At 48.9% G+C, this 70,171-nt stretch overlaps 2 protein-coding genes, 1 long non-coding RNA gene and 1 pseudogene across 11 annotated transcripts; 1 reads left to right on the forward strand and 3 right to left on the reverse strand.

Moving 5' to 3' along the window:
- The first annotated feature begins 9,318 nt into the window (after window positions 1-9,318).
- On the forward strand, window positions 9,319-9,705 carry LOC116575455. The gene is made up of 2 exons (XR_004279783.1): window positions 9,319-9,409; window positions 9,529-9,705. It is a non-coding gene; the product is annotated as an uncharacterized LOC116575455 (long non-coding RNA).
- Window positions 9,706-10,230: 525 nt separating this feature from the next.
- On the reverse strand, window positions 10,231-29,872 carry ZNF250 (zinc finger protein 250). 5 transcript variants are annotated; one of them, XM_032315652.1, is made up of 6 exons: window positions 29,771-29,872; window positions 23,471-23,566; window positions 23,091-23,232; window positions 22,797-22,910; window positions 22,541-22,603; window positions 10,231-12,298 (listed from the first exon to the last, which is right to left on the reverse strand). In XM_032315652.1, exons 2-6 carry the CDS (start codon window positions 23,510-23,512, stop codon window positions 10,974-10,976), a joined length of 1,686 nt encoding a protein of 561 aa, XP_032171543.1. In that variant the 5' UTR covers window positions 23,513-23,566; window positions 29,771-29,872; the 3' UTR covers window positions 10,231-10,973. The 5 variants fall into 5 exon arrangements, with proteins under 5 accessions (XP_032171543.1, XP_032171547.1, XP_032171545.1 ...); XM_032315656.1 differs by having other exon boundaries at window positions 23,091-23,217; window positions 29,771-29,871; XM_032315654.1 differs by lacking the exon at window positions 29,771-29,872 and adding an exon at window positions 29,024-29,275.
- An 87-nt stretch (window positions 29,873-29,959) lies between these two features.
- LOC116574997 lies at window positions 29,960-37,528 on the reverse strand (annotated as a pseudogene).
- Window positions 37,529-42,342: 4,814 nt separating this feature from the next.
- ZNF16 (zinc finger protein 16) lies at window positions 42,343-59,636 on the reverse strand. 5 transcript variants are annotated; one of them, XM_032315649.1, is made up of 3 exons: window positions 59,301-59,636; window positions 56,406-56,610; window positions 42,343-44,619 (listed from the first exon to the last, which is right to left on the reverse strand). In XM_032315649.1, exons 2-3 carry the CDS (start codon window positions 56,599-56,601, stop codon window positions 42,773-42,775), a joined length of 2,043 nt encoding a protein of 680 aa, XP_032171540.1. In that variant the 5' UTR covers window positions 56,602-56,610; window positions 59,301-59,636; the 3' UTR covers window positions 42,343-42,772. The 5 variants fall into 5 exon arrangements, with proteins under 5 accessions (XP_032171540.1, XP_032171539.1, XP_032171538.1 ...); XM_032315648.1 differs by having other exon boundaries at window positions 59,294-59,636; XM_032315647.1 differs by lacking the exon at window positions 59,301-59,636 and adding an exon at window positions 58,579-59,271.
- Window positions 59,637-70,171: the final 10,535 nt, after the last annotated feature.

A 70,171-nucleotide genomic window follows, 5' to 3' on the forward strand; every position in this document is an offset into this window, starting at 1 on the left:
GGGAGCAGGAAAGGGAGAAGCAGGCTCCCTGCTCAGCGATCAATGGGGGGCTCAATCCCAGGATGCTGGGATCATGACCCAAGCCAAAGGCGGACGTTTAACCCACTGAGCCACCCAGTGCCCCTGGATTGTTCATTATCAATGTGTAGAAATGCAACTAACTTTTATGTCTCGATTTTGTATATTGATAGTTTGCTGAATTAGTTTGTTTCTAAGATTTTGTTTTTTGTTTGGTGTGTGCAGTCTTCAGGGTCTCCTAGTAGAGTATCATGTCATCTGTGAACAGAGATAGTTTACTTCTTTTCCAACTTGGGTGCCTTGTACTTATTTTCTTTGCCTAATTGCTCTGGCTAGAATTTCGAGTACTTTGTTGGATAGACGTACCAAAAATGAGCATCCTTTACTTTTTCCTGATCTTAAAGCCTTCAGTCTTTACCATTATCTATTACATTAGGTTTTTCTATATAATTTTCATTATGCTGAGGAAATTTCCCTTTATTTCTGGTTTACTGAGTGCTTTTATCAAGAAACTGAAGTTGTCTCGTTTTTAAAGATTTTATTTATTTATCTGACAGAAAGCACAAGCAGGGGGATCAACAGGCAAAGGGAGAGGGGGATGCAAGCTTCCCAACAAGCAGGGAGCCCAACATGGGGTTTGATCCCGGCACCCTGGGATCACGACCTGAGCCAAAGGCAGATGCTTAACTGACTGAGCTACCCAGATGCCCCTTAATGTATGCTTTTAAAGATGTAGGTTTCCTTTTTTGCACTGCTTTCACAACATCCTGTGAGCTTTGGTGTGTTGTTATTGTTTCCATTTGTCATTAGGTTTTTTTTTTTTTTTAAGATTTTATTTACTTATTTGTCAGAGAGAGAGAGAGTGAGAGCGAGCACAGGCAGACAGAGTGGAAGGCAGAGGCAGAGGGAGAAGCAGGCTCCCTGCGGAGCAAGGAGCCCGATGTGGGACTCGATCCCAGGACGCTGGGATCATGACCTGAGCCGAAGGCAGCTGCTCAACCAACTGAGCCACCCAGGCGTCCCTGTCATTAGGTATTTTCTACATTCCCTTTAATTTCTTCTTTGGCCCATTTATTGTTTAAGACCTTGGTTTAATTTTCCAGTTTTTCTTCTGTAATTGATTTCTAGTTTTATTCTATGTGATTGGAAAAGATAATTTATGATTTTAATCTTTTAAAATATATTATAAGGGCACCTGGGTGGCTCAGTTGGTTAAGTGTCTCTGCCTTTTTTTTTTTTTTTTTTAAAGATTTTATTTATTTGAGAGTGAGAGAGTATGAGTGGAGAGTGGCAGAGGGAGAGGCAGGCTCCCCACTGAGCAGGGAGTCTGATACGGAGCTCGATCCCAGGACCCTGGGATCATGACTTGAGCTGAAGGCAGATGCTTAACTGACTGAGCTACTCAGGTGCCACAAGTCTCTGACTCTTGATTTTGGCTCAGGTCATGATCTCAGGGTCATGAGATTAAGCCCCACACTGGGCTCCACCCTGGGCATGGAGCCTGCTTGAGATTCTCTCCCTCCCCCTCCCTCTCTGGCCTTTCCCTCCTGCTTGCTCTCTCTAAAAAATAAAATAGAATAAAATAAAATACATTATTACTTGCTTTTAGACTATAAAGTATGATCTGGAAAATGCTCCATGTGCATTTGAGAAGAGTGTGTGTTCTGATGTCGGGCGGAATGTTCTATAGATGCCCGTTAGGCCTAATTGGTTTTATTTTATTTTTTTTAAAAGATTTTATTTATTTATTTGACAGACAGAGATCACAAGTAGGCAGAGAGGCAGGCAGAGAGAGAGGAGGAAGCAGGCTCCCCGCTGAGCAGAGAGCCCGATGCGGGACCGGATCCCAGGACCCCGGGATCATGACCTGAGCTGAAGGCAGAGCCTTTAACCCACTGAGCCACCCAGGCGCCCCGGCCTAATTGGTTTTAATGTCCTTCAGGTTCTCTTTCCTTGTTGATTTCCTGTCTGGCTCTATCTATTATTTCAAGCAGAGTATTGAAGCCTCCTATCTTTACCGTAGAACTTTTTCTTCCCCTTTCAAATCTATCATCTTTGCTTTATTTTGGGACTCTATTGTTAGGTGTGTATGTGTTTATATTTTCTTGCTATATTGAAGCTTTATCAATCTATAATTTCCTTCTTTCTCTCTAACCTTGTTTTGTTTCAGCTTGTCTCTTGTATCTGATAATATTAGAGCCACTTCAACTCTCTTCTAGTTACTATGCATGAAATACATTTTTTCATCCTTTAGTCTCTTTGTTCCTTATATCTATGAGTCTCATAGACTGCATGGAGTTGGATCCTGATTATTTAAACTCCAACCTGCCAGTCTCTGCTTTTAATAGGATAGTTTAATCCGTTTATATTTTATATGATTATTGATGAAAGATTTACTTCTGTCATCTGTCTTATGTATATCCTTTTTTTTTTGTTCCTCAATTTCTCTGTTACTGCCTATTTTTTGTAACTGTGTGTGTGTGTGTTTTGTAGTATACCATTCTAATTCCTTTCTTTCCTTTTCTGTACATCTGTATATTTTTAGTTATTTTCCTTGTGGTTACTGTGGGGATCATATTAACATCTTAAGCTTATAACAACCTAATTTGAACAATACAGAGGTAATTTTAATAGTATAAATATCCTGCTATTGTCACAGAGCACAACTTTATCTGTTTTATGTCCGCTAACACAGACGTATGATTATTATTTTATGCATTTGAATATTAAATCTTGTAGGGAGAATTACAAACCCTAACAAAAGTAAAGTAATACTGCCTATTTAGTTACTTTTATTAGTGTTCTTTATTTCTTCCTATGGCTTTGAATCACTTTCATAACGTCCTTTCATTTCAGCCCCGGGGACTCCCTTCAGCATTTTTGGTAGAGCAGGTCTGCTGATAATGGACTCTGTCAGCTTTTCTTTATATGAAAAGGTCTTAATTTCACTTTCATTCTTGAAAGGTAGTTTTGCTGGATATTGAATTCTTGGTTGAAAATGTTTTTCCTTTCCAACTTACCAATGCGCCATCCTGCTACCTCGTGGCTTCCATGGTTTGTGAATAGAGATCGTCGGCTAGTCCCGCTGAGGCCCCTTTGTGCATGTGGGATTGTTTCTCTGCTGCTGCTTTCATTTTTATTGTCACTGGGTTTGGATAGTTTGACTACAATCTCAGTGTGACTCTCTCTGTTCATCCTGACGGGCGTGTTCACGTCTCTTCAGATTTCAGAAGTCCTAGCCGTTATTTCTTCAAATACCTTTTTTGCTCCTTTCCTTTCCTTCTTGGAATTGTATGATACATATGTTGGTACTTTTTATGGTGTTCCATAGGTTTATTGGATCTGTTCATTTTTCTTCATTACTTTTTTTCCTGCTCCTCATACTGGATAATTTCACTTGTCCTATCTCCAAGTTCATTAATCCTTTCTTCTGCTTGTTCAAATCTTTGAGCTGCTATAGTGAGTGTTTTTCATTTTAGTTATTGTACTTCCAGCTCCAGAATTTCTGTTTGGTTCCCTTTTTTATAAGTTTTGTCTCTTTATTAATATTCTCATTTTGTTTATATGTCATTTCCTTGATTTCCTTTAGTTTTTTGTCCATGGCTTTTTTTTGGTCATTCAACATATTTAAGGCCATTGATGTAACAACTTTGACTAATAAATCCCATGTCTGGACTTCCCCAAGAATGGTTTCTTTTCCCTTTTTCCTTCCTTCCTTCCTTTCAGTTTTATTCATTTATTTGGTAGACAGAGAGAGCACAGGCAGGGGGAGCAGCAGGCAGAGGAAGAGGGAGAAGCAGATTCTTTGCTGAGCAGGGAGCCTGATGCTGGTCTTGATTCTAGGACCCTGGACTCATGACGTGAGCCAAAGTCAGATACTTAGGCAGTTGAGCCACCTGGGCACACAGGAATGGTCTCCATCAAGTTATTTTTACCCTGCTAATGGGCCATACTTTCCAATTTTTTTGTATATTTTGTAATATTTTTTTGTTGAGAACTAGATGTTTTGAGTGTTATGTGTGGTGATTCTGGATTCTTTTTTTTTTTTTTAAAGATTTTTATTTATTTATTTGATAGAGAGAGATCACAAGTAGGCAGAGAGGCAGGGGGAAGCAGGCTCCCCGCTGAGCAGAGAGCCTGATGTGGGGCTCGATCCCAGGACCCTGAGATCATGACCTGAGCCGAAGGCAGAGGCTTAAACCACTGAGCCACCCAGGCGCCCCGTGATTCTGGAATTCTAATTCTCCTACTCCTCAGAGATTGCTGAATCTTACTTGTCAATGGCTGGAGCTATATGACTTTTTTCAGTTTTTCAAAGTTTGTATTCTTCAATGTGTGCGGTCTTTGAAGTTTGTGTTCCACTGTGTGGTCATCCAGCATCCTGAAGAAGATTTCGTTGAGTGTCTGTCTCCCAAAAAGAGAAGAAACAAGTACCTCTTTAATCCTCTGCCTCTCTCCAGAAACCATCAGTAGTTAAAATGATGGCAGATGAACCTGTGCTAGCATCACAGTGAACAAAAGTGGCAATGAACTGTCAAAACATGCAAGCCTGATACACGGAGGATAAGACCTGTATGCGACCTGGCCGCAGCAATGCCAGGCATGTAGGCTGCTGTCCACACCACGGGGTAGGGGATGGGCATGTAGGTGCGGTGCTAGACATGGAAGTTTGCTGAAATTTACTACCTTCTTCATCAAACTCACTCCTGGAAGCTGCAAGTAAGTGTTTGACTAGCTACAGTTCCCAAATAGTTCCCTCAGACAGCTCCTCCCGGCCAAGTAGCTGTTTAGCTGGAGGGATGGGTTCCTGCCTGACCTCACTCCATGACAACTGCCTTATGATGCAACACAATTCTGTCTAAGCCTATACAATGGACATACGTTACAGTGACGAAATTTCAGGTCTTATTCTTTTTATTTATTTATTTATTTTTAAAAAGATTTCATTTATTTATTTGACAGATCACAAGTAGGCAGAGAGGCAGGCAGAGAGAGAGAGAGAGAGGAGGAAACAGGCTCTCTGCTGAGCAGAGAGCCTGATGTGGGACTCGAACCCAGGACCCCGAGATATGACCTGAGCTGAAGGCAGAGGCTTTAACCCACTGAGTCACACAGGTGCCCTGGTCTTATTCTTTTTAAACGATGTCTTTAGAATACATTCTTAGGACCAGGAGAATTTTTTTTTTTTAAGATTTTATTTATTTATTTGACAGAGATCACAAGTAGGCAGAGAGGCAGGCAGAGAGAGTGAGAGGGAAGCAGGCTCCCTGCTGAGCAGAGAGCCCGATGCGGGCCTCGATCCCAGGACCCTGAGACCATGACCTGAGCCCAAGGTAGCGGCTTAACCCACTGAGCCACCCCAGGTGCCCCCCAGGAGAATTTTTTTAAAAAGGTTTTATTCATTTGAAAGAGAGCATAAGCAGAGGAGAGGGAGAAGCAGTCTTCCCACTGAGCAGGGAGCTCAACATGGGGCTCCATCCCAGGGCCTGGGATCATGACCTGAGCTGAAGGCAGACGCTTAACCAACTGAGCCACTCAGGTCCCCCAGGAACAGAGAAAAGTTTTAAAGGACATTGATGTAAATGCTTTCCAGAGTGCCTGTACCCAGTAGATGATGTCACCAGCTGTGAATCATTGGAAACATTAACCTTCCATGTCAGGATGCAAAGTTGAGCACAGTCTGAGTCCCGCACAACCTCCCTGTACTGAGTCTTGTAATTTCCACCTCTGCTTGCTAATTAAATGGGCATGACTCTGGCTGGTATTGCATTCGACTGGTTACTCGGGAAACTTGCATTTCTCTGTGTTGGTTTTAATGGGAGCCATCTTTCACATGCTCAGCCTTATCACTCACTGCTAATGGCCCTGATACTTTCTCATTGGGTTGTTTGTTAGGGACTTCTGCTCTGGGGGTCCCTTCCTCCTATTGGCATGGGTGTCCCTACAGCCAGTGGCACTCCCAAGGGATTGTGGCCTTGAAAAGAGCCCTAAAGCCCCAGGTGAGAGGCTAGGGGGCAGGGAGGTGTGGTGGGCAGTGCAGTCTGAAGAAGCGTATGTAATGGAAATACCTGGGGAAAATATGCTGGTGGTTTTCATGGCGCAAAACTAGAGAACATGGTTTTACAAGTTTTCTTGGCTGTTTGGTTTTGGCTGAAGAGGGCTGGCACCATCCACTGGTGACGCACTTGACAAGTGTCAAGCCCATCTGAGGATTGGGGTTCTCAACTGGATGGTCCGGTGTCCGGTGGGTTAACTCCTTGCGGCTGTCCTCTTGCCGCCTTGGCTGAGCTGTCAGCCTGCGGTGACAGAGAGCCTTTGGGAGCCCGGTCATCTCAGCCCACAGGAGACTGTTAGGAATCGTTAATAGTTGTGGGCAGTAATAACCCGTCAGGAGATGAACTACTGGTGTCAGAGGATCAGACAGCTGAGGCCTGTTAGGGCAGCCTTGAGTCAGCACCTCTGGGTAGAACTGGACACAGCTTACCCCAAACGTCATGGTAAGGCCAGGTCAGGTCGTGCTTACAGTGTGTGGTACCCATGCCCACATCTTTGTGGCTGCACAGTACACACCCCTGAAGCAGAGGGACCCAGGCAGAGCATCCGATCTGAGCCAGAGCGTCCCAGAGCTGGAGCTTTCCATAAGGGTTGTCCCACTCCTGTTCTTAGGGGCTGGGCCAGTCTTCACATGCCCCCTGGCGTTGGTGTCCTCTAGGCTGTCCTAGAGTCCCTGCTGGAGGAGCTGTGTGGGCTTTCATGCTGAGGAGGGAGTGGGTGCTTGCTCAGGGCCAACTCTGCCCCGCCTAGCCTGTTGCCTGCATGGCTTGTGTGACCGTGGGCTGAGCTTCTTCAAGATCCCTTGGGGCTGGGGAACGTTTCTCTCTCCTTGTGGTGAGTGAGCGGCTCCCCCGGCCTGTTGTTCTCTGTATGGCCCCTGCCTCCCATGACAGCTGCACCTGTTCAGTCGTGCTAACTTCCAGCACACAGACCACACGGAACTGGATGCCGGGCTGGTCTTCCTGTAGGTTTCACTTCATTTTCCCAGCCGCTCTGTGATGTCAATGGTGATATTCTCCTCTGCAGATCAGAAGCTGAGGCTGAGGAAGGTGACTGGACCGAGCTCACGGAGCACTTGGAGGTGGGCCTGGGATCTGACACCCTCTTTACCACTTGTGCAAAAAGGATTACCCTGACTTCAGGGGAGGGATGGCCTTTGTCCCAGGCTTCTGGGCAGCTGGACTGTCCTGCTGAGAGTCTTTGTTTACTCAGCTAGAGCCAGGAGCTCTGCAGGATCAGCAGGGCAGGGGCTTTTTGGCCGTGTGGGATCTACTGAGCCCGTGGAGAGGCTGGAGACTGGGTCAGTTATGAGAGTGGCCCTCTGTGTCCGTGTCGCCAAACCCCAAGAAGAACTCTGAGGCTTCCCTTGTTGGCAGTACTCTGTGCACACTGTCACACGTCAGAGGCAGGGCAGCAGTGCCGTCCGTGACTTTGCAGAGGGACTCCGTTTTTTACTTTTCCTGGATTCTGCCACCATGCAATCCCTTGTCTGATTTCCACTGTGGTATTCCCTGTAATACACTGTAACCAGGTGTATATCAGGTTTCAAGGCAAGTTCGAGGAGTCCTAGCAGCAAATTATTGAACTTGGGAATCCCCAAATTCGCGACTGGTGCCAGAGGGGAGGGCAGCCTTGGGGCTCCTATCCCTCACCTGCTTTCTCAGCTCAGGGACTTCGAGGCATGAAACCATGTGTTCCCCAAACTCACCCAGGTGGGGCAGCACTACTCACACCCCCATCCGGGGATTTTCTGCAGCCGTAGAGCAAGCCCGGCTCCTGCAAAGGACCCTCGTGGGCCTGTCCTCTGGGAGTGCTCATGCCTCCCTCAGGGCCGTCTGTGGTCCTCATGGCACCTCAGTCTGGGTCCTGCTGCGCAGGTGTCTTTCTCCAGAGAAGCGATGGCTCCGCCCATGTCCTGGACTCGACGCAGCTGGGCTGGACTGTACTACCAGCGACACACAAAAGCACCTTCGTAGCTCTGTGTTGCTGGGTCACCTTTACTAATGGATCAGGAGGTGGAATGTTTTTGTTGGAAACGGGCACACTTCAGCCCTTTCCAGGCTCTCCTCATTGTACTTCCCTTTATTGGGAACGGCCAGCGCACGTCCTCTGGCCACTGCTTCGTCGTCGAGCCTTACGGCAGCCCCTGATCTCCCTTCGCCCACGGGCAGGTGCTCTAGTCAGTCCTTTTTTATCGGACAACGTCAGATCATACATAGTACACGGAAATAAAACTCTGGGTGTTTTCTAACTTACAGAAAATTTGAGAACTAAGTGTCAAATTCTTGGTAGCAGTAAGGAAAAACGAGAAGGATTGAAATGCCTAAGATGTAAAGACTTCCAAATAAAAATTAAAAGGTCCAAAATAAGCATGGAATGCTGCTGACCAGTGAGAGGTGGGCAGTAACGGCTGGCAGGCTATTAACAGGTGAAGGGAGGGGCACCTGGTGTCTCAGTGGTTAAAGCCTCTACCTTCGGCTCGGGTCGTGATCCCAGAATCCTGGGATCGAGTCCAGCATCGGGCTCTCTGCTCGGCGGGGAGCCTGCTTCCCCCCACTCCCCCTCTGCCTGCTTGTGATCTCTGTCTGTCAAATAAATAAATAAAATCTTTAAAACAAAACAACAAAAAAACAGGGTGAAGAGATCCCAAAGGTCATTTTAGTGCCTGATACCACTTCCAAACATGCAGACTGCCCATATGTTCCAGCAGTTTCTGTGCTACGTCCTGATCCTTGGAGGGGTGAGTGACAAAAATGCATGGCCCAGGGATCCTCCCCAGGGAGAAGGGCACTGAGGCTCATCTCCCAGCCCCACGGACACCTGAGCCTGTGCACTCGCCAGCTAAGGGGTCAGGGACAGGTCAGCAGGAAGAAAAGGCAGAGTGGTAGTAGTACACTTCTTTTAAGAAGGGCGAAAAGCGAACTATGCATTTTGCAGATTTCCCCGGAAACCCTGTATTTGGTGCATTTAACAATCCAGAATGACTTGTACCGTATCACGTACGTTGTCCTGTGGCATATGCGGCATTTTCCCAAGCAAGTATTTCTGTACATTGTGTTTACCTGAACTCTTACTCTTGTCTTGACTAGAACATGACTATTTCTTACTGTAACTCTCCGCAGGGTTAAGAATTGTGCCCCAAGTAGTGGTGGACTCTGAGGGGCAGCCGCCAGCTACAGACTCTGCCGCTGGGGGGTGGCAGCTTGCCCGTGGGCCAGTGACTTCGGCTACTGTCTACACCTAACACCTGAGGACCTGAGGGATTTAGCCCCTCTGCCTCGCACCAGCCTGGACAGCATCTCCTTGGAGGTTCAGCCATCACGGAAGGAGCGTCTCAGTGAGTTCATCTTCTCTCTAGCATCTCCTTAGTGATCCCAAGTCCTGTCTACTTGTGGCTTTAGCGCCTGTTGTCCCAGCTGCTCTGCTCTACACATCAGTGATGTCGACCCCTTTCAGGAGGAGCCCGTCTCCTCTCTGCAGTACGCCTGCTGCCTCAGCTTCCAGAGTTTCACCTGTGACGATGGCTCCTCCCACCTGCATCACAGAGAGAGAACGAGTGTCTGTGCATCAGTGCACCGCTGCGGACCTAAGGGTCACAGTCCCTCATTTCTCCCGAGAAGCTGTTTTCGAGAGACAGGAAAAAACTTAAAAATTATGAATCAACTAGAGATGTCTGGGTGGCTCAGTCCTTAGGCATCTGCCTTTGGCTCGGGTCATGATCCCCGGGTCCCAGGATCAAGACCTGCATTGGGCTCCCTGCTCAGCGGGGAGCCTGTTTCTCCCTGTCCCCCTGCTTGTGTTCCCTCTCTTGCTGTCTCTGTCAGATAAATAAAATGTTTTTTAAAAATTAAAAAACATTTTAATGTTTTTTAATGTGTCTGGGTGGCTCAGTGGGTTAAAACCTCTGCCTTCGGCTCAGGTCATGATCCCAGGGTCCTGGGATCGAGCCCCCACATCGGGCTCTCTGCTCAGCGGGGAGTCTGCTTCCCCGTCTCTCTCTGCCTGCCTCTCTGCCTACTTGTGATCACTGTCAAATAAATAAAAATCTTTAAAAAAATTATGAATAAACAGATTCATTACAGTATATGAAAATGGATACTAGACACTTTTGCAATCAGGAGTAAAAAATAAAAAAACCCTCAAATATAGGAATGGAAATTTCAGATAATAAAAAAGCAATTTGAATGTGATAATTTTAGGTTTTAAAAATATGTACCAAGGAACTGTCTTTTGAGTAACACAGTGGCTATGAGGTCTGGGCTCTGAGTGCAGAGCTCCCCTGCAACCCACACAGGGTCTGGAGGCCCCAACATCCCACGATCTCCGGGGCATACGGTCTGTAAATCATAAGGCTAGGTTTTGAGGCAAAGATCCATTTCTGAGTTGAATTTTCACTTAGGACATTCCTTCTGATCTGGAATAAAGTTCAGACGCCAGCTGAAGCGTTTTCTGAGTTCACATCATTTCTCCCTAATTCCTCCTTAGGCGGTTTCCTTTGTTCACACAAAACAAGTGGCCGCACACACGCAGGGTTTCCAGCCGTCTTACACGGTGACGCTCGACGGCCATTCTTCCACACAACACTGCGGTGGTCTAACAATAGTGCAAATAACCCAAACTTTCGCGCAGCAGTTGGAGCAACTGTTTGTTGTCTTTAGAAAAGGCATGTCCCCTTGGGAGCGCGAACTTTACTCGGAGGCGGGAACGTGCTGCTGCGGCCCGAGCCTCACGCTCTCCCGCCAGCTCGGGCACCGGCGACGGCGCCCAGGCCCGCACCCACGAGGGCCGCGCGACAGGCTCCCTCCGGCTCCTCCGCCCGCCGCGCCCCGGGGCCGCTCTTCGGGGCTCCCCCGGGGCGGAGCCCTCGGCAGCCCGTCCCGCGCGGGGGGCCCCCGGGGGGCTCAGGGCTTCGCGTGCACCTTCTGGTGCTGGATCAGGTGGCCGTGCTGGTTGAAGGCGCGGCCGCACTCGGCGCACTCGTAGGGCCGCTCGCCCGTGTGGATGCGCTGGTGCTGGATGAGCACCGAGTACTGGCTGAAGGCCTTGCCGCAGCGGCTGCACTCGTAGGGCCGCTCGCCCGTGTGCGTCCGCAGGTGCACGATCAGCGTGGCCTTGAGGCTGAAGGCCTTGCCGCACTGCGCGCAGCGGAACGGCCGCTCGCCCGTGTGGATGCGCTCGTGCTGCACCAGCGAGCGCCGCGCGCTGAACGCGTGCCCGCACTCGCCGCACACGTACGGCTTCTCGCCCGTGTGCACGCGCTGGTGCTGCGTCAGGTGCGAGTGCTGCACGAAGGCCTTGCCGCACGCGTAGCAGCCGTACGGCTTCTCCTCCGTGTGGATGCGCTCGTGGTTCATGAGCGTCGAGCGGTGGCTGAAGGCCTTGCCGCACTCGCCGCACTCGTACGGCTTCTCGCCCGTGTGCACGTTGTGGTGCTGGATGAGCACCGAGCGGTCGCTGAAGGCGCGGCCGCACTCGCTGCACGTGTAGGGCTTCTCGCCCGTGTGCACGCGCTGGTGCTGCAGGAGCGTGCGTTTGACGCTGAAGGCGCGGCCGCACTGCGCGCACTCGTGCGGCTTCTCGCCCGTGTGCACGCGCTGGTGGCTGCGCAGCACCGTGCTGTGGTTGAAGGCCTTGCCGCACAGCGCGCACACGTACGGCCGCTCGCCCGTGTGGATGCGCTGGTGCTGGATGAGGTGCGAGAGCTGCGTGAACGCCTTCCCGCACTCCAGACACTCGTGCGGCTTCTCGCCCGTGTGGATCTTGTGGTGCTGCGCCAGGTCCGAGCTCACGCGGAAGGCCTTCCCGCACTCGTTGCACTCGTAGGGCTTCTCGCCCGTGTGGATTCTGCGGTGCTTGCTGAGGACGGAGCTCTGGCTGAAGGCCTTGCCGCACACGCCGCACACGTAGGGCTTCTCCCCGGTGTGGGTTCGCTGGTGCTGCAGCAGATGGGAGCTGCGGCCGAAGCACTTCCCGCACTCGGTGCACTTGTAGGGTCTCTCCCCGCCGGGGACAGCCTGCTGCGCGGGGGCAGGCCCACCGCGGCTGGGGACCCGAGCTCCAGGCGGGCCGCCGGGGCTTGGGCTCACAGGGCGGCTCTGCTCGGCTTTGCACGGTCCGTGATCGGGCTGGCCTGAGGGTGCCCCCCCCAGGACCGCGGATCCTTCCTCGGAAAGAAACGGCTTCAGACTCAAATCCCTCTTCGGGTTCTCTCCCTTGTTCTCATGCTCTGAAACAACAAACCCAAAGTAAAAGTTAACTGCCCACCTACTCAAAACAGCAGAGCGTGCGTCCCCAGAGGTGGCCCCCAGGCTGCGGTCCCTGAATGCACACGCCCCGTGAGCTGCCGTCAGGGAGAAAACTCACAACTGTGTCCAGTAACTAGAAACGTGCCCAGGCAGACAGGGCAGTCGGCGAGGTGTGAAAGGACACGAGGCACACGGCGGCAGGTGACAGGCCACTACTGCCCGAGTCCCACTCTCCCTGTGGTCTCTGCTTTCTAAGATTTTCTGTATTTGAGAGAGAACAAGCCGGGACACGGACAGAGGCAGACACCCTGCTGAGCAGGGAGCCCGATGCGGGACTCGTGACTGAGCAGGGAGCCCTATGCGGGACTCGTGACTGCAGCAGGAGGCAAATGCTTAACCCACCGAGCCACTCAGGAGCCGCACCCTGGAGTCTTGACCTACAGAGCTTCCAGAAGCCGTCATCAAACCGCAACCCCACCCAGGACCACAGAATAGACAGCGGGCAGACAGCGACAGGAGGGCAGGTGGGGCTGGAGGACGAGCGTATCCAACACACACAGGCCCTAGGACTCGTGCGCGGGCAAGTGGGACCTCCTCTCTGCAGAGAATGCACCGGGAAACCTGAGAGACACAGTGGGAGTCTTGCCACAGCTCGGCTGGAATGTGGCCTGCAGAGCAGCAGTGAGCACTGCAGAGAAGGCTCCAGTAGAAGTTTTTCGTGTCAGGTTGGGGACTCTCTGCGGTGCGAGTGGGGGAGGACAGGGTAGCTTCCAAATTTCCCCCCCCTTTGGGGAGCTCTACGCCCAGTATGGGACTTGAACTCATGACCCTGAGATCAAAACCTGTGTACTCTAGCATCTGAGCCAGCCAGGCATCCCTGAGAACAAGTGTTTCACATCTTGGAGACCAAGCCATTGAGAGGACAGGATGCCAGTCAGGGAAGGACCAAGACTTCACAAGGGACCTCAGGGCTTTGTGGGAGGACAAGACTGTGCTCAAGGAGTGGTGCTTACCAAGGACCCCCAACAGGTGGCGCCGACACCATGTCAGGGCCAGAAGCAAGAGCCTGACTGCTGGCCCGATGGCCAGGCCGCCTGTGGGCCCTGTGGCCTAGGAGGCCACCTCCAAACACCCAGCCGCCACCCCCGGCTTCCCAAAGACCTCGGCCAGGAACAGCATTAAAAACGGGTGCACTTGGGGCACCTGGGTGGCTCAGTGGCTTAAGCCGCTGCCTTCGGCTCAGGTCATGATCTCAGGGTCCTGGGATCGAGTCCCACATCGGGCTCTCTGCTCAGCGGGGAGCCTGCTTCCTCCTCTCTCTCTGCCTGCCTCTCTGCCTACTTGTGATCTCTCTCTGTCAAATAAATAAATAAAATCTTTAAAAAAAAAAAAACACAAAAAAACGGGTGACCTGGAGGGTCATTCTGGAACGAGAAACCTCCGGGCAGAGGACGGCTGAGAATTCTCGCAGACGCACTCAGGGTCTACGACAGGCGTCGAGGGGCCTGCAGCCCTGAGGGCAACGTAGACGCTGACCCAGCCATCTCGAGACGACGAGCTAAGACGGCGCCCAAATGGGCACACGCGTGGGGTGTCTTTGCTCCCCCTTCTCTCCAGAACTTACTTCCCTGGTTCACAGGGCAAGACCTGGGCATGCCCAGCTCGGAGGGCTCTGCTGTACTGTAATACAGCTCGCTCTGTATTGCACTCTGCTCCCTCGTGCTCAGAGGCCGTTCCCAGAACAGCCGCCTGTGGGGGTCCTCCGCCTCCATCTGGTGGCAAGTATGTCTCGTTCTGTGGTTCTTTATTAGAAAGCGGAACAGAACCCAGTTGTTTTCCAACTGTGTCCTATCTAGACTAGCAAGTTCCCCACACCTTGCTGGTCACAGCATACTGAGATACAAGCTTCACTCTTTAATTAGTTCATGACTTGGTCCGGGAAGACAACTGTTACATAACGCGCCCTAACGGAGTTCTGGCTGGGGCTTGGAGAAAGATTTGGGCCAAGGTGGTCAATAAATAAAATATGCTTGTTTTGATCTGTGTTGCCTTTTGGCAGCGAGGTTACCTTGGCGGGGGCAGGGGGCGGGAAGACCTACCAAATGTTAATGCTTCTTCAGAAGTCAGTGGCAGCCAGATGGAAGCAGACCCTCAGCAGAGGGTCATCTGAGAAGAGGCAGGAGAGCAGAGTTGGAGACTTCCCTGAGCGAAGGGCTCCTGTAGAGGCTGGAGTCCCACTCCGGGCTTGACGAACGGGCTCTCCGCACCCACCCCGAGATTCAGCTGCACTCTAGACACGGACACGGACCCCTCCACCTCCCAGTGCTCTCCAGGCTCAGGTGGGGGCTCTGCTCACCTCGCCATCTAGATGGCCCACTCGCACATCCGTGTCAGGGGTCCAACAGAGAACTTGGCTCCTTCCTCCCAGAATAGGCTCCTACTTCTCCTGGCTGGTGGGCTTCAGGATCCACATCTCTTTTTTGATTCCTTATCTTTCTCTTTCCCCATCAGTGTTCAAACCCCTAGTTCCTACGGTCAGACCAGCATGTGACAGCTTACCGTTTTTGTTTTTTTTTAAAAAAAACCTTTTAATTTTGGAGAGAGAGGGAGAGAGAGTCACAAGCAGACTCCATGCTGAGCCCAGAGCCTGATGCAGGGCTCGATCCCAAGACTCACGAGATTGTGACCTGAGCTGAAACCAAGAGTCAGATGCTTAACCGACTGCGGCACCTAGGCGCCCTGGGACAGCTTACTATCCCATGTCCGTCCTGCCCAGCCCTGCCTGCTCATCAGTGACACGGGATGACTCCTCACCATGACCGACAAAAGCGCACAGTCTGATACAGAAAGTCAAGTGGAAACACTGACCAATCCAGTTACATTTCCCATGTCCCTTTTACTGTTAGTATCACTACTATTATACATGATGGAAAGCAGTGTTACTATACTAATTATTAGTTACATATTAACTGGAATGCCCCAGGAGGAAGAAAGCCGGGAAGACTATCACTGCCTCCCTAACAGCAAGAGAAAGTCAGGTAACCTATAAAATCGTAACTTTCTTGAATCTATCACAGAGCCGAGGTCATGATGGCAACCAAGTGACCTGAACCTAAGGAGAGACAGGTGTCTGCACGGGCAGACAACTGCGCTGAGGTGCCCGGATGAGAGGTAAGAGCAAGATGGAAGACAGGCCACCACCCCAGCAAGGAAGCAGCCCCTGGCTAAAACAGTGAATTTCCAAAGAACCACAGATGCAGGGCTCCTGACTATGGGCTTCTCCCCTGGGGGCAGGTCCAGAGGACGCCGCCTGTGGACCCACCTGAACCCTCCTCCTCTGCAAAGCAAATGCTGCCAAGTCTCTGCGCGAGAGAAAACAAACTTCTCATTTTAGGGCACAGATAAAAATTCCAATGGCTGGGGAGGGTAATGAAAATGATGCTCTACTCCTGAGGGAGAGGCAGGAAAATGATCATGAGCCCAGCAGGGAGAAGTCCGCTTCAACTAAGGGAAGGGCTGTGACCCAGGGACACAACAGTGGCGCACCCTCTCGTCTGCCCCAGCCCCTGGCCCAAAGGCCAGCAAGCCCCCGAGTAACCAGCCACTGCGTACTACTGCCTGGGTGGGGGTGAGAGCACGAAGAAAACCTGCTCTCGTGGGCACACCTGGGAGACGGGGGTCTCCCAGGAACCTCTGTGGTGTGATGAAGGCCACTCTGGGAAGAATAGAGCCCAGCCCAAGCCCTGACTAGACTCAGGCTGTCATACTACCAGCCCAGCAGGTCAGGTTGTTTGCAGAGACAGCTCACCTCGATGTCTACTGTCCTAATTGACAGCTGACACTCGATAAAAAGTTACGAGACACCCAAGAGAAAGAAGACACACACACAGACTCCGAGACCAAGTGATCAACGGAACTAGAATTAGAGGTGGCCCGTATGCTGGAACAATGTGAATGACCAGGTCGGGGGTTTCCGCAGACAGACACTGCGAGAGTCCAGCTGGAAATGCTCGATGTAGAAAAACACAGCCACACAAGGACGCCTCTACTGTGCTCATCAGTGGACCCAAGCCAGTGAGCTTGAAAATGGGCCAACAGAAATAATCCAAGAAGAAACAGAGGGCTGTTTAAATGGATTAGATGTTGTGTCCCCCACCACCAATTTACAGGTTGAAGCCCTAAGACCCCATGTGATATCTGGTTGGGCCTTTGGGAGGTGATCAGGGTTAGAGATCACAAGGATGGGACCCCCTGATGGGGTTAGTGCCCAAAAAGAGACACCAGGGAGTTTACTCACTTCCCACCTCCCCTGCCCCAGGTATGCACAGGCCCAGAAAGGGGCCATATGGGCACCAGAAAGCTGCTGCCTGCCGGCCAGGAAGAAAGCCCTCAGCAAAACCCAACTGCGGTTTTGTCTCAGACTTCCAGCCTCCAGAGCTGGGAGAGTAAGATTTCTGATGTTTAGTCACTCTGTCAAAGACCTTTTGTTGCGGCCGGAGCAGACCCATCCAGTGCACTAAGTCTTACCCTACTGTGAAATGGCGTGAACTTCGTCTGAAGGTACTCGGTGGCTAGAGACGTGTACTGTAAGCCCTAGAGCGGCCACTAAACATCGCGGTTCATGACCTCTTCCTTCTCCTTTAAAAAAAATGGTTACTTTTCATGATTCTATTTGATCTCCTTTCTTGGCTTCTTAGTTATAATACTTCTTTTGATTATGATGTAGTTCGGGGTAATTTCATCATGTAGAGGTGTAGAGTCCTAGATCTGAGTTTATACTTTTCATCAAATTTGGAAAAATTTCAACCATCATTTCTTAGAATACTTTCTCTAACCCCCTATCCCTGCTTTGTTGGCGTCAGCTATACATTAGGCCATTTCAGACTGCCCCCCAGATCACGAACACCCTGTAGACTTTTTTTTCTTCTGTTTCAGGACTTTCTAAATGACTTTGTTTTCACTAATCTTTTTTTTTTTTTTTAAAGATTTTATTTATTTGTCAGAGAGCGAGTGAGCGAGCACGGGAAGGGGGAGGGGAGAGGGAGAAGCAGATTCTCCAACGAGCAGGGAGCCTGACGCGGGACTCGATCCCAGGAGTCTGGGATCCTGACCTGAGCTGAAGACACCCAACAGACTGAGCCCCCCAGCTGTTCCTCACTAATCTTTTCTTATGCAATGTCTAATCTGCCACTAATTTGACCCACTTAACTCTTCATCTCACTGTTTTCACCTTTAGAAATCAGAAATGGGTCTTTCACAAATCCTCCATGCTCCTACTTAATATGCTCAGTATTCCCTCTAGACCTTGAACACATGGAATAAATTCTTTGTTTGAATAGCCTTGTCTTCTATCACTGATGTCATTTTTGGTCAGTTTAATAGGACTTTTTTTTCCTTCTAATTATGGTTGTATGTGTGTGTGTGCTTTAAGATTTTATTTATTGGGGCGCCTGGGTGGCTCAGTGGGTTGAAGCCTCTGCCGTTGGCTCGGGTCATGATCTCAGGGTCCTGAGATCGAGCCACGCATCGAGCTCTCTGCTCAGCAGGGAGACTGCTTCCTCCTCTCTCTCTGCCTGCCTCTGCCTGCTTGTGATCTCTGTCTGTTAAATAAATAAATAAAATCTTTAAAAAATTATTTATTTATTTGACACACAGAGAGAGATCACAAGTAGACAGAGAGGCAGGAAGAGAGAGGAGGAAGCAGGCTCCCTGCCGAGCAGAGAGCCCGATGCGGGGCTCGATCTCAGGACCCTGAGATCATGACCTGAGCCGAAGGCAGAGGCTTAACCCACGGAGCCCCCCAGGCGCCCCTGGTTGTGTTTTCTTCCTTCTTTAGATGTCTGGTTGATGTCAGATGTTACAAATTTTACCTTGTTTGATGCTGGGTATATTGTTTAGTATTCTTTTTTTAAAGATTTTATTTATTTATTTGTCAGAGAGAGGAGGGAGAGAGTGAGCACAGGCAGACAGAGTGGCAGGCAGAGGCAGAGGGAGAAGCAGGCTCCCTGCCAATCAAGGAGCCCGATGTGGGACTCGATCCCAGGACCCTGAGATCATGACCTGAGCCGAAGGCAGCTGCTTAACCAACTGAGCCACCCAGGCGTCCCTGGACTATATTTTTAAAACAATTTTATTTATTTATCTGGCAGAGAAGAGAGAGCAAGCACAAGTAGGAGTGGCAGAGGGAGAGGGAGAAGCAGGCTCCCCGCTGAGCACAGAGCCCGATGCGGGGCTCTATCCCGGGTCCCTGAGATCAGGACCTGAGCCAAAAGCAGACACTTAATGACTGAGCCACGCAGGTGCCCTGGTGCTGGAGATGATACACACACACACACACACACACACACACACACATTTTTTTTGGACAGAGAGAGATCACAAGCAGGCAGAGAGAGGGGGGCGGGGGAAGCAGGCTCCCCACCAAGCAGAGAGCTCGATCCTAGGACCCTGAGACCATGACCCAAGCCAAAGGCAGAGGCTCAACCCACTGAGCTACTCAGGTGCCCCTACTTCTTGAGCTTAGGGAGCCTGGGTGGGGCTGTTGTTTAAGCGTCTGACTCTTGGTTTTGGCTCAGATCATGATCTCTGGGTCGTGAGATCGAGTCCCATGTTGGGCTCTCTGCTCAGTACGGAGTCTGCTTCAGTTTCTCTCTCCCTGCTCTTCCTCTAATAATTATTTTTTAAAAAGATTTTATTTATTTACTTCACAGAAAGACACAGAGAGACAGAACACAAGCAGCAGAGCAGCAGAGGGATAGGGAGAAGCAGGCTTCCTGCTGAGCGGGGAGCTCAATGTGGGGCTTGATCCCAGGACCCTGGGATCATGACCTGAGCCAAAAGCAGACGCTTAACAACTGAGCCAACCAGGCGCCCCTAAAGTAAATAAATATTAAAAAAAAAAAAAAAAAAAAGAAGGGACGCCTGGGTGGCTCAGTTGGTTGGACTGCCTTCGGCTCAGGTCATGATCCCAGAGTTCTGGGATCGAGTCCTGCATCGGGCTCCCAGCTCCACGGGGAGTCTGCTTCTCTCTCTGACCTTCTCCTCGCTCATGTTCTCTCTCAAATAAATAAATAAAATCTTTAAAAGAAAAGAAAAGAAAAAATATTCTAGAGCTCAAGTATCCTTGGTTAACTTGCATCTGGTCCTTGCCTTGCACCTTTGAAGGATCAGACCAGAGTAGTGCTCAGGGCGCTTCCCCCACTAGTGAGCTCTCTGATGACCCTATGAGCTACAGGTTTCCTGCTCTCGCTGTTGGGAGCAGACAGCATTCCCAGCCTTGTGTGAGTGCTGGACACTCTAAGTACTAGCCTATAGTTCTCTAGTCCTATAGCACAGGGAGTTCTCTGCTCAGTGTATCACAAGGCTGAAATAAAGCGTTAGTCTGAATTCTTGTGTGGAGGCTCAGGCAATAAATGTACTTCAAAGCTCATTCTTACTGTTGTCAAAATTTAGTCCCTTGTAGCTATGGGACTAAGGTGACTGTTTCTTTGCCACTCTCGGCTCCTAACTGCTAAGTGCATTCCCTGCCATGTGGCCGTTTCACCTTCGAGGCGGCAATGATGCATCAAGTCCTCCTCATTCCTGAGTCTGACTTCTGTCTCTTGACCTCCAGACCCATATTTAAAGGGCTCTCCATTACTTAAAAGCAAAAGCTTAATATAACATAATCATAGGAGTAAAAGCCGCTTTCACAATCCTGGGGATAATGCAGGCAGGGCACGGACACCATGGGGCAGGGATCTGGGAGGTTCTGTGTGCCAAGAAAGAGTGCTCTGGTCTCTCTTCCTCTTCTTCTTCTTTCTTTCTTTTTTTTTTTTTTTTTAATTTTTTCCTTTTTATTTATTTGATAGAGAAATCACAAGTAGGCAGAGGCAGGCAGAGAGAGAGACAGGGAAGCAGGCTCCCCGCTGAGCAGAGAGCCCGATGCGGAGCTCGATCCCAGGACCCTGAGACCATGACCTGAGCTGAAGGCTTTAACCCACTGAGCCACCCAGGTGCCCCTCTTTCTCTTCTTATGAAGACACTAACCCTACCAAATCCAGGCCCTAGCCGTGTGATCTCACTCAACCTTAATTACTTCTATCAAGGGTTTGCCAGCAATACATTCACACTGGGGTTTCGAGCTCCAACAGAGGAATGGGAAAGGGGCACAAACGTTCATTCTATTCTGAAGACCATCTTAAATCCTGACTACTGCAGCTGCTACTCCTTCTAAAGAGGGGGCTCTTTCCTGGCACTGGACTGTTTCCTTGCTAGTGCCAATACTCGAGGGGTCTTCCTACAGATCTCCAGAGTTCTCTTTGTCAGATGGACGCTTCTGTGGGACTCCTAGCCTCCCTGGTGTCTCTGGTCTCCTGGCTATGTGTTCTCAAGTCTGGGAGACCACTGGCCTCTCCCGGTTTCCTCTCCCCACACGGTGATCTTCTCCAAGCTTTACGCTCAGAGCAGTTGTAGGGATCAGCCCTTTGTTTCCTGTCTCTCGGGGATTAATTTCCTTCACTGATTGACATCCACTGAGAGAAAGTTGCCCAACACCGTGAGAGCTGTGGTTTCATAGATCTTGTTGTTTTTAGGTTGTTTCAGTTGAGGGAGTAACTCCCAGCTCGGTTTACTCTCATCTTGGCTAAAGTAGAAGCCTTTGTGTTTTTTTTTTTTTTTTTAAATAGCTTTATCTTAGAAATTTGTATCTCTAACCAATAACTTAATTAGGCATATTTATGAGATTTTTATAATTTCATAGTACCTGGTTTTCTTCAATTTGCTTCCCTCTCCCAACACTATGTTCCTGATTCATCACACTGTTCCAAAGTAGTTATTAAACCATTTTCACCATGATTTTTTTTTTATTAAAACACCAAAATTTATTTATGCATCTATTTTACTGCTGGTAGACATTTGGGTCACTCCCAATTTTGCACGCCTCTACGAAGACTCTTATGTATGTTTCTTGGTGCTCACATACAGCCTCGCTGTGCACAACAGAGCGGAGCACTGACATAGAGACCTGTATTTTCACCTTCATTAGAGAATGCCAAACGGGTTTCTAAAGGAAGTGTGCACAACATTTACACCCTCATTAGCTGCCTTACGGCTTCACCCAAACTCGACAGCCCCCCCTTTTACCATTTTTCCCCCACTTTTTTCATTCTGAAGGTGTAACATGGTGAATCAGAATGGTTTTGATTTCCATTTTATTGATGAATAATGAGGCCGAGCATGTTCTCACATTTACTGGCCCTTTGGTTTTCCTCCTCTATCAGAACCTGTTCAAGTTGTGTGCCCACTTTTATTACCGGATTATTTCTGTATTTTTTATTCCCTTCAGAACAATTATTGGATGTATATAGTTACAAAATGGTAACACTAATAGGTTCTTCATTTAAAAAATCTGAGTTTACTGTCCTCTATCTGATAACATTTTTTATACATCTTATTTTTATTTTTAATTTATTGTTATTTATTTATTTAAAAGATTTTACTTATTTATTTTACAAAGAGAGAGACAGACACAGCCAGAGAGGGAACACAAGCAGGGGGAGTGGGAGAGGGAGAAGAAGGCTTCCTGTGGAGCAGGGAGCCTGATGTGGGGTTTGATCCCAGGACCCTGCGATCATGACCTGAACTGAAGGCAGAGGTTAATGACTGAGCCACCCAAGGGCCCAATATACATCTTACTTTTAAAAGGTTATACTATGTGTTTTTTAAACAGGGAAACACAGTTTAGTTGCTTTTTGACTTCTAAAGTCTCATTATCAAAACATAAAGCTAGTAAGCCCATTTGCACTGCAAAGTACCGTTTCTACCGTCTGAAGTTTCCTGAATAGGTAGTTTCTTCCCTGACGCCAAAGTAACAAGATGAGCAAGATAAAAAGTAACTGTACGGGAGGTCACTCACTCAGTGTTCCGTGTCCTCACACCCACGCATGACCAAACTTTCCTGCTCACAGACAGACTCAGGCGGCTGTCGGTGCGAGGCCGCCCTGTGCCCGCGTGGTGCGGGAGCCGAAGCAGAGCCCTCACGTTCAGAATGGTGGCTTCAGATTCGAGCACAGACTAGGGAAGAGTGTTTTACATGTGACAAGACAAAGGGAGAAAAACAATTGCTCTGAAACAGATTTTTAATTTAGAAAACCCCTCCCCAAAGCCAGAACACACTCTGGTGAATCCTGAGCACTAATACCTGCAGGGACTGTACGGGTTAGAACGACGAGACACACACCTACCCCATGGACAGGGTGAACTGTCTTGTTGCGTACAAGCTGTCGTGTGCTCACGCCTGTAGCTGTCTGCAAAAGGAAAAGAGAGCTGAAGGGTTAGTAGGAACTTGCCATCTGCCGTTACAACCTAAGTGCAATTCACTGCGTTAAGCCTCTGCCAGAAGAGGCGGGACGCTACTCCGCTGTCTATCCCCTGCCAGTGCCCACAGCCTCTGGGAACTGCCTAGCCCCAAGGGAAGGAGGGCCAGCTCATTTCACTCACCTGACCAGCCGCTCCCCAGGCCCCGAGTCTCCTCAGCCCCTTGCCCGTCCAGGACCCACGGCTCTTCCCCTCGCTCCAGCTGAGAGATCACACTGGGCTTCGATCCTGGAAGTCCTGCTCACGGGAGGGAAGGCCTTTTGTCAACACAGTATCTGTGACCACCTGCACCCCACCCCACCCGAGTGACCTGCAGGCATGACAGACGGGACTGCCATTCCTCTAGAGCCCCCACCACAGGGCCCCCACCCCTGGCCGAGCACACAGACACAGAAGAGGCCTGCTGAGGGGCCGTACCTAGCGATACCACGTTCCCATAGGTCTCCATCATCACGTGTCGGTAGAGGCCCCGCTGAGCAGGGCCCAGGCGGTCCCATTCCTCCTGGGAGAGGAGCACGGCCACATCCTCAAAGGTCACCTTGGCCTGGAATGACAGGGGCTGCTGCAGGTTGGACTAAGTCTCCACATCCGAGATGGAGTGGATGCAAGTGGAGATGCCCTTGGTAGGGAAACACATGTGAACAGCCTGGCGGGGGAGGGTGGGCGATGGGGGAGTGTAACAGGAAGAGGCCACGGGGTTCAGACGCAGGGACACTTAGGCGACCACCTGGAGCCCTGGGCATAGCAGGGCTGGGAGGGAACCCAGAGGTGCTGCACAGGCCTCGAGGGCAGCTCACCTGGGGTCCTGCTGGCGGTGGCAGGAGCCTGGCCGCTGCCATGGCTGGATCGTCCGAGGTTTCCGAGGAAGATGGAGGTCAGAGGAGCCTGTGGGGCTGAGGAAGAGGGAGTACATGAGGGGCCCAGCCTTGCCTTCACAGACCCTACTTCTTACTCCACAATTCAGGAACAATGATCCCTGGACTCTGTGAGCCCCGCAACAATCCTGCCTCAGATGCCTGGGGACACCTGTGCACCCCAACGCTCCAGCCAGAAAGTTTTGTTCTCCAGACCCTGGGGTCTTCATGGTCAGCTGGGGAGCTAACAAGGACTCGGCGCCATCTGCTCAGGCCGCCAGTCCACACAGAAGGGCTGGTGCCAGGCCAGGGATAATCTCCGGGGAAGACAGGCTGAGAATGCGTGGTGTTGCTTGAGGCCCGTACTCCTGGGGCAGCTCACCCCACGTCCTTCGTGATTCACTCGACTGTGACTGCTGTGGGCTTGTTGGTGCCTCAGGCTGCCCTGGTTGTGCCCTGGCTCTGCAGTGAGGCTGGCGCTGTCAGCCTGGTGGTGTGTCCACCAGGGACTGGCACTGGAGGTGAGACACATGGTTGATTCTGGTAGCTTAAGTCCAGAGTCACCCAGGGATTTGGTCTGACCTTGGGGAGGCCTACGGGCGGGCAGGTTTGGGGACGTAAAAGGACTAGCTTAGCTGAGGTGTCGGTCATATTCAAATTACTGGAAAAAATAGGGAGGGAACGACCAAGAGCCCTCCTAATGGGGGGATGGGGCTCACATTATTTGGAGTGTCAAAGGGAGTCTCCCAGAGGGACATGGCCACCAAGATCACCGTAACAAACAGGATGCCTCACACGGTGGGCTGCCTAAAGGGACGACTTGGGGGCAGGAAGTCAGGAAGCATCACAACCCATTTTCTTCACAGAATATAAAATGTGTGCGTATATTGGCACAGACAACTTCTGGGAATATATACACGGAATTCCCAACCGCAGCGGCCTCGAGGGACAGGAGAGACTCGGGCTGAGAGAGGCTGGCCTCTCTCCATCCCTCTGTTCACCAAGAATGCCCGTTCTCACCAAATCTGTGTGTCTGTGTCAATGCGACAAAACTCTAATTACCATCCCAATAGGGGTCTTAAAAGAGGGACACTAACCTCAAATTCATATGAACAGTAAATGCTGGAGAACAGGTAGAATAAAATCTGAAAGAATGGGGGGGGGGCCTCACCAGGTCTCAGAACAACGATGAGAAAGTCCCTGCCACCACCTGCTCTGCCCCTGCCCTCTTGATGGTGTATCCGACATCCACACCCTCTCAAGCAGCCCACAAAACTGCCACTGTTCGTGGTCAGTCACCTTCCCATGGCTTTGTCCAGCTGCCTCCCCATGAGTGGTCTCCACCCTCCCCACCTGGCTCTGGTCAGGGGCTTCCATCACCTCCATGTGGCCAGCTCCGCGCCCACTGTTGGCAGCGGTAAGAGTTAGTTACCCTGTCCTCCAGCAACTCAGTCCCCACCAGGTGTCCTGGACCTTGCTCCCTCAATCCTCACCTGCATGAGAATCTGACCTTCCTGGACAATGCAGCCCTGGTCCCCTGGGAACCAGGTACAGGTAGGCCCCACCGCAACCCGGCCAGGACTCAACAAGAAACACCCACGGGAACACCAGTCAGGACCTCCCCAGTGAGTGCTGGACACAGGTACAGCTGACCCGAGGAGGCACTGGCTTTTTTTTTTTAAAGACTCATTTATTTGAGAAAGAGAGAGTGAGGGCGCGCACAAGCACGGAGAAGAGCAGAGCAAAAGAATCTTTAAGGAGACTCCCCACTGGGTGTGAGGCCCAACACAAGGCCTGATCTCAGGACCTGAGTCAACACCAAGAGTCAGAAACTCAACACGATGAGCCCTCCGAGCGCTCCTCCCCCTCCTCGTCCACACCCTCCCTCCTCCGCCCTCCAAGCACATTCAGAACGAGGCCCTGCTGCAGCAGGGCTGTTCCCCTGTGCACCCCCAACCCCACCGTGGGAACAGTGGCTGTTGCTGGCCTGAACCCCTTCCTGGCTCCTTCACGGCTGCTTCGAGGCTGGTCAGAACCCCTGCCTGGGCTTCCCTTCCGCTAGGGAGGCTCCTGACCTTTGGCTGGTTCTTGGCACATAACCCTCTCATCGAGGGCGTTCCTGACCCCCAAACCTTGAAGGCCTGTCTCTCGGTCCTGATTCTCCCTTTGTGTCCCAGAGCGGCCAGCAACCCAGTATTTGCTGATTAAGTGAATGAAATAAGAGCTATGAGCCCATACTTCACTCTGTCTCAGGAAAGCCACCTGGCATAATGGAGACGAGTCGGATTGACCACTTCAGAGTGGGCACGCCCCTGGGATGGACACAGGCCCAAGGATGGTGGCACTGCCAAGCCACAGTCCTTCCACACACAGGTCACACACCCCCTGAGAAAGACTTAAGCTGGGGGAGACAGCCAGTAGATGAATGAGACCACGGGACGCAGAGAGCATGTCCATAAGTCCTCTTTCAGAAAGAATGCCTCCAGGGTCAAGAAGTGTGAGTGCTTTGTCCTCACCTATAAAACAGGGAGACCACACCCCTCCTCCGCAGGCCTCTAGAGGCAGAGGCAGCAAGGTGCGAAGTCAGATGCTGCTGGGCTCGTTCAATTAAATTAACTCAAAAACCTAGGCTGTCAATCTGAGTGAGGCATGGAGGCGGGTGTACAAGGCAAAGGGCAAGATTCCCGGCGGGGGCGGCGGGGGGCGAGTGGAGGGGACAGTCCTAGAAAAGCACTGAAACAAAGGCTCTCTACGCAGGACGACCTTCACACGTTACCACGCAGGAGCACACATACTAGTATACTTGCTACTTTGGTTGAAGATCTGCGTCCTTCCAGTGTGCACATGGTGAAACCCTAACGTCCAGCCGGGTCGTGTTAGGAGGTGAGGCCACTGGGAAATGCTTAGGTCATGAGGCCGGAGCCCTCACACTGGATCAGTACAAGAACCTCACAGCGCTTCCTCACTCCTTCCGCCACGTGGGGCGCACGGCAAGAAGTCTGCGACCCGAAAAGGTCCTCCCCGACCACGGAGGCACCCTGCAGCCTGCAGCACTTGAGAACCGTCTGTTTTATAGGTTACCTCGTCTACAGTATTTTACTAGAGCAGCCCAAAGGAACTAAGACATATTCCTGTATCGGATAAAGAAAAAGAACAAATACAAGAAGTGGTACCGACTAGTTTTGAACAAGTCTGTGACTGCACACAAAGATGCGCAAAACACTGTGGCCCCCAAAGCTGACAGCCGTCGGGCAGGTGAACAGAGCCATCCAGGGCCCAGAACTGGCACTTCTGAGCTGCCCTCTCTTCCACCCTGACCCCCGTGATTCCGATGCCCACACCTCCAGGCTTTGCTCTGTGAAAAAACACAGCAGTTGTTGGTTTGTTTTTTAAACAAGGGGATGGAGGGACAGGGGGCGTGGGGGCGGGGTGGGGAAATTCTTGGGCAGGCGCCATACTCAGGACGGAGCCCAATGTGAGGCTTGATCTCACAACCTGAGGTCATGGCCCGAGGCAAAATCAACAGTCAGAAACTTAACGGATGGAGCCACCCAGGCGCCCCAACACAGGAGCTGAGACAGGAAGGGAGATTAGGTGGGCATGCCCAGTTCTGTTCAGACGGCCATGCCACCCCCAACATACGGCCAAGTACAAACCGCACCCCTGGGGGGGCCTGCAGCAGTGCCCACCCATCCATCAGCCAGTCATTCCTCAGATGCAGGAGTTTCATTTCTGGAAATGTCCTCAGGGAGCAGGGAGTAACCCCAACAAAACCAGAACAGATCTGTGTTCTCAGCAGCACTGGACGCTTCGCGGGAAAGAAGCCACACTGCAGAGAAATTCTGTGCCAAGCAGGCCCCGGCTGTCCTGACGGCGGAGCAGCCAGCAACTAAGGAAGGGACCGCGGAGGCGCAAAGAGCTTAGAACTTAATGTTTTAGGATTTATGATCACTTTGGTAAGCTAAGTTTTAGGAACTCGTTGCCCTTACTGAATTCCTCCTGGGCTTGATGGAGAAGAACAGGCACGCCTATCTTCCAAAGACCTTGCCCACAGTGACAGGCCAGGACAGGCGCACCCCCAGTCCCTGGTCTGGGCCGGGCAGCTCTGAAGATCTTCCTCCTCTGTCCTCACCATCCTCACCTCACCTACGGGCTTTCCTGCTGGAGTGAGTCCCGTGCCCTCCACGGGGGACGCATCTTCAGGAGAGACCTCTCTGAGCCACGTGTGAACCCAGAGCGGAACCCTGCAACCTTCCACAGAAAACGATCACGCGCCCAGACCCATAGCTTCCTACACACCAGCAAGACCTGGGCAAAAAATACATAGGGAAAAAGGTCCTGTTCAAAATGACACAAGAAACAAGCTTAAAATAAACTTATTTCTATAGAAATGAAATGTAAATTCTCACTGTATCCACAAAACCAAGGTGCCCCAAGAGCCAAGTGGGCCTGGATGAAAAGGGGTGACACAGGAACCGGGCAGAGCAGGGCCACATCCGTATACACAAATGGAGAACAGAGGAGGCACTTCAAACTGCTGATGAAACGGGGCTCAGTAAATGGGGCTAGGACGAGCTGATGCTTCAGGAAAAGTAGAACTGGGCCTGTGCATGAAGTTCAGCAGATCTCCCAGAAGGTAGAGGAAGGCCAAGAGATTTAAAAAAAAAAAAAAAAAAGGCTAGAAAAAAATTGATCATCTCATATCAAATACGACACGTCTCAGGCTGACGAATGAAGAGCAGAAATTTTACATCACGTTTTATAGAAACACGTTGATATTATTTCAGGTGGGAAGGGCCTTTTAAGCAAAGCACCAAAAGCAGAAATGGGGGCAGAGACTTCCAGATCTGCTGCATGAAAATCAAGACCTCACGCACATCCAAGCCACCAAATTCCAGAATGGACCCCAAATCACGCACGAATCTAATTCACGACAAAGGTGGTTTTCCAAACCCATGGAAAGATGAACCATTCAATAGGTGGTGTCAGAAGCAGCAGAGAAAACCACGACGCTGGATTCCTCTCACCCCGCACCAAAATCAACTCCAGATGATCCAACATTGCACAAGAACCCGAGAAAAACAAGGGTTTGTTTTAAAAATGATCCTGGCAAGGGGAAAGCCGATTACGACAACAAAGCTCGAAAGCCTTCGGAGTCGACGCTCGACCATTAAAGGGCCGAAATCTCTTCCACAACCCCCAAGCGAGCACACACAGGAACCGGAGCCCCGCGTCCGTCTGCGGAGTTTCCGGCGCCCACGGAGCGGGGCAGGGACCGGCCGATCCCGGGGGCCACGAAGGCACCGAGGTTTCCACCGCACCCGGCCCCGGGGACGCAAACTCCGACACCCCGCGACGACCGGGCGGCGCGCGCGACCCAAGGCGCCGCCCTCCCCGCGGCCGCCCCTCGGCCCCGCGCCCGACGCTCTCCCGCACGCTCGCGCTCCCCCCGACGCGCACCGTCTCGCCTCAAGACCGGGAGAACCGACGACGCACCGGGGAAGCGCCGGCGAAGAGGCCGGAGGAGGCTGGTCGCGGCCCCTCCGCAGCCCCGGGAAGCCGAGCGCGCGGACGAAGACGGAGAAGCACCGCCGCCCCGGGGCCCAGAGACCCCGGCGCCGCTCGGACGCGGAGCCACGGCCGACCGCGAGGTGCGGAGGCGCTGCGGGGCGGGGCGGGCTTCTCACCCGGCCCTGGACTCCGGGGGCCCCGCGACTCGCGGGTCACGGACCGCCCTCCCCGCGCACGGGCGCGTCCTCCCCGCCGAGGCCCCGCCGCATCCCTGCAGCTCCCGCGGGGCCCGCGGTCCGCGGGGGAGGGCCCGGGAGCGTGGCGGGGGACGCGGGGGAGTCTGCAGAGTCCCGCGGCCTGCGGGGGAGCTCGGGGCGCGGCGGGGGCCGAGGGGTGAGGCCGGCCGTCCGCGGGGAGGGGCTCGGGTCGGGGCCGCCGGGAGGGGCCCGGAAGCGTGCGGCGGGCGGTGCCGGGGGCGCGGCGGGGGCCGAGGGCTGGGGGTCAGGGGAGGCGCGCGTGCGAGGCGCAGGCGGGCACTGGGGTGTGGCGGCCGGCGGGGCGCCCGGGGCGCGCGGCGGGGTCCGCGGAGGCAGAGGAGGCCGCGGCGCGTCCGCCGGCCACGGAACCCGCGCCCGCAGGGAAGCGCCCTGTCCGCGAGGACGGCCCGGCTCCGGCCTCCGTGCGGGTGGGGGGGTCCCGACCTGCCGGAGCCCACGCGAACCCCCCACTCACCTTCCACGCCGCAGCCTCACGCGCGAAGGGACGGGCGCCCGCAACGGACCCAGACAAAGGGGACGCCCCGCCTCGTCTGCGCATCCGCCAATCCCGGGGAGGCCCGCCTCCTTCGTCCCCGCCCACACCCCCGGGCCACCAGTCCTGGCGTGCGACAGCCCCCAGCGCCGCCCTCGGCCCCGCCTTCCCCGCCGGCGCCATTTTCCTGACGGACGGCTCTGCGGCGCGCTCCAGAGCCACCGAGAGCGGAGACCTCCCGCGCGCCTAGAGAGGCCACACCGCGCCCGGCCCTAGCGCGCACCGCACTTCCGGCGGTCCTGCCTCGGCTTGGCTTGTCGCGGCTGCCGTGGGTTTCGGGTGTCCGTCCCCACCGGTGCCCCGACTGCCTCAACGGGTGCATTTCCCCCTGAAAGTGCCTTCTCGTTGCTGTGGCCCGGGACCCGGCTACGGCCTGGCGGCGGTCGCGTGTGGCACGGAGGGCCCGCTCCGCCGCCCGCACTGGCGGTGACGGCCTTTCGGGTGCGGTTGGAAGCCCGCGCCCCGGAGGGCGGTGAGCGGTCCGGCGGGGCCACCCCGGGAGAGGAGCCTCCGCGGCGCGGACTGGAACGCCCGAGGCGCGCGGACGGGAGGGAGAGCGGGCCAGGTCGCCTCTCCTGATGCGCCCGGGGACCTCCGGGATTGGGCGCCCGGGGACCTCAGACGGGGTGCGGGGGTGCGGGGGGCGCCGCTCGCCTCCTGCCGCTTTTGAGCTGCTTAGGCTGGAAGCTCCCAGCGGTGCACGGCGCGCGAGAAGGCAGTTGAGCTCGTGTCGGTGTAACCGCCGAAGCCCTTACTGACCCGTCGCTTCGCCCGTGTCCCTGCCGGGCTCCCTCCTTCCGCAGCCCCACGGAGCAGGTGCTTCGTCCAACTCCAGGTCAGTCCGAGAGACAAGGGCCCTGCGAACGCAGCTGCAAAAGCACGACCACTCCTAAATGTGCACCATCATGCTGGACCGTCGCCGGGTAGCCAGTGTCCGGAGCCTTCTGTCCGTCGTGCCGTTTCTTCCTTTTGATCAGTTCACGCTGACGAGGGAGCAGAAGACGAGCTGAGCACAGGCAGAAGCGGACGCCCCACGAACTGCCCGCCGCCGAGGGATGTTCTCCCGGAAAAGCCGAGACCGCAGCCCGGCAAGGCGTTGACCTGCGAGCACAAAGCCTTTCTACCAACGACCTAGTTTCCAGATACAGTCAGATGTCCTTGAAGCAGGCAGAGCGTCAGGTTCCTCCAAGAAGCTGCCAACTCCCTTACTGTTCACGCCTCCCTAGAGGGGAAAACACCCTTAACTTGACAATGGCTAGGACTCGGGTATCCTGTGAGTCTTCTTTAACATGCAGAAATCTTTTGGAAACCTCCCTTTTCCATACCTCCCCCCAGTTCCCAAGTATGTCATCAGCCACACCTCACAAACCCAGAGCGGATTTTTCTGCCCGCAGGTCCGTCTCAAGCGTTCTTCTTGGCCTTGGCTCTGGACTTCACCCCACCAAACTTCCCCTATATTCCAAACCCCACCAAAACTAGCAATGCATAATGCATTTGGTTGACAGACTTAACATTTTCTAGAATCTTATTTATTTTACAATTTTTAAAAAAATTTTTATTTATTTATTTGACAGACAGAGATCACAAGTAGGCAGAGAGGCAGGCAGAGAGGGGAGGAAGCAGGCTCCCCGCGGAGCAGAGAGCTGGATGTGGGGCTCCATCCCAGGACCCTGGGATCATGACCTGAGCCGAAGGCAGAGGCTTTAACCCACTGAGCCACCCAGGCGCCCCTATTTTACAATTTTAAATGTACTGTAGTTAGCATGTGTTATTTTGGTTTCAGGTGCATGTAGAGTGTGGTAGTGAACATTCCTATGCTGGGTGTTGTAGCGAGCCAACAATTCTTACCTTACTCAGTCCTCAAGATGCTTGCGCTCTCAATCCCCTTCTCCTGTTTCACCAAACCCCTTCCCACCTACCAGTTTGTTTGCTGTAGTCAGTCAGCCTTTTGACTGGGCTTTTCTTTTCTTTGTTTTGTTTCTTAAATTTCACATGCGTGAAATCACATGGTACCTTCTCTGATTGACCTATCCCACTCAGCGTTATACTGTGCAGATCCATCCATGTTGTTGCAAATAGCAAGATTTCATTCTTTTTTATGGTTGAGTAGTATCCCATTGTAAATATTCTTTATTCGTCAGTAGGTGGACACTTGGATGGCTTCCATATTCTAGCTATTGTAAAAAGTGCTTTAGTGAGCGTAAGGGTTGAATATTGTAATCAATAGCCTCCTCCTGCCTTTTTATAAAACCTCTTTGAAACTTATCAAATTCTGGTCATGCCCCCCTCTCTCTCTGTCTGCCTCTCTGCCTACTTGTGATCTCTCTCTCTCTCTCTCTGTCAAATAAATAAATAAAATCTTTACAAAAAAAAAAAAAAAAGGGACTGTCTTATGGTTTGTCTCCCTCTCTGGTTTCATCAGGATCCAAGTTTTTTTTTAAAGATTTTATTTACTTATTTGACAGAGAGACACAGTGAGAAAAGGAACACAGCAAGGGATGTGGCAGAGGGAGAAGCAGGCCTCCCGCCATGCAGGGAGCCAGATGTGGGGCTCGATCCCAGAATCCTGGGATCGAGATCTAAGCTGAAGGCAGCCGCTTAACCACTGAACCACCCAGGCGCCTCAGGATCCAAGATTTTTTTTTTTTTAAAGATTTTATTTATTTATTTGACAGAGATCATAAGTAGGCAGAGAGAGAGGAGGAAGCAGGCTCCCCGCCGAGCAGAGAGCCCGATGTGGGGCTCGATCCCAGGACCCTGGGATCATGACCTGAGCCGAAGGCAGAGGCTTTAACCCACTGAGCCACCCAGGTGCCCCAGGATCCAAGATTTTTAACACAAGAGAAAAAGAGATGTAAATATAAAGAAGTTAATAACCACCTAGCCCTAAATTTGAATTTGAAATATCAGTGTGAATTCATGAAGTTTTTTACATTAAAAATTTTTTCCCTAGATTTGTCCTCTGAAAAGACATAGACTAATGACCAACCTGATGGCAACAAGCACTCCTAGAGCCCCAGCTGTGTGCTCCAAATGCCATTTCCCACCGGGATGGACTAGGGTTTCTTGAAAAAAATATGCTGATTCTAGGGTTCCAGGTATTTGGTATTTAAAAAATAGTGCTACAGGGCGCCTGGATGGCTCAGTGGGTTGAGCTGCTGCCTTCGGCTCAGGTCATGATCTCAGGGTCCTGGGATCGAGTCCCGCATCGGGCTCTCTGCTCAGCAGGGAGCCTGCTTCCTTCTCTCTCTCTCTCTGCCTGCCGCTCTGCCTCCTTGTGATCACTGTCTGTCAAATAAATAAAAATCTTTATAAAAAATAAAATATAGTGCTACAGTGAATATTTTTGTGCAGGTCTCCACATAGTTTTGCCAGTTTTTTTTTTTAAATTTTAAAAAGATTATTTATTTATTTATTTGACAGACAGAGATCACAAGTAGGCAGAGCAGCAGGCAGAGAGAGAGAGGAGGAAGCAGACTCCCTGCTGAGCAGAGAGCCCAATGTGGTGCTCGATCCCAGGACCCTGGGATCATGACCCGAGCCGAAGGCAGAGGCTTTAACCCACTGAGCCACCCAGGCACCCCTAGTTTTGTCAGTTTAATTTTGAGATAGATTCCTACAAATTGTCTGGTGAGTGAGCATTTGTTTTGTTTTGTTTTAAATATTTTATTTATTATTTGACAGAGAGAGTGTATGTGCGCACAAGCAGGGGGGAGTGTCAGAGGGAGGGGGAGAAGTAGAGTCTCCACTGAGCCAGGAGCCTGTTGTGGGGCTCAGTCCCAGGACACAGGGATCATGACCTGAGCAGAAGGCAGAGCTTAACTGACTGAGGCCCCCAGGCGCCCCTTCAGTAGGCATTTGTAATTCATTTTTGCTGGGTGTTGCCTAGTTCCCTCCCATAGGGTTGCACCATCTTACATTCCCACTGGTGATGTTTCCTTACGAACTCGTAAACAAATATTTTGTTACATATTTGGAATTTTGCCAATCTGAGAAGAAATGGCATTTCAGTGTGGTTTCCTTTTGCATCTTTGTGGGCGAAGTCAAGCGTCTTCTCATATATTTAAGCCCCATTTTCACTTATTTGTCTGTGATTTGCTTCTTTAGTTTAGTTGGTGGTCTCTTCTCTCTGGTTTTAGAAGTTCTATTATGTTAACCCTTTGTGATATACACTGCAGATATATATTTTATTTTATTTTTTATTTATTTTTAAAAAAGATTTTATTTATTTATTTGACAGAGAGAGATCACAAGCAGGCAGAGAGGCAGGCAGAGAGAGAGGAGGAAGCAGGCTCCCTGACGAGCAGAGAGCCTGATGCGGGGCTTGATCCCAGGACCCCGAGATCATGACCTGAGCCAAAGGCAGAGGCTTAACACACTGAGCCACCCAGGTGTCCCTAAATTTTAAACATTTATTTATTTATTCAAGAAAGAGACAGAGCGTGAGTGGGAGGGGCAGAGGGAGAGAGAGTCTCAAGAAGATTCTGTGCTGATCCCAGAGCCTGGCATGGGGTTTGATTCCACTACCCTAAGATCATGGCCTGAGCTGAAACCAAGAGTTGGACACTCAACTAACTGGGCCACCCAGGTCCTCCAAGCTGCAGGTATTTTTAATGCACCAACTTACCAATTGTTTAAGATTTAAAAATTACAAAGTAAGCCCTGTATAGTCTCTTTTGATGCAAATGTACAAGTTATGATAAGCAGCTGGATTACAGAGAAATGGTTACAAAGAATAGACTTAGGACATCTGGGTGGCTCATAGGTTAATTGTCTACCTTTGGCTCCTGTCATGATCCTAGGGTTCTGGGATAGAGCCCTGCATTGGGCTCCTTGCTAATCAGGGCATCTATTTCTCCCTCTCCCTCTGCCTTATACCCCCTTTAAAAAAAAGATTTATTTATTTGAGAGAGAACACACACACACAAGTCACAGAGGGGCAGATGGAGAGAATATCCCGGTAGACTTCCACTAAGCATGGAGCTGTGTGTGGGCCTTGATTCCATGACCCATGAGATCAGGACCTGAGCTGAAACCAGTCACTCAACCGACTGAGCCACCCAGGTGCCCCACATTTTTCTAATGCTTAATGATAGAGTGTTATTTCTTGTATTTATTTGCCATATATTCTTTGGTGAAGTGTCCATTCAAATCTTAACCCCATTTTCATTTGGGTCATTTGTCTTCTAATTGAGTTGTGGGACTTCTTTGTAGGATGGGGTACAGGTCATTTGTTGGATATATGTTTTGTAAATATTTTCCCTCAGGTTGTGCTTTGCCTTTTCATTTTATTTCATTTTGGGGAGCAAAATTAAAAGTTTTGATGAAGTTCTATTCACTGATTTCATTCCTTGAAATGTCATGATCTTCTGTATCCTATTTAATAAATCTTGGCCAAAGTCAAGGTCACTAAGGTTTTTAGTGTGTTCTTCTAGAAGTTTCTACTTTACATTTTGGTTGATGATATATATATTGTCCTTCCTACTCCCCCTTTTTTAGTTAGTTGATGATATCTTTTAACTTTTATATATGGTATGGTGTAAGGGCTGAGGTTCATTTTGTTGGTATAAGGTTATTCAATAATAGTCCAAGCATTGTTTGTTGAAAATAAAGCCCTAATTTTTTAAAATTTTAATTTATTTTTTACATTTCTTTTCAGTGTTCCAGAATTCATTGTTTGTGCACCACAGTGCTGCATGCAATCCGTGCCCTCCATAATACCCACCACCAGGCTCACCCAACCTCCCATCCCTCCACCCCTCCAAAACTCTCAGTTTGTTTCTCAGAGTCCACAGTCTCTCATGGTTTGTCTCCCCTTCCAATTTCCCCCAACTCCCTTCTCCTCTCCATCTCTCCATGTCCTCCGTGTTATTCTTATGCTCCACAAATAAGCAAAACCATATGATAATTGACTCTCTCTGCTTGACTTATTTCACTCAACATAATCTCCTCCAGTCCCGTCCATGTTGATACAGAAATTCATCCTTTCGGATGGAGGCATAATACTCCATAGTATATATGGACCATATTTTCTTTATCCATTAGTCCGTTGAAGGGCATCTTGGTTCTTTCCACAGTTTGGCGACTGTGGCCATTGCTGCTATGAACATTGAGGTACATATGGCCTTTTTTTCACTCCATCTGTATCTTTGGGGTAAATACAAAGTAGTGCAATTGCAGGGTCATAGGGTAGCTCTATATTTAATATCTTAAGGAATCTCCACACAGTTTTCCAAAGTGGCTACACCAACTTGCATTCCCACCAACAGTGTAAGAGGGTTCCCTTTGTCCACATCCTCTCCGGCACACGTTGTTTACTGTCTTGTTAATTTTGGCCATTCTAACTGGTATAAGGTGGTATCTCAATGTGGTTTTGATTTGAATCTCCCTGATGGCTAGTGATGATGAACATTTTTTCATGTGTCTGTTAGCCATTTGTATGTCTTCTTTGGAGAAGTGTCTGTTCATGTCTTCTGCCCATTTTTTGATGTGATTATCTGTTTTGTGAGTGTTGAGTTTGAGGAGTTTTTATAGATCTTGGATATCAGCCCTTTGTCTGTATTGTCATAATATCTTCTCTTATTCCGCGGGTTGCCTCTTGTTTTGTTGACTGTTTCCTTTGCTGTGCAGAAAAAAAGCCCTCATTTTAAAATAATCTTTTATACATTAACTTTATAAATGCTATCTGTAATATGAGTTGTAAATATTTCCCCCAGTTTGTCTTTTTACTTTGATTGTGTTTAATCATGTAAATATTGATATCTGTGTAGTCAAATTTATCACTGTTTTCTCTTATTGTTTCTTGATTCTGAGTCCTAGTACAATTTCCCTAACTTCTAGGTTCTGCAGGGATTCATGTTTTCATCTACTACTTGTTTGGTTTTGTTTCTTTACATTTGAATCTCTTCACTTAGAATTTATTTTTCTATATGATATGAAGAATGGATCTATTTTTTTCCCCAAATGGCTATCTGGTTATCCCAATCCACATATTTTGAAGTTTATCCTTTCCCCCATAGTCTTTTTTTAATATTTTATTAATTTATTTGATAGAAAGTGTAAGAGAGCAAGAGAGTCCACAAGCAGGAGGGAGAGGGAGAAGTAGACTCGCTGCTGAGCAGGGAACCTGATGTGGGGCTCAGTCCCAGAACTTCTGGGACCATGACCTGATCTAAAGACAGACACTTAACCAACTAAGCCACCTAGGCGGCCCTCCCTCATAGTCTAGATTAGAGGATTGGAGATGCCACCCTTTTCCTTTATCAGATTTCCATAAGGGAGTGGTCTTCTCAACTGATGTTCTAACACGTGGAAAGGCTGGGAGCCTAGCCCATGGGCACAGAAAACATGCAGAATAAGCCACATGGGGTACCTGGGAACCAGGCTGCCCTCATCCCTTCACGTTACTTCCAGGGAAGCCCAGTAGCCAGTAATGACTGTCTGGTTCTTGCCTGCCAAGCCCCAGGAGAATGGTCCAGTTCAGAATTTGCTGCTGTCATAGCTGCCCTGGCATGGCTTGCATTGTACTCAGCCATCAGGGTCCTATTCTCCCTTCAGACTCAGGAGTTCCCTCCAAGCCATGGAGGCTTTAGGATTGGCACGTATCCTGGCCCTGCTCTGCACATACCATGCTCCAGAGTTTCCCAGCTTCACCTTATGTGGAGGAGTGCCTGCGGACATTGGGGGAAAACTCTTTCTTCCCCCTCATCAGTCTTTGACCCCAGAAGTTTCAGGACCCACTTGCGGGCATGAACCGTGGGGTTGTTTGAGGGAGATGTCCTAGGACTCTACCAAGCAACATGAATCTTTTGGCACAGTTTGTACCAGGCCAGCTACCAGCATTTAGGGCTGCTTCTATGTTGTCCTTAAAGGAACTGGGGTTGTTGGTTGAAGATAGAAATAATGTCTGGGAGTGCAAATAAAAAGCAAGGAGAACGTCCTCCCAATCTCCAGTTCCAGTGGTACATGGGAGAGGCAGGTTTCAGATGACCTGTGTGATCGGGGGCAACCAGGTTTTAGTTTAGGAAGTTGAGGGGAACCCCTGGCTGGCTCAGTCAGTTAGGTGTCTGTCTTCAGCTCAGGTCACGATTCCAGGGTCCTGGGATCCAGTCCCTCATGAGACTCCCTGCTCAGTGGGGAGTCTGCTTCTTACTCTCCTTCTGCCTCTCCCCTTGCTTGTGTGCTCTCTCTCAAATAAATAAATACATAAATAAATTCATTCTTTAAAAAACCCAGGAAATTGAAGGGAACTTTCAGAGAAGTCACAACACAGACGAATTTATTGATGTCCATAAACCAAAGAGCTGACTGGAAGGTATGGGGGCCAAAGAATGCTTAATTTTTTATTTTTTTTCCCTTTCTTTCTTTCTGAAGGCATGGAAAGTTTTGTTACTTACCTAATGGAAGTCTCTGAGGAGAGTAGGGAAGGCCTCTCACTGTCTGAAATGGCTTGAGAGGAGAGGCCAGAAAGGGCTACTGATTTAAGGGCTTTATGTGGTCAGTGGTATGGTGGGTGGGAGGATTGCCAAGCATAGGCGAAGTCCTGTGTGGTTTGAATCTTCTGCTGCCGTCAAAGGAGGGAGCCCCCAGCCTTCTTATCAGCTTGTCCAGATGTGGGCATGGAGAATAAGGGGGATGAGGTTCCAAAGCTGTCAGCAAGCATCATAAAATGGAACCAGACCATTCATTATAACTCATCTCTGGTATTTGATGACTGAAACACACCATATTTAATTGAATTAGTGCTTGTTTAAATAAGCTATCCAGCACTCTTGCAACCTGCAGCCTGAAGGTAGCAAGGAAGATGAAAATCCCACCGAATCCTTCTTCAAGAGCTCAGCATTGTGTTTCTGAGAAGTGACAAGAGTGCCTCAGCTACTAGAGGGGATGAGGGGGTCCTGGTGAGACCCTTGTACTGTGGTCTATGTATGGGTAGGGAGAACTATGACCTTGATTGGTATTTTGGGGACATCTACCTGTGAGGCAAGATTCTGAGAGTTCTTTGCCCTAAAAGGGGCAACTCTTAGGCAATGGCACAAGAGTTCATAAAGATGTACAGATGGGGCCATTCATTAGCCGTCAGACCATCCAGGGCTAAGATAATTGCCTGGAATGTGGCCAGTTGTGCTGGTGTTTGGATCTGGTTATTAGGGGTGTCCTGATTAAGAAATGAGGAACAGAAGCTACCCACTGAACCCCATCACCTGTGATGATTGGCAGTGCTGCTTGTATAGTCTGTGAATCACCACTGCTTTTCACTTAGTTCATCCCAAGAGGCTCCCTAGGTAGTCAAAGGGTCCGAGGGGGGCTGCCTTCCAACATCCTGGCGTCTGGTAGGGACTGGGGACAGGGAGGCTGCCCCTTCTGCAGGTGGAATATACCAGAGAGCCCAGGTTTGGCTTTATACTGTACCAAGGTGGCCTTAGAAGTTGGAAGGCCTTCCAATAGCAGTGGTTGCTTTAAAGGCTTAATTTGGTTTGAATTAATCTCGTGGCTGTTCTGGGGGTGTTCTTCCCTAGAACCCAGAGGATCAGGATCCTTGTTATGATGGTGGCCATATATTCAAGGGTTCTAGTGAGCATCTGCTCTCTGGAGTGTGGGCCTGACTTGGCATGTCAGCTAATGCCTCCTTGCAAATGTGCTCCTTCTGAGTGGTGGACACAGATCTCACATAGGGTATGGTCTCTCCCCTGAGACAGAATCAGCTGCAGCCTTGGTCTCGTGTGCAGGTAGGTCTGGGATCAGACACACAACTCCGGGCCACTTTAAGCAGGGCTCCAATCCCACACTGCTGTCTCTAAACATCATGTAGTTATCAAGTGATTTAAGACAGCTACATCTGTAAATGCAAACAAAGTCTCTGTTTGCAGTGCAGCATGCAGCACGTGTGGCATGGCTGAGTGCACACTGGCTTGCAGATGGTGGCCAGGAGAGTGAACCAAAGCAAGAGTGAGAGGAACCCTGGGGAGCCATTGTCTAGACATCCCGCTCACAGTGCCAACTCCAATCCTTACCATTCATTACCTGCAGGGGGATGCCCCACCACCCCAATTTGGTTCAGAGGTCAAGACTGACAATGCCACACACGCCACAAAGGCATGAGGTTTATTACTTGGATACCTGAGGTCAGCAAGGGAGGGATCCCAGGGAAGATCCAAAGTGGCTTGAGGGGCAATGGAAGGGCACTGGCCTGGAATTTTGCTTGTGGCTGGAAATGAGGTAGCAACACACCCATCACACCCCCTATCCGGCAGGGTTTGAATCTGCTGGCACCAAGGCTTCTGAGACTTGTTGCCCAAGAACATTTCCAAGGACATCATGAAAGTCAAAAGAAATTGGAGTTGACAATTTGCTTTCCAGACATTCTTTGGAAACATGATATTCTAAAATTAAAATTCCTCAGGCTGAAGAGAGCAGGCCCCTAAATTTTGGTCAATTTTGCCCAGTCACTGGGTAGGGACAAGGGTCCCATGGAGTTTGACATTCACTCCTCCTAGTGTCTAGGAGGAGTGTCTAGACTCTAGCCTCCCACAGCTATGCCTCAGGCCCAGGGGGTGTGCCAACAGTGTGGGCAAGAAAAGGGGCAAAGGGAGTTGTGGAGGGAGCAACACAGAGGACATGCTTGCCACTAGAGCCTCTTCACACAGCAATGACCTTGTTAAAAATGTCGCCAAAAGCCTTCAGCATCTCCCATTTCACCCAGCATAAAAGCCAAAGTCCTTGTCATGGCCATAAGGCCTTTCGTGTTAGGGCCCATTACCTCCCACACCATCTGCTTCCCCCTCTGCTCACCCAGCTCCTAGCCATACTGACCTGTTTCGATTCTTGAACACTCTAGGCCTGCTTCTGCTCAGGGCCTCTGTACAGGCATGATGAGGAAAACTTGTTTTTCCCAGTTCCTGCCCATTTTACTGTATGCTAACCCTACACACACCCAGAGTGTGGGCACCGGGATTGCAACTTTATTTAGTGATTTCCACCCTAAGCACCGCCATGACCTGGGATCGTGGACTGCACTTCTGCTGGGTCGTTGTGCCCCCTTGCTTCTGGGATCTGCGTGTATTAAATCTTGCGAATTTAATTTCTTCATGTGACTGTACTGAGACTGTGTCTTCAATGACAAAGACCCCAGGGTTTTCGTTTTCCCAAAGTGGGAGCTTGGATGCTGAGGGAGCTACCTGGTGACCTGTGTGGGTGGCTTGTGCCTCCTCCTTCAGCAGGTCACATCTGCGAATTCCTAATTTACCACCCAATTCTGGCTTCCCAACAAAATCAGCTATTCTTGCTGTCACACCCCACCCACCATCTTCAATGGCCCTTCTCTCATTTGCTTCGAGTTATCTTGGTCAGCTATTTAAAGCAGAACCCCTCAAAACACCCAGACCCCATTTCCTGCTTTCCTTTTGCCTCATGATAATCATAATCATCCAGGCATTTTCTCTACCCACTGGAATGTGAAGTCTTCAAGAACAGGCATTTTTCTGTCTGGTTTCCCATGTCCCCAGCAAACGGCATGTAGTAAGCATCCCCCATGTATTTACTGGAAAAAAGGATGGAATCCAGGCTGGACAAGGGGGAAAGTGAAGCCAGAAAGGGTTTCCTGAGCATGAGGAAGCATGAGGGTGAACAGATGGAGGTCTCCATGGGGTGGGAAGATGAGCAAGTGACTTGGCGGGTTAGCAGAGGAACGGTGTCAGTAAAACTGCAAATGTGGTACTTCTTGTCTAGGGTGTTTCCTTGGGAAGGTGGGGCTGAAGTGGAGGGGAGGAGATGAGCAGTGATGCACTCCTCTGATGGCTTCTAAGAGAAGGGTAGGCAGCCCACTGTAGCCCAAGCCTGACCTGTGCACCCTTGAACCAACTCTCCCACACTTCCCTCTTCAAATCTCTCCCTCATTTGCAACTGATGGCTCTGCCTCTACTTTCTTGAAAGCACAAAAGCCAAGCCCCTACCTTCCTACCCTAACTGCAAACCTGACTACATCTGTCTGTTATGCCTTTCCTCCTGGAAAAACACAGGAGGTGCCTCTCTGTCCACCTACCCTTGGATACCTCTAAGTTGGGATGGTCTGGCTGGCATCAAGGTCTTCTCTGGTGGCAGATGTGTTGCTTCTGGGACAACTCCCACTGATCACTGAGAAGGGCACAGCTCTGGGGACTAAGGAGAGGTCAGTCCCCACCTACTAGGGGCAGACACAGGTGCTCCATAACTGGAGATGAGGGGGCGTGGGAGAAAACTGAGCCTGGGAGCTTGTGAGAATAGGAAGGACATGGAGAGGGCAGGCCTCTGTGGGGCCAGTGGCCAGGATCATAAGGCACAGGGACAGAGGGTGGGAAACAGCTGCTTGCATAACTGCACAGCAGCCCTGAGTTTGACTGTAAGAAAGCATGACCTCAGATCCTGCACAAAGGAAAGGCAGAAGGAATCTTGCATCTAGTGACTGCACAGGAGGGACAAGAAAGGGTGAGGAACTTGTAATGACTGCACACCACTTCTGGGGGAGGATGGCTGTAGTCAGAGCAGAGAAACTCTTGACCTGATTTTATGTAAGAAGACTATCAATTATAACCATAGACAAAGAGTTCACTCTAATTACCAAAGAAAAGCATTCCTATGTTATTTAAAACCAAATGTTAGTTTACTTTTTTGGTTCTGTTTGATTATAGTAATAAACTCTATTTGTGAACATGACACTTCTATCACCTTTCCCCTCCTAACAATTGTGGCAGTCTGATAACAAAATGTACAAGCAAAACAAACAAGAAACAAGAGGTCACAGGAAGCAGGAGTGCTGGCAGGGGAAGGAGGGTCTGGGCTTTGTGGACAGTGGGATGTGGGGGTAGAGGAGAGCAAGCGCACCTAGCTTCAAGTCTGGGGGGCGGGTGAAGCTGGGACATGGGCAGAGGAGTTGGGAATGGAGCTGTTTCATTCCCTGGTGTGGATCAGCTGGTGTTTGACCAACTTGGACCGCTGGCTGAATGCTTTCCCACAAGCAGAGCAGTCATAGGGCTTCACGCCAGTGTGGATCCTCTGGTGCTGGATGAGAACTGAACGCTGACTGAAGGCCTTCCCACACTCACTGCACTTATACGGCCTTTCACCAGTGTGGATTATCTGATGCTGAATAAGGTGTGAACTCTGGCTGAAGCCCTTACCACACTGGACACACGTGTATGGCTTCTCTCCAGTGTGAACTTTCTGGTGGTGTATGAGGTTTGAGCTTCGGTTGAAGGCTTTACCACACTGGTTACATTCATGGGGTTTCAATCCATTATGGATTCTCTGATGCTGAATCAGAGTTGAACTCTGGCTGAAGGTTTTTCCACATTCGGTACATTCGTAGGGTTTCTCTCCAGTGTGAACTCGCTGGTGAAGGATGAGGTTGGAGCTCCGACCAAATGTTTTTCCACATTCGCGACACTCATAGGGCTTATCACCCGTGTGTACACCCTGATGCTGAATGAGGGCTGAGCTGTGACTGAAGGCCTTCCCACAGATGCTACATTCGTACGGCTTCTCCCCTGTGTGGATTATCTGGTGTTTTCTGAGCACCGAGCTGTAACTAAAGGCTTTTCCACACACATTACATACATGAGGCTTTTCTCCAGTGTGAATTCTCCGATGCTGAATGAGGCTCGAGCTCTGACTGAAGGCCTTCCCGCAGTCACTGCACTTATAAGGTTTCTCTCCAGTGTGAACCCTGTGATGCTTAATGAGGTTGGAAACCCGGCTGAATGGTTTGCCACACTCATTACACTCATAAGGTCTCTCTCCAGTGTGAACCCTCTGATGCTTCCTCAGGTGTGAGCTCTGGCTGAATGCTTTCCCACACTCATTACACTGAAAAGGTTTCTCACCTGTGTGAATCCTGTGGTGCTTAATGAGATTTGAGCTCCGCCTAAAGGCCTTCCCACATTCGTTGCACACGTACGGCTTCTCTCCAGAATGAATTCTTTGATGCTGGATGAGGTTTGAGCTCCGCCGAAAAGCCTTCCCACATTCACTGCATTCATAGGGCTTCTCACTCATGTGAGACTTCTGGTGCTTTTGAAGGCTTGAGTTCTGGCTGAAGCCTTTTCCACAATCATTGCATACATAAGGCTTCTCTCCGCTGTGGTTAATCTGATGCCTAATGAGGTGTGAGTGCACACTGAAGGTTTTCCTGCACTCACTGCACTGATAGGGTTTTTCACTCACATGAGACCTTTGATGATTTTTAAGAAATGAGTTCTGGCTGAAGGATTTTCCACATTCACTGCATATGAAGGATTTCTGTCCAGTATGGGTTATCTGATGCTGAATAAGATCAGGGTTTCCCCTGAAGGTTTTCCCACAATCACTGCAAATGAGTGGGCTTTCGGCTATGTGAAGGCCCTCATGGCTACTTAAGTCCATACTGTGCTGGAAGCTGTGGCCACACATGTCATACAGATGTGGCGTCTCTTCTGTAGGAATTCCCTGAGACACTGTTGGGTTTGGGCTCAGACTGAGGCTTCTTACAAAGTCATCACAGCCCAGCTCTTTTTCTAAGGGGCTCCTAAGGAGCACTGCCACTGGTGTGAAGCCTCCCTCATGGTAGAGTGACTGCACCCGTCTCTCCCTGTCAGGAATTCCCCAATCTCCCTCCATTACATCATCACAGAATTCTCCAAGCTCAGGCGCCTGGGAAAAATCACTGGTATAGTTTTCTGATATTTCCACTTGTGATTCCAAATCCTCAGAAACTTCTTTCTTCTGAAGAAATTCCTTGCCCTTAGTGCTGGTGTCCCAATCTGAAATGACAAACAAAGCCACTTGGAAGGGAACAGGAAAATACTGATGACACATCTGGGAATGTGTGACCCACTGGGAGTGGCAGTCCCAAATCTCTCAAGGGGACGAGAGAGGGGGCTGGAACGGCTCTGAGGGGATGAGGCAGCAGGGCCCTTCAACCTACAAGACTGACGGTCACCCCCATGACCCACATCTCAGGAAATCACCTGCAGCTCCCTACTGCTTTAAGTACAACTCCAGATGCCCCTCAACGGGGGCATCTCTGTCTCCCTCTCCCACTGCAGATCAACAGCAAGTCTACACCTCATGCTATACTGTTACTCACTTTAACTCTTTTGTCTTTCCCACAGTGTTTCTTGGGCCGATATTTTTTTTAGCACCAACTAACAGCATTCAGACCTTGCTTCAGGAGTCACCAGTAGGGACAGGTGCGCTCTCTGCTGGCAGGTGCAGAAAGGGACTGTTCCTTTCAGAGATTGCATGGCAGTGGGGACTTACCTAAAACACCAGATTCTGTCCTGTTCAACAGAGGCGGCTTCAGAGACTGTGCACTGTCCTACCAAACCTGCAATTCTGACAGTCGTAGCTGGACAACTTTGTGCCCTGGTACAATGGTAAAGCTGCCGTGCCCACCATTCTGGAGGCAGAAATGTGCACAAGGTTCCTCAGCCATCAGAAGGGCTCTGTCACCTCCCCTCTTCTCTCCCTCACATCTGAAGGAACAAGGAAACCCTCACTCCCCTGGATCACCCAGCTGAGCGCAGATCTTAAGTCTCTGTTTCAATCAAACACCCGGACCACTCTGTGGCTGTCTTTTCCTGCCTGGATGTTGACTAGCTTACCTGGCCTTCCACCCTCCCCTGCTGCCCACAGACATCCCCGTAACATCAGAGCACTCCAACATTCTCCCAGGCCCTTTCTGAACTCACCCTCACTGCTGCTCTTGTTCCCGGAGCAGGATGGATACATTCACCTTAGGATCTGCGGTGCTTGGAGCACTCCCCAGATGGTTCTCATGCTCCTTCACTTTTTTTTTTTTTTTAAAGATTTGTTTATTTTAGAGAGAAAGAGAGAGAATGAGCATGAGGAAGGGGGAGAGGGAGAAACTTAAGCAGACTCTGCATGGAGCTGGACCATGATCTGAGTCACAATTAAGAGTCGGATGCTTAAGTGACTGCACCACCTCCTCCTTCACTTCTGCCCGGTGTCTGTGCAAACATAATTCACTGGAGACAATCTCTGATCATTGCCCCTCCATTGCCCCTCCAGTACTTCTGTACAGCCCTGATCGCTCCCTGACAGGGCCCCATATCCCGGGACTGGAGCGACCCCTCATCTGGCCACAGTCAGTGGTGCTGAGTAGGTGGATGGACACCCTTCCCAATACTTCGTTGGGCTCACTGCCCTCTGAATGGCCCCTCAGTTCAGGCTGACACTGCATCGTCCCATCTGGAAGGTCTAGGATCTAACAGTATTCTGTGTCCCTGCCTCATCTGGACACTTCTACTCCCTCTGGAGCCACCAGAATGACCTCAATGCAGACCTGGCCTGGCTACACACTCAGCCTGTCTGCCTGCCATGCCCACACATCTGGAAGCCCCGGCACACTCCTTGTCCCCTGCATGGAGTTTGTGTCACATTCTCTCCTATGAACTCAGCCACACAGGTGCTGTGCTTTACCCTCCTGCTGACCCTCAGACAGGCCTATCATCACGTGCTGCACACGGGCTGACCATGTTCTTCTGAGTCTCAGAGCTCCCCAGGTCAGAAGCCCTGGACCTGGGGGTGTCTAGGAAATGTCCACATAAGGCTAGGCTCCTAGGAGTAATTGGGGGAGGGCTCACTGAGGGCTGCAGGGACAGGGAGGTTGCTAAGGGAAACAACGGTCTGCACAGGTTGGTCCAAAGACCACCATGCCCCCCCCAGAGCCCGCAGCAACTGACCCAGGGATAGTCGCACCTGCCTCTGGCTGGATATGGAGTAGGGGCCAGAAGGGAATAACACATAGGAGTCAATGGAGCGTTCCCATAATTGGTCACAGGGTACCCATTTTAGGCTTTGTGGTTGTATGGTATGGTTATATGGTCTGCTTTGTTACAACCCTGGAAAAACCTCAAACCATTCTTTGCTTGCAGGCCATTAAACAAAAAACCAACAAAACCCCCCAAACAATCCCTGGTTAGTTGGATCTGGCCCGTGGGCCACAGTCTGATGACCCTAAAATAAAATCACTAGTGTGGCTCAGGAGATGGTGGCAATGACTGGTTTTCAGCCCCACGCCACTGCTGACCTGGAACCTGCGGGTGAGGATGGTGAGAGGTCACTTGAGATTTATTAAATCTGATGTAGTTCTCTGCAACTTTACAATTGTTGGAAAAATGATGAAAGTTTCTCTTTTGAAAGGAAATGTAAAATTGGAAATGTGGTTTCCCTTCTCTCTCTCTCTCTCACACACTCACACACACACACACACACACACACACACACACACACACAGAGTTGGGTTTAATGGGAGGCGCCTGGCTGGCTCCGTCAGTGGAGCATGTGACTCTTGATCCTAGGGTTGTAGATTTGGGCTCCATGTTGCCCATGTTGGTGCAGAGATTACTTAAAAATAAAATCTTTTAAAACAGCAAAAACTGGGTTTAAGGGCAAAGAAAGATTTGAAAACAAATGGAGCTTCTTGCACCATCCTTACTGCCCCCATGACTGGTCCCCACTGCAGAAAAGAGAGAGGATTCTGAGTCCATCTAGAACACAATAAATCCCTTAGTATTTCCTGAGAGAAAGCAGTCACTGCAGACCTTTATGATTAATGGCTTCTGGGTTTATGGGACACAGTTTAGGTAAGAACCCAGGTCAAAGCCATGCTCATGGGAGTGCCGCGCGGGCCTGTGGTGCACTGGCTGCTGTGGGAGGCACAGCAGTCATCTGACCTGGCACCTAACCCAGCCACCCCCAGCACCGACGCCCAAGTGTCAGCACAAGCTCAGGTGGAGGCCCCACTAGTCTTCTGTCTCCTGAGTGGGCTTACATTTACTTTATTTACAGAGGCAAGATTTACAAACAAAATTGTTTAAAACATTTAAGTGGCATTTACTACATTCACAATGTTGTGCCATGACACCTCTAATTCCAAAACAGTGCCATCACTGCAAACTAGCCTCTTAACTCATCAGTTTGCATCTCTCCTCCTGGACTCTTGGCAATCTGCACTCGGCATTTATCCACTCCTGATATCCCATATAAACGGAATCATATCACATGGAACTTTCAGGTGTGGTTCTTTCACTTTTCACTAATGTTTTTCCAAGTTCAGCCACCTTGTAGCATCTATCACTGCTTCATGCTCCCCCTTTTTTTGGTCTGAGTAATATTCCATTGTATGGATATACTGTATTTTCCACTGATGGACATCTAGGCTGTTTTCTTTTGACACTATGAGTAGTGCTTTTATGATCACGATGTATAGGTCCATGTTTGAGTATCTGTCTTCAACTCTTCACATATTTATCTAGCATTGCTGGGTCCTATAGCAATGGTATGTTTAAACTTTTGAGGAATGGCCAAATTTTATTACACAGTGGTTGGACCACTTCACATTCCCACCAGCAATGTATGAGTTTCAATTTGTCTACACCCTTGACAACACTTGTGACATACTGAAACATTACAGCCACTTTAGTGGGTGTGGTTATCTCCTTGTGGTTTTGATTTGCATTTCTCAAATGACTAATGAATTTAAGCATCTTTTCATATACTTGTTGGCCATTTGCATATTTTCTTTCAAAAAGCATTTATTTAAGTCCTTTGGCCATCTTAAATTGGGTTGTCTTTTTATTGTTGGGTTTTAAGGGTTCTTTGTATATTCTGAATGCTAGACTGTTACCAGAAATACAATTTGCTTGCTAAGGCTTTTTCCCATTCTGTAGGATGTCTTTTTACTTTCTTGATAAAGTCCTTTGATACCCAAAAGTTTTAAACTGTGATAAAGTCCATCTTACCTATTTTTTCCTCTTATTCCTAACGCTTTTGGTGTCAGAACTAAGAATCCACTGCCAAACCCAATGTTATGAAAATTTATCCCTGTTTTAAGACTTTTATGATTTCAGCTCTTTATTTAGGTTGTTGGGTCATTCTGAATTGTTTTCTGTATATGGTGTGAAGTAGGGGTCCCAGTTTATTCTTTTGCATGTGGATATCCACTTGTCCCAGCATCACCTGTTGAAAAATTATCTTTTCCTGCTGAATAGTCTTGACTTCAATTTGCAGATCAATTTGTCACAGATGTCTGGGTTTATTTCTAGACTCTCAATTCTATTCCATTGATCTCTGTGTACAGCTTTATGTCAGTACCAAATTGTTTTGATTATTAAAACTTTGTAGTAATTTCTGAAACTGGTGAGTATGAGTTCTCTTGTTTTTCCTTTTCAAGCTTGTTTTAACTGTTTGGGGCCTTTTGTAATTCTGTATAAATCTGAGGGCTTTTCAATTCCTGCAAAAAAAGCTGTTGGAATTTTGATATGGTTTGTATTGAATTTGCAGATTTCTCTGGATAGCACAGACACTGTAACCCAATTAAGTTCAGTCCATGGACTCACTGTCTAACTATTTATGTATTTGTTGATTTCTTTTATCAAGACTTTGTAATTCTCAGGAAACAAGTATTTCACTTCCTTGGTTAAATTTATTTGTAGGTTTTTTCTTTTTAAGAAGATTTTATTTATTTGAGGGAGAATGAGAGGGGATATGGGGGTGGGACAGAGGGAAAGGGAGAAGCAGACATCCCACTGATGAGGGAGCCTGACTTGGGGCTTGGTCCTAGGACCCTGAGATCATGATCTCAGCCGAAGGCAGATGCCTAACCAACTGAGCCACCCAGGTGCCCCTATTTTTCCCTTTGATGATATTTAAATGAAGTTTTCTTAATTTCCTTTTCAGATTGGTCATTGTGGTATATAGAAACAATTGATTTTGTGTCTTGACTTGTACCCTGAAACTTGGCTGAATTCATTTATTACTTCTTATACCTTTTTAGTGGATTCTACTGGATATTCTATATATGGGGTCATGTCTTATGCAAACAGAGATCGTTTTCCATCTTCCTTCTCACTTCGAACGTCTTACTTCTTCTTCTTTCCTGAGTGCTCTGGTTAAACTTCCAGTGCAATGCTGGATAGCAGTAGTAAGACGGGCATACTTTCCTCATCACTAGGGAAAAGACTTTAATCTTTCACTATTGTGTATAATGCTAGCTGTGGGTTCTTCATGAATGCCCTTTATTATGTTAAGGAGGTTCCCTTGAGTTTTCCATATTTTTCTTTCTCTCTTTTTTTAAATCACAAAGGGTGTTTGATTTTGTCAAATACTTTTCTGCATCAATTGAGATGATTATCATTTTCCTCCTTCATTCTATTATATGGTAAATGACACAGATTGGTTGATACCTTGAACTACCTTGGTATTCCTGGGTTACATCCATGGGGTACAATACTTTGTCCTTTTTTTTTTTTTAAGATTTTATTTATTCATTTGACAGATAGAGATCACAAGTAGGCAGAGAGGGAGGCAGAGAGAGAGGGGGAAGTAGGCTCCCCGATGCGGGGGCTCAATCCCAGGACCCGAGATCATGACCTGAGCCAAACGCAGAGGCTTAACCCACTGAGCCACCCAAGTGTCCCATAATACTTCATTCTTGAGTCACTTTGGTAATTTTTTTGTTTGTCTTTAGGAATTTCTCTTTCATGTAGTTTATCTAATCTCTCAGTACACAACTGTTAACAGTCTTCTCTTATACTCCTGTTCACTTTTTTAAGGATAGGTAGTAATGTCCACTTCTGATTTTTGTTATTTGTGTCTTCAAAGGTTTGTCAATGTTTAAAAAAATAATTTATTTATTTGAAAGAGAGAAAGAGATCACAAGCAGACAGAGCAACAGGCAGAGAGAGAGGGGGAAGCAGGGCCTGATGTGGGGCTTGATCCCAGGACCCTGAGACCAAGACCTGAGCTGAGGGCAGAGGCTTAACCCACTGAGCCACCCAGGCACCCCAAAGGTTTGTCAATTTTAATCTTTTCAAAAAACCAACTTTTGATTTTGTTAATTCTCTAATGTTTTCTATTTAAATCTTCTCTAATGTTTATTATTTCCTTCCTTCTGGTAGCTTTGGGTTTAGTTGACTCTTCTTTTCATACTTCCTTAAGTTAGACATAAATTTAGGTTACTGACTTAAGATCTTTCTTCCTTTTATTTTTTAAAAATATTTTATTTATTTATTTGACAGAGAGAGAGAGAGAGAGACAGAGATATCACAAGCAAGTAGAGAGGCAGGCAGAGGGAGAGGGGGAAGCAGGCTCCCCGCTGAGCAGAGAGCAGAGAGCCCAATGCGGAGCTCGATCCCAGGATCCCAAGATCATGACCTGAGCCGAAGGCAGAGGCTTAACCCACTGAGTCACCCAGGTGCCCTGCTGTTTTTTTGTTTTTAAATATTTTATTTATTTAACAGAGAGAGACACAGCAAGAGAGGGAACACAATCAGGGCGAGTGGGAGAGGGAGAAGCAAGCTTCCCGCTGAGCAGGGAGCCCGATGCGGGGCTCAATCCCAGGACTCTGGGATTCTGGGATCGTGACCTGAGCTGAAGGCAGAAGCTTAACAACTGAGCCACCTGAGCACCCCAGATCTTTCTTCCTTTTTAATGTATCTATTACAGCTATAAATTTACCTTCTGGCACAGCCCTCGTGGCGTATTTTGTCATTTGTCTGCAGGTGTTTTCTAATTACCCTTTTAATTTTTTCCTGACTCACGGATTAAGAATATATTGTGTTATTTCTATGTATTTGTAAAATTTTCAATTTTCCTGCTGTTATTGATTAGAGATAATAAGTTACATGATTTCAGCTGTTTTTATTATGAAGATTTGTTTTGTGGCTTAACATAAGGTCTATTTTGGAGAATGACTAGGTACACCTGAAAAGACTATGTGCTTCTTTGAGGAAGTGTATGTATGTACACACCTATGAGGTCTAATTGATTATTTACTTTTGTCCAAGTTCTCAATTTCATTACTGATCTTCTGTTGAGATGTTCTATCCATTTTTAGAAGTGAGGTACTGAAGTCTCCCAAGTATTACTGTGTAATTATTTACTCCTCCCTTCAAATGTCTATGTGTTCCATATATTTTGGGGTTCTCTTTTGGCATGTAGATGTTTGTAGCTTATACCCTCTTGCTGAATTCTTTTACCCACACATAATGTACTTCTTTTCTCATTACAGTTTTTACCTCATTTATTTTTTCTGGTGTTATAGTAGAGTCGCCCCAGCTCTTTTGGTTACTATTTATTTGCAGGTGGTATCTTTTATCACCTTTTACTTTAAACTTATTTGTGTCTTTGGATCTAAAGTAAGCCTCTGGAGACAGTATATAGTTGGACTGTGCTTTTTTACCCACTGTGTTAATGTCTGCCTTTGGAGAGTTTAAACCTTTTATAATTAATTATTGGTAAGGAAGGATTTACTTCATTTTGCTACTAGTTTTTGGTATCTTTTACCATTTTTGTCCCCCATTTACTTTAATAATGTCTTCTTTTATGTTATTATTATTATTTTTTTTTTTGTAGTGTACCATCTTAATTTTCTTCTTTCTTCCTTTCATGGATATTTTAAAGATATTTTCTTAAAATATAATGGGGATTACAATTAACATCCTAATACCCTAAAACAATATAACTGTGAAATGATTACCATCATAAGGTTAGTTAACACACTCATCACCTTATATAGTCTTTTCTTTTTTTTTTCAGTAATGTCTACACCCAACATGGAGCTCAACTCATGACCCCAAGACCAAGAGTGGTATGTTCTAACAACTCAATCAGCAAGGTACCCCCTTCTTTTGATGGTAAGAACTTTTAAGTTCTACTTTCTTAGCAATTTTCAAACATATAGTATAGTATTGTTAACTCTAGTCACCACGCTATACATTACAACCACAGAATGAAACCATCGAGTTTGAACTGATAACAACTTAGCCAAAACAGCATAAAAAAACACTGCTCTCACACACCTCTGTTCCCCACTTCATGTTGTCACAAATGTATCTTCATATGTTATGACATAATTTTTAATTATTTTTATGAATTTGTCTTTTAAATCATTTAGGAAATAAAAAGCGGAGTTATAAACCAAAAACACAGTATTACTAGCTTTTACAGTTAACAATGCAGTCACCCGTTACTAGAGACTTTTATTCGTTTATATGGCTTTCAGTTCCTACCTAGTGTCCCTTCATCTTAACCTGTAGGATTTACTTTAGCATTTCTAAAAGGGCAGTAATAATGGTAATAAATGTAAATAATGGTAAGGTCATGATCTCAGGCTCCCTGCTCAGCAGGGAGTCTGCTTCTCCCTCTCCCTCTGCCCCCACCCCGCTTGTACACATGTTCTCCCTCTGTCAAATAAAAAAAATCTTAAAAAAAAATCCTGAGCTTTTATTTACCTCAAAATATCTGGGAACATCATTTTGACGGGTAATTTTGCCAGATAAAGAATTCTTGGCTGACAGTTTTTTCTCTCTCAGCACTCTGTCATCCCACTGCCTTCTGGACTCCATGGGTTCTGATGAGAAACTGGCTGCTAATCTAATTCAGGACCCTTATATGAGATGGGTTGCTTCTTTTTGTTTTCGAGAGTCTGTCTTTGACAATTTGATTATAATGAGTCTTGATGTGAATCTCTTTGAATTTATTCTAGTTGGAGTTGAGCTTTTTGTGTAGAGTATAGATACATGTCTTTTTATCAAATTTAAGATGTTTTGGCCATTGTTTCTTCAAATATTCTACCTCTTTCTCTCTCTCTCTCTTCTGTATATCTTGGTTTGAGTGATGCTATCCCACAGGTCTGTTAAACCCTGTTCACTTTTCTTTAACCTTTATTCTTCCTGCTTCTGAGACAGAATAATTTCAATTGTTCTATCTTCAAATGTGCCTGCTCAAAGCAGCCGTTGAATCCCTCTAGTGAATTCATTACAATTATTACACCTTTCAACTCTAGAATTTGCATATAGTTCTTTAAAAAGAAGATTTTATTAGCTGAGAAAGAGAGAAAGCACAAGTTGGGGGTGAGGAAGGGAGAGGGAGAAAGACACCCCCACACTGAGCAGGGAGCCTGATGTGGGACTCGATCCCAGGACCCCAAGATCATGGCCCGAGCTGAAGGCAGACGGTTAGTCAACTGAGCCACCCAGGAGCCCTGTTCTAGTTCAAATCCGTAATTACATAGTATAAGTTATATATTTATAATTGTTTAAGTTTAAAATCTCTTAATATTTTCATTTTGTTTGTACAATGTTTTCCTGGTTTCTTTTAGCTCTTTGAGCACATTTAAGAAAGTCGGTTTACAGTCTGTCAAATATCTGCTTTTTAAGGGATACTTTCTGCCAATTAATTTTTTCCCTTTGAATGGGCCAGCCCTTATTTTCCTTTTTCTTTGTATTCGTGGTAATTTTTTGTTAAAAACTAGACATTTAAATATTTATTGCAGTAACTGTAAGTCAGTCTCTCCTCCTCCAGGCTTTGCTGTTATTGATTGTTGAATGCTATAATCATTTGTTCATTTAGTGAGTTTCCAATTAAGTTTTGCAAACTAAAGCTACTCTGTCACGTGTGGTCACTGAGGTCTTTCTTTAGCTTGTATTCAGCTAGTGTTTTGACAGAGATTTCCTTGAATACTAACAGTAAAAGAAAAGTAATACACCTCTCCCAGTGTATGTGCTGGGGTACTCCTTTAACACTCTATGTACCTATTGTAGCTTCCTGCTTTTCCTGGCTTAGAGATGAGCCAGACAGGAAGTTATAATCTTCAGAGGTTTTTTCTGAGCATATATCCTGTCTGGGGCATGGATGCAGTTTTCTAAATCCCCTGATATACAAGGACGCTTTTGAATGGCCTTGCTTCCCCAGCTTTCCGTCCTAGGCTTTCGGTGGCTGGCTGTACGATTAACTAATGTCCCAGGCAGTTGTGGGGTTTTAGTTCCCCTACAATGTTTTTGAACCCAGGGCTTTTGTGCCCCAAGTTCTGAGTATGGCGAAACAGACAAGCACTTTGCATCAATCCTTTATCCAACCCCACACAGGTCAGGACAAACGGTAATTTTTGAGTAAGAACGTCTTTGCTGCCTTTGGAATCAGGGGCCATGACATACATGACATACATACATTCCAGTGTGTTCCCCACACTGGGAACAGAGGCTGCTCCCTTTAACTGCTATTGAGCCAGGGAGTGTTTGGGGTAAGAGCAGGTGAAAACACCACACAGCTTTCCTGCCATTTTTAAGTGGCCTTTTCCTGATTTACCATTTACCTGGTTGTTGTAAACCTCTTTTCTAGATTTAGATTCTTGACAAAGTTGGTGCTGGTACTTTCTGCTTGATTTTTGTTTTGTTATCTTTTGATGTTTTTGTGGGGGACTGGGTATTTGGAACTATGTGCTCCACCATTTCGTTCCACAGTGGCTTTTTAAATATGAGTTACCATCAGCCTGGTGGGTTTTTTTTGTTGTTGTTGTTTTCATTTTTACTGGGACAGGGCCAGTCCTCCCTCACCATTCTCAGCCCAGCGTCCTATGAGCCGCTTGGTTCACATCCCGCCTCTGCCTGGGGGCAGTCAGCAGGCCTCTCTCTCAGAGCCCCTTCTTAGGGACTTCACCACGTCTCTCACCTCCTAACTCTCCTGCTCCAACATACCCAGGACTGCCTTGTACCACCTCTGCCTGTTGGGGGAGGTCATCAAGAGGACGTGACCTCTGGTGGACTCCTGAGCTGGATGCAGGTGACCGGAGGCTCCTCATCCTTTTCCCTGTCCTTGAACGTACATTCTGCTTGCCTTCCCTGCATCCAGCAGGTGCCCAAGGACACAGCGCCGAGACAGTGATGTGATGCTGTGACCCTCTAGACAGCATGTGTGATTAACCCTGGGTAAGGCCACATACCAACTTTTACAATGTGGCAGGTGGGTGCTGGGATCTATCACAGCCGCCTACGACGAGCCTCTTCAAGAAGTTCCCCTGCTTATTAAACTGTCACGTACCAGCCTGGGTGGCCTGCCTTGTTCTTCAGTCTGTCTTTCCCTTCCATATACACAGGCCAGTTTAAGTTAAACCTGGGAAGTCCAGGAGGTTTGCAAACCAACACTGCCATCAGCCCAACCTTCCCTGGACACAGAGTCTGACAGGGGTATTCTGCCCAGATGTCCTGAGGATGACCATAGGTCCCATGTAGTGAAGAGTGTCCTCTTGTAAAACAGCCCCCATCAAATCCCAGTAAGGAAAACTAACACTGAGTCACTATCCTAATCACTGCTAAGGGGTCCACAGAAAAGGCAGGCTAGTTGGGGGGTCTTCAGGAAAGGCCTCTCTACAGTACTGAAATGGATGGGACTGGCAAGGCAGTGTGAATACAGCCAGAAGGGAGTAGGATCAAGGCCTGAATTAGGGCTGTACCCTAAATGCGGGGGACTACCACCAGCCTGGTAGCTGGGCTGCAGGGCTCAGCTGGCAACCATCGTTGTCACACCCCTCTATGCCAGGTGGGGGAACACAGTGTCCTGCCCACACACCGAGAGAGCCTGGGGCCAGGCCAAATTCCTCTCTGATCTCTAGCCTTGGCCCTCAAGTCCATGGGACACCCCATCCCTAATCATGACATGGTTGCCTCCTGGGGCTAAACAGAGGGTGACGTGGCCAAAGTCCCTCCAGAATGAGGGCAACCAGTGCGGAACCTGCTCCCAGTACCTGGCTGCTGATGGTGAGGGGGAGTGGTTCCTGGCTCAGTGTAGCCAAAGCAGTGGGGATCACAGAGCGCCGATCCAGCGTGGGTCACAACGGGTGCATCACTCACACAGGCCTGGGCTGCAGGGATCCAAGGGGATGGTCCAGGAACTGAGGGCTCCATTTCTGCCTTTTCAGATCGAGCTCTGAGGCTGGGCATGGCTGGGACCTGGAGACCAGCAAGGGTACAAGTGAGTGTATAGAAAAGCTCGCTCTGGGGAGCCATACTCCCACCAGGCAGGGGTCTCTTCCATCCCCATAGCCTCAGACCTGATGCAGACCTGGTGCTAGGTCTCAGGGAAGGGGGAAGATGCTGACCTCAGGGCAGGGTAAGCACAGTGTGCTACGGGCACCCCTAGAAGGGCCCCAGGCTGCCAGGATAGGAGAACAGCCCCATAGAGCCCGCACCCATGGTGGGCCCACGCCTCATTCCTGACATTCCTGAAGGTGGACCATCAGGTCCATTCAAGGCAGAGCAGCAACTCCAGGAGTTGGGCAGCAGGGGCAGCCTTGCTTCAGATGGGCACATGGCGTCACCACTGTGTCTGAGTTGTGCCCTCCTGGCTGCATCACAGTGAGGTCTCCACCATCCTAAGCTGTCTTCCCACTGCATCAGTGGCTCCCTCCCAGGCTCCTCCTTCTCTCTCTTCACGCTGGTACACCAGGGCTCACTCTGAACCTATACCAGCTTCCTCAGTTAAGGAAGGCATCAACACCCTTGTCCTGTGAAGATTCCCAGGGCTCACTTCCAGCTCTAAATGCTTCTTCTGAGGGGATACATGACAGCATCCCCATACGGAGGAAATTAGTGATTTCCCCCACCCCTCCCACTGCCTGGTCTCTGCAAATGCCCTGCTCAGTGGCCCACCCCTATTGTGGCAATACCCTGTGGCTCCTTACTCACACTGCACCACTGACAGGTTCTCATCACCCTTCCGTCTGGCCAGGGTGGAGAAGACAAGTAAGGAAATGCTGGCGGAAGTGCACAGTGGACTCTGCCTGCCTGCTGGGTAAGATGTAGTATAAGCCCAGACAGTTGTTCTGTTTTTTTGTAATGCAAGTGCCTGAATTAAGCTCTGATGCTGAAGCACCTGCTGCAAACAGGCATCCATTTCGAAGATGGAATAAGTGCCAGCCACTGGCCTAGACAAAGAGCCAGGGGGCATCCCCTGACTGAGCCTCCATTGTTTCTGAAATCTTGGTTGATTCCGATTACTGGCCACTTGTTATTTTTCTCCTCCTGTGCTTTAAATTTCCACTCTTACGTTTTACTTTATTTTTTAAAAGTATCTTACTTACTCATTTGAGAAAAGAGAGCGTAGTGCACCAGTGTGGGGGAGGGGCAGAGGGAGAGGGAGAAGCAAACTCACCGCTGAGCAGGGAGCTTGACTTAGGGCTCAATCCCAGGACCCTGACATCATGAACTGGGTCTGAAGTCAGATATTTAAGCAACTGCCAGGTGCCCCTGCACTCTCAGGTTTTAAATTCATCAATAAAGAAGGAGCCTACGAAACCCCAGGTCTCCGCCCTTGACCTCAATAAAAGCAGACATCCAGGCCAGTGCACCTCTCTCTCATTACCAGCAACCTCACCGTGTGGGCCTGGGTGTGTTAATCTGCAGGTCCTGTAAGTACTAAACCTTTATTTTTTGGAAAATTTCCTAACGGTTGTTGCTGAAGGGCATTTTGCAATCATAGCAAGAACCACACGGGTTGGTCCAAGCAAATCACTGGTCTTTGACAGGCTGAGACCATCTGGAAACAGGCAGCAAGGAGGAGCGGCACCCTGGGGCAGGCGGGCATTTAACCAGGCCCAGGGCAATGCCTGGTTAAAAAGGTAGGATAGGAGGCAAAGGTACTCAGAGGCAGGGTCACTGGGGTGCAGACTACCAGAGGCCACGGCTGCCGGACAGTGAGGCACCCGCCACGTTTCTGTACTAGGACAGACACAGGTGCTCAGCGGAACAGCGCGGACAAGAGTCACAGCAGGGAGAGCACGGACTTAAGGCGCCGGCCACGGAGCAGCGGAACGGAGCAGATGTTGCCTCTGTGGGGGGACCGTCACTCTCCCTCTCCCAAGGGGAGTCTGTCATTTACAATATTCATTCACTTTATTTTAAAATTCGTGAAATTATTACCGCTGTCACTGAATGGGGTGACATGCTCAAGATTCAAAGGCAAAAAAGGACTGATGGTGAAACACTGCCAGCCAGCTTCTCTGCTCCCCTTCCCAGATGCCGACGCAGCCTTCCAGAACGACCTACGCTCGTTTCACACCTTGTTTTTCTCACCAGGTGTATGCGGGATCGCGCCCAGGGAGGGCACAGGCTGCAGCCGCGGGAACAGAATGCCCGCCAACACCCCTGTGCCCATCCCGATCCCTGGAACCCGCGGGTACGGCCCGCTGCCCAGCAAAGAGCCCCGGCGAGGGTGGAGCTCACGACCGGAGCCCCTGCGACTCCGGGACGCAAGGTCCCTGCGCAAGGGCGGGGGCCGCAGGGACTCCGGACAGGCAGCACGACGACCTCAGGGACCGGACTCGGCCAGCGGGCCTGGGAGCGAATTCTCCGGCTCGGAGCTCACCCGGGCGCTCAGCAGCGACGACCGGCAGCCCCAGCCGCCGCCGGCCCGGGAAACACTGCCGCGGCTCGTCTCTCCGCTCCACCCGCAGGGGGAGGGAGGAGCCCCTCCCCGGCCCGCGAGCCTCGTCGCCACCTGGACGGGACTGGGCCACCCGGGGCCTCCAGGCCGGGCGGCCGGCTCGCCTCTCACGCAGCCCGGTCCAGTCCGCCGTTCGCCCCGAGTCCCGGGGCCCCTCCTCCACCCCAACCGTCCGCGCCAGGCAGCACTCACCGCGCACCTGCCCCGCCGCCCCGCGGTCCCGCGGCCGGGCTCCAGGGCGAGGCAGGCTCCGCCGTCCCGGGCACGTCCCGACGGTGGCCCTCGCGCCCGCTCCGGAGGCGCCCTCCGAGGCCCCCCACCCCGCCCAGGCCGAGCAGCCCCCGCCCCTCTGCCCAGGACGTCCTGCCTAGACCGCCGGAGGCCGGCACCCGCCACGGGGGCATCGGCGTCCCGCCGCAGCGCCGGGCGCAACGTGGAGGCTTCGCCTTCGCGAGCGCCGCCCCTCCCGGGGACCGCTCCGCGCCGCGCGCAACGCCCAGGACCGCCGCCGCGCTGCCCCGACCCGGGCCCCGGAAATCCCTCCCCCGACTTCCGGGCCAGCGTCGCCGCTCTAGGCGGCGGAGGCCCGGCGACTTGGTGCTCTAGCGCCGCTCTAGCGGCGGCCAGAGCGCGCTGCGGCCTGGGCGCGAAGAGGCGGGCGTGAGAAGCGGCCGCGGCGGTGGGACGCGGGGCCGAGTTCCCGGAATCGGAGCCCGCGGCAGCTTGATGGAGGCAGGAGGGCGCACGGGGCCGAGCGGAGCCCCCGGTGGTAAGTGAGTCGGCGGACCGGTGGACACACTCGGGTTCCCTCGCGGTAACACGCGTTTCGGGGGCGGCTCAGGCACGTGCGCGGAGCGGGTCCCGCACTTGGGCGCGAAGGACACGAGCGTCTGGGGCGCTGCGGGGCTCAGGCCTCTGCCCGCCTGTCTGCCTGCTTGTGACCTGGGTCTGTCCAAGAAGCCAATCAAAAATCGTCAAGAAAAGATTCTCTTTAAAAACAGGATAAGTGTGTGTGTGTGTGTGTGTGTGTTTAAAGATTTTATTTATTTATCTGACAGACAGAGATCACAAGTCGGCAGAGAGAGAGACAGAGAGAGAGAAGGAAGCAGGCTCCCCGCCGAGCAGAGAGCCCGACGCGGGGCTCGATCCCAGGACCCCGAGATCGTGACCTGAGCCGAAGGTAGAGGCTTTAACCCACTCAGCCCCCCAGGCGCCCCAAGAATAAGTGTTTTAAGATGCATTTGACAGGGAAGATTATCAAAGTTAGAAATATGTAACAAAAATTGGCAAAAACCCCTTAAGTATTGGAATTTATGAAATGCTGTGTACATGACCTGTTGGTAAACACCGGCGTAGCTGGAGGACGCCAGACCGGGAAGCAGCGGGAGCGAAGCCCTTCCTGCTCACACCCGTGGGGCCCCGTAGAGAGCGTGAAATAGATAAAAGTCACTGAATATTTTTCAGAGAAAAATATATAGTGTATTCACAAAATAAAGGAAATTTTCAACTTTTACTGTTTGCAGGCGCTGCATGGCTCTCAGGGCAGCTGTCCTTTAATGATGATCAGAGTCACCAGAACGTCAAAGCACGGGCTCAGTTTCTGCTCCAAACACATTAGGTGTCGGTGAGCAAGGGGCAGGCGGGCTAGGTCGGCAGAAATGGGGGGGGCTGTGTGATCAGCCTCACCCCAAATCCCTGAAATGCTGAGGCATAAAGACAGCAGAGGGAGGGATGTAGTCAGCCCTCCTGCTTTGTCGTAATCACCGGAGAAGAGATACTCAAAGGAGAAGTAGTCATGGTGCTATCATGGTGAGGTCAAGAAGTTTTAAGCTCCCTGGCCAGTTTTCTATAAAAGACCATAAAAGCACCCCTGTGGCAGCCCATTCGGGACCCCTCTCACGCTAGAGAGCTTTCTGTTCTCACCTACACCTTAATACACCGTGACTTCACCCCTCCGTGCAGGATTCATCCTTGACTCCTTGAGACAAGAACCCTGCAACCCCGCAGCACCTGCTTCATTCATGAATAAGGTAAAAGGGAACATTCCACACATAAAGAGAAGAGTAAAACAAACCAAAATCTCCCTGGTTCCCTTGAGGTTAAGCTCCTACAGCTCTGCATGTACTAAAAGCTTAAGATAACACTGTAACTCTCTGAAATGTCTTCTAATTTGTAAGTTCTTAGGTTAAAAAAAAAGTATATAACCTGCACCAGATGTTCCTCTCCCAACCAGCACTCTCTTCATTGGTTTTTGTTGTCATTTCATTTCTATTTTTTTATTTTTTTAAGAATTTTATTTATTTATTTGAGAGAGAGAGAGAGAAAGAGAGAGCATGAGCTCTCTCATGGGTCAGAGGGAGAAGCAGATTCCCTGCCAAGCAGGGAGCCTGATGAGGGGTCCCAGGACTCCAGGATCATCATCTGAGCCGAAGGCAGTCGCCCAACCAACTAAGCCACCCAGGTGCCCCTGTTATCATTGTTTTAAGTAGACCCCATTCCCGGTGTGGAAGAGAGTGTTCTTTTTGAATATTTTGTATTGGGGTGGGTGTCCGAACTTGGGCTCAAACAAAACTCTCATTAAGAGACTCTAAAAGTTGTATTAGTATTGCATCAATAGCATAAATATATTGCCTTAAATACTTTTTTGTTATTGAAGAAGACAAAAGGGTGATCTTCAGAAGTTAAGAAAAGGAAAAATGCATTTCTTTGTACCAGCAATAATCAATAAGATAATGTAAGAAAAAATGAAATGTACTCCATGACAGCAACAGAAACTAAACAACACTGGGTAATTAATTAAGAGCACTCAAGACTTCTCTGGAGAAGACTCTGAAACTCTAGTAAAGGACACAGAAGATGATCTTAGTAAATGGACAGATATTTCTTGCTTTTGGATTAGGCAACTTAATGTTTCTTTTTTTAAAAAAATATTTTATTTATTTATTTTGACAGAAACACACTGAGAGAGGGAACACAAGCAGGGGGAGTGGGAGAGGGAGAAGCAGACTCCCCACTGAGCAGGGAGCCGGATGCGGGGCTCGATCCCAGGACTCTGGGATCATGACCTGAGCTGAAGGCAGACTCTGAACGACTGAGCCACCCGGGCACCCCACAGCTTAATATTTCAAAGATGTAATTCCCCCACACCAAATCAACCTAAAAAGGGAAGGGGAAGATGTCCTATTACTATGGAGAGAAGAGCTGACTGACAGCAGAAGAGATTGGTGTCAGACTTTTGTGGAGGTAGAAATCCAACAGATGATAAATGTGGCACAACAATCAAGGGCAAAAGAGTAGATTCTTTAGTAGAAGCATTGAGAACGTGAGTTCCCACGAAGAGAAAAACAGAACAGATCTTTCCTTAACAATGCACACAATGGTAGCCTCCAAACGAACCAAAGACCTGAAAGGAACAGAAATGAGACTCGCAGGAAAAATACACAGGACAGCTTGTTGAGAGATGCTCTGCTGATCAACTATCAGAGAACGGCGAACTAGAGTCAGTGAGATGCTAACACTTCACACTGGGGGGCTGGAGAAGTTAGAAGCCTGGATATCACTAGTGTTAGCATTTGAGGTTAAATATTTTTCTCTCATGTGAAATCACAAATTTGTATGGCTGGTACCCCAGGCAGTGATCAGGGACCTGAGTCCCCCCCCCAAATGAGGATGCTCTACCTGGTGACTTGAAGGAGAGGAGGAGAATGGATAAGAGGGTAATGGGCTGTGTCTGCCACAGTCTTTACATATGGTTACCTGCCGTACCACGATGCAGCCTGTGGTCAAGAGGAAGACCCCAAAGTCCTGTCCAGTCCCAAATGCTGCTCAGCCCAGTCACTCTGGACATGGTACCGCCTCTGCATCAGGTCCTGTCACTGCGGGGCAGCTCATGTGCCCACACATACTCAACCCACAATGTGGAGAAGGAGGAGAATGGGAAACAGTATTCATTCATAGTAGCATTCAACTCTGCTTGGCAGTGCCCAACGGTACGTCTGACCTGTGGTTATTTAAATAAACTGTGTGGCATTTGAATGCAAAGTTTTCACACACCTGTAAGCAAGCTTTGCTGTCATCTCTGTGCAGGGTCTGCAGAATCCTCCCATGGGCACTTCTGCATGAATGCTGGAGACCCTCTCCCTGGCAGGGAAGGGCGCTCCGGAGCAGCACCCTGGTACCCAGACTCAGCGCTGGGAGGAGCTTTCTAGGTCTCATCAGGTCTGACTTGGCTCTCTGAGGAGTGGAGTGTCCTTGTTCATAATCTGGATGCCCATCTGCAAAGGAATGTGGGAGGCTGCCCTAGCTGCTGCCGCCTGACTTTGCAGGGGCTTCCTGATTGATAGCTGAGTCCCTGGCTCAGCTTTTCACATACACACTTCCACTCAGCTCCACATGCTGACGTGACAGAAACACAGCCCCATCTAGTCATGGGTTTACGTCTGAGGACTCTTTTATTTGTTGGCCTCTGTGTGGTCACCATCCTTCTCTCTCTCTCTCTCTCTCTCTCTCCAGCACAGGGTGACTACCTTGAGGCCACCAGCACTGCCATATATCCCTCAAGTATTTATAGAATAACCTTCCACAAGTGAAACACAGGGCTGCTCTCTATGGGGTGGGTTGTCTTCATGTCTGTTGGATCTGGGTGGTCACAAGGGCTCTGTGCTTAGAAGGGCTAACACTTGGTTTAATGCTGGATTGACCCCTGTCATATGGCTAAGAACTCTGAGTATTTGAGAGGGATGTGGGTCACAGACTTGGCTGTCTCTTCAGACCCTTTCTTTCTTAAAGCTTCTTGTGGGGTTCAGAAGAGGCTGGCATTTTCAGCCTTGTGGGGCCTTCTTATCAGAGTCATAGATCACAGGCCACAGGTAGAGGGAAACCCCTTGTCCAGCTGTCATGTCCTCCATATGCCTTCCTCTAGCTCAAGTCTCTCTAGGTGGGCTTTGCTTAAAGTGGCAAGAAATAACCAACACTTGCCAATGTTCTGAACTATTTTCAACCGCTTCCTCTAGGGCTATAGTTTTAGTCACATGCAGTCTACTCCTAACACATCACAAGCAAGAGCCACACCAAATGCTTTTTCATGCATAGCAAGTGTCACCAGGTTTCCCCTGTAAAATCTCTGTCCTGACTGATTGACCATTAAGCCAACTCCACATGGATTAGTTCTGTTGTGGCCCCAGCCTGCTCCCAGGTATCGAGTTCTGAATTAGTTAGAATAAAGATCAGTTGATTTAAAGGGGCTCAAAACCAACATTGGCTTCAGCAAGGCCCAGGGCTGTTTCTGTCTCCTGTGACAGTCCACATTGAGTGTGGTGGCCGTCCTCCTGAGGTTGGAGGGACACAGGCCATTTCAACCTGAGGATTCCATCCTCCTTAGCACACTTTCATGGCTAAAGATGGTGCACTACTATGTTCCATTTCAGCCAGCAGAAAAGGTGTTTTTGAGGATACACCAAGAAGATGTGCACTTTCCTTCTGCCTATGGCCCACATGTCATACATCACTGCAGCACAGCTCAGAAACATCATTATTTGCTTGGATGGGAAAATGCTCAGCTACATTTCCATCCCTATAAGGGACAGAGAGAAGGGACGGTAAGGGACAGACAGCAGGCTGTGTGCGTCTACGGTGAAAGAAAATAACACAAACCATGAAGCAACATCAGAAAACATTGGAGGGAAACATCTTTATAGATGCCCAACACAATGTCTTATGAAAACACAGTAAAAACCCACCATAATGTGCCCAAGGGAAAGAACATTTGTACAGAATATGGTAGATCACTGGTCCCATGTTCTGTCCAATGTTCTTCTTAAATGGGCCTCAAGTTCTTGTTGGGAGCTGGAGGTGTAGGTTGGGTCAGGAAGTCGGTATCTCATGGCCATAGGGAGTTTCTCAGTTCAGCAGCTGACTTTCTTGTATAGTGTCAGCACAGTTATCTTTGTGCTTTTGTGTGTGTGTGACTTTCAGATTGACTGAAAAATTATGTTTTTCATCAACCTTATAATAAAAATATTTTATTCTAGACCAATTCATGAGGTAGTGGCATTTTTACTATAATAAATTGTTTAGAGGTCTGTCTATTAGCACATAATAGACATCTAATCAATTTATTGAGAATAAATTATCTAATAAATTTAGAAAGAAAAGAAAGGGGAAAAACTTAAACTAAGAATGGACCATAAGGACTTTTATAAATTGTTTTTCAAAGGACAAACTACATGCTGAAGCCTGAAATTTTATTTTTTAAATTTATTTAAAAAATATTTTATTTAGGGCGCCTGGGTGGCTCAGTGGGTTAAGCCGCTGCCTTCGGCTCAGGTCATGATCTCAGGGTCCTGGGATCGAGTCCCGCATCGGGCTCTCTGCTCAGCAGGGAGCCTGCTTCCTCCTCTCTCTCTGCCTGCCTCTCTGCCTACTTGTGATCTCTCTCTGTCAAATAAATAAATAAAATCTTTAAAAAAAAAAAAGAAAAAAAATATTTTATTTATTTATTTGACAGAGAGAGGGAGAGAGATCATAAGTAGGCAGACAGTCAGGCAGAGAGATGGGGAGAAGCAGGTTTCCCACTGAGCAGAGAGTCCAATGCAGGCTCGATCCCAGGACCCTGGGATCATGACCTGAGTGGAAGGCAGACGCTTAACCTATTGAGCCACCCAGGCACCCATGAAGCCTGAAATTTTAAAAATATTTAATTTATTTATTTGAGAGAGGGAGATAACAAGAGAAAACATAAGCAGGGGTGGGGGAGAGGGAGAAGCAGACTCCCCACTGAGCAGGGAGCCCTATGTGGGCCAATCCCAAGATCCTGGGACCACGACTTGAGCCAAAAGAAGATGCTTAACAGACCAAGCCACTCGGGTGCCCCCAAAGCCTGAAAATTTCTCTTAATGCTTGATTGCAACAACAAAAACAAAAAGCCATAAAACCAGGTAAAAGCAAAAATGAGGAAGAAATCAATGAGATCATAGCTAAAACTTGTTATGGATTGAATGTTTGTGTCACTGCCCTCTAGATTCACATGTTGAAGCCCTAAACTTCAACGTGATAGTGTTGGGAGGTAGGACCTTTGGGTGGTGATTTGGGTTAGATGAGATCATGAGGATGGGATCCTTATGATGGGATTAGTGCCTAAGAAGAGGAAGAGAGACCACAGTGCATTCACTCTCTCTCTTTCTCTCTCTCCCTCCCTCTCTCCCTTTGCCCCTCTCTCTCCCCCAGTCTCCCCCTCTCCTCTTCCCTCCCTGCCACCCATGTGAAGACAATGAGAGGTGGTCAGACTGTAAGCCAGGAAGAAAGCCCTTATCGGGAAACCAAATTAGCCAGCACCTTGGCCTTGAACTTTCCAGCATCCAGACTGTGGGAAATAAATTCCGTTTTTTAAGCCAATTAGTCAGTGGTGTCAAGTTATGGCAATTCAAGCTGACCAATAATGATTTTGGTACTGAATAGTGGGGTGATGAGTAACAAAAACCGAAAAATGTGGAACTGGGTTTAGAACTTGACAGTGGCAAGAGTTTTGCTAGAAATGTGGATGTTGAGGGTGATTCTGGTGAGAACTCAAAAAGAAAATGGGAGAGATATAGAGAAAGATTCTATCTTCTTGGAGAATATATAAATAATCATGAATAGAATGTGAGAAATATGAATGGTAGAGGCCATTTTGATGAGGCCTCACATGGAAACAAGGACCACGTTATTGGAAACTGGAGGAAGGGTGATTCTGGTTATAAAGTGGCAAAGAACTTGGCTAAATTGTGTTCATGATCTAGTCTTTGTGGAAGGTGGATTTGTGAACGATTAAATTGGATGTTTATTTAGCTGAGGAGATTTCTAAGCAAACTGTTGAAAGAGTGGCTTGATTCCTCCCAACGTCTTATAAAAAAATGCAAAAAGAGAAAGATGAATTGAAGGAGGCATTGTTAAGCAAAAAGGAACCAGAACATAAAAAATTGGAAAATTCCCAGCCTGTCCGTACTACACACAATTAGAAAGTGTGTTCAAAGGAGAACACCAGGAAAGTGACTTGATAAAGAGATTATGAGGGGCGCCTGGGTGGCTCAGAGGGTTAAAGCCTCTGCCTTTGCTCAGGTCATGATCCCAGGGTCCTGGGATCTAGCCCCACATCCGGCTCTCTGCTCAGCGGGGAGCCTGCCTCCTCCTCTCTCTCTGCCTGCCTCTCTGCCTACTTGTGATCTCTGTCTGTCAAATAAATAAATAAAATCTTTAAAAAAGAGAGATTATGAGATGAGCAAAAACATTGCCAATTTGCAATGACAGAGACTGGACAAAATGAAGGAAGGCTGTCAGACTTCTAAGATCCTACAGGACTGAACCACAGAGCTATTTGGCTACGAATGTGCACTATTCTGCAAGACAAGGGAAGAACGAGCCTAAAGGTGGTATGGAGATCATCATGGCTGCCTTCTCAGTTTTAAAGGGGTGCTCATTGCCTCTGTTTCAGCCCTAACAGTGGATGCCTGGAGCCTTGGGAAGTGCTCTGCAGAGCTTTCTGGAGGCTTCAGGATGCCACTCTGCTTGGCAGAGCCACAGAGGGGAGACTACTGCCCTGGTGGAACTGGAAGGCAGAGCTTAAACCCCTAAGTGTTATTCTTGAGCTTTAGATCTAATGATATTTTTCCTGCTAGGTCTTCAGTTTGCTTGGAACTTATCACTTCCTTATTCCTTCCAATTCTCCTTTTTGGAATGGGAATGTCTATTCTATGCCTTTCCCACCATTGTCTTTTGGAAGTACATAGCTTATGTGGTTATATAGGTTTCAGCTGTAGAAGAATTTTGCCTCAGAACCAGTCATATCTCAGGTCTCATCTGTTTCTGACACAGATGATATTTAGATGAGACTTTGGAATTAGTCTTCAGAGTTGATACTGAAATGAGTTAAGACTTTTGGGACTGTAGGGATGGAATGACTGTATTCTGCGTGGAAGAAGGACAGGAATTTTTGCGGGCCATGGAGGGAAGGCTATGGATTGAATGTTTGTGTCCCCCAAGTTCATATGTTGAAGCTCTGGCCCATATGTGATAGTATGTGGAAGTGGAACTTTGGAAGATGATTTGGTTACATGAGGTCAAGAGAATGGGACTCCCATGATAGGACTAGTATTCTTATAAGAAGAAGAGGAGTATGCTCTGCTCTCTCTCTATCTATCTACCTATCTCCTCTCTCTCTCTGTCATGTGAGGACATGGTGAGAAGGCAGCCATCTTCAAGTCAGGAAGAGGCCCTTTATCAAGAATCTGATCATGATGGCACCCTGATCTTGGACTTGCCAGCCTCTAGAACTGTGAGAGATAAGTGTCTGTTGTAAATCACATAATCTATGGTATTTTGTTATGACAGCCAAGCTGACTAAGACACTAGCCAATTTTGCTTCAAATCTGGGTCTTATAGATTTGCCACATTTAACTACTTTTCACAGACTAGAAAATTTCATATGGCATAGAGTCAGCACACCTGAGTTCACCAGATATCCTTTCCATACAAAGGATAAGTCTTTTCAAGTTGGGAGAGCCAATAAAATGATGAATATGTTTGGAAATGAACATCAAAATTGATAAACTTTTAGCTATATTGACTAAGAAAAGAAGAAAAGACTCAAACTATTAAAATTAGAAACAGAAATGGGGATATTACTTCCAATTTGACAGAAATAAAAAGGATTATAAGAGAGTGCTGTGAACAGTTGTGTGTCACCAAACTGGATAACCTGGAGGAAATGGAAAAATTCTTAGAAACACACAAGCTACTAAGACTGAATCATGAAGAAATAGAAAATGTGAACAGACATAAAATAGGAATGGAAACACTAACAACAACAACAGCAAAAAGCCCTGGACCTGATGGCTTTATTAGTGAATTCTGCCAAACATTTAAGGGAACATTAACACCAATTCTTCTTAGACCTTCCAATACATTGAAGAGGAGGGATCACATCTTAACTCATTCCATTAGGCCAGCATCGTCAATCTGGAAAGTCTACACATAGCATGATTCCAACTATAGGTCATCCTGAAAAAGGCAAAACTATGTAAACAGTAAAAAGTCAGTGGTTTCCAGGGATAGAAGGGAGAGGGGTAAATAGATAGAGCACAGATTTTTAGGGCAATTAAATACTCTATATGGTCCCATAATGATGGTTACATGTCATTATATAGTTGTACACATCCAAAGACTGTACGACAGCAAGAGTGAATCAAAATGGCCTTTGCGTGAGTATGATGTGTTCATGTAGGTCCATCAGTTGTAACAAATGTTCCAGTCTGGTGGTTATTGGTACTGGAGGAGGCTGTGATGCATGGGAGTTTGAGGATATATGGGAACTCTCTGTACCTTCATCTCAACTTTCCTATGAACCTAAAACTGCCCTAAAAAAACACAAACATCACTCAGGGAAAGGAAAACCAAGGCCCAACCCACAAAAGACATGGACTCTTGTCTTTGTCCATCTGTCTGTCCGTCCCTTCCTTCCTTCCTTCTTTCCTTTCCCTCTTTCTTTCTAGTACACTCTACTCCCAGCATGGAGACCATCACAGGGCTTGAACTCATGACCCTGAGAACAAGACCTGAGCTGAGATCAAGAGTCAGATGTTTAACTTAATGAGCCACCCAGGCACCCTCCATTCTCACTTTTCTAAAGCAATTGCTGGTACAGGGGATCATTCCCATCAGGGATTCTTTGATGAAATGGGAACATTATCAACCTGTGAGAATGGGTTCACCACAGGGCACAGGGTCAGGTGAAGCCTAGGGCTTCTATCCAAAACTCACAGCCCATGTTTTTAGTGTGGTGGAGAGGTCCAGGGTAAAATCTGAATTGTGGGTGGACTCCTTAAGAGAGTTCAGGACCCCTAGTGGACAGGATTCATACTGGTTCACCCTGCCATCTCAGGTGTCTGTGGGCCAAGCTTCTTCCTGAGTCAGGGCTACCTGGAGGCCAGCACTGAGCCAGAAAGACTGGCCACAAGTGATTCCATATGTCCCCAGAAAGCAGAATCCATAGAATGAAGCTCAGATGTTGCCCCAGTTCTGAACATCTGAGCCTCTTTT

The sequence above is a fragment of the Mustela erminea genome, chromosome 16 (assembly GCF_009829155.1).
Source record: "Mustela erminea isolate mMusErm1 chromosome 16, mMusErm1.Pri, whole genome shotgun sequence".
NCBI classification, from domain to species: domain Eukaryota; kingdom Metazoa; phylum Chordata; class Mammalia; order Carnivora; family Mustelidae; genus Mustela; species Mustela erminea.

Bases quoted from the DNA above. Each gene is read 5' to 3' on its own strand.
- ZNF250 (XM_032315652.1), bottom strand. From the start codon at position 23,512: ATGGCAGCGGCCAGGCTCCTGCCACCGCCAGCAGGACCCCAG. The intron at 23,233-23,470 runs GTGAGCTGCCCT...AACCTGCAGCAG, and splicing joins CACCGCCAGCAGGACCCCAG to CCCCTGTCATTCCAGGCCAA. The intron at 22,911-23,090 runs GTACGGCCCCTC...TCCCGTGAGCAG, and splicing joins TGGGAACGTGGTATCGCTAG to GACTTCCAGGATCGAAGCCC.
- ZNF16 (XM_032315647.1), bottom strand. From the start codon at position 58,602: ATGTCACCCCATTCAGTGACAGCG. The intron at 56,611-58,578 runs GTAATAATTTCA...GCTGGTCTCCAG, and splicing joins CACCCCATTCAGTGACAGCG to GTCCCAGCCATGCCCAGCCT. The intron at 44,620-56,405 runs GTACTGGGAGCA...TTGTCATTTCAG, and splicing joins CCCTCACCATCAGCAGCCAG to ATTGGGACACCAGCACTAAG.